This window comes from Mercurialis annua, linkage group LG1-X (genome assembly GCF_937616625.2).
Source record: "Mercurialis annua linkage group LG1-X, ddMerAnnu1.2, whole genome shotgun sequence".
Lineage (NCBI taxonomy): Eukaryota > Viridiplantae > Streptophyta > Magnoliopsida > Malpighiales > Euphorbiaceae > Mercurialis > Mercurialis annua.
In genome coordinates, this window is record NC_065570.1 from 9,579,401 (window position 1) to 9,651,489 (window position 72,089).

The 72,089-nt window shown below is 34.4% G+C and overlaps 2 protein-coding genes, 2 non-coding genes and 1 pseudogene across 4 annotated transcripts; 3 read left to right on the plus strand and 2 right to left on the minus strand.

The window, feature by feature from the left end:
• The first annotated feature begins 16,695 nt into the window (after positions 1-16,695).
• On the plus strand, positions 16,696-26,983 carry LOC126679894 (uncharacterized). Its single transcript, XM_050374915.2, has 9 exons — positions 16,696-16,826; positions 16,915-16,982; positions 17,063-17,177; positions 17,760-19,378; positions 20,379-21,958; positions 22,512-22,642; positions 22,776-23,599; positions 24,277-24,389; positions 26,416-26,983. Exons 2-9 carry the CDS (start codon positions 16,917-16,919, stop codon positions 26,723-26,725), a joined length of 4,758 nt encoding a protein of 1,585 aa, XP_050230872.1. The 5' UTR covers positions 16,696-16,826; positions 16,915-16,916; the 3' UTR covers positions 26,726-26,983.
• A 92-nt stretch (positions 26,984-27,075) lies between these two features.
• Positions 27,076-30,116, minus strand: LOC126658239 (berberine bridge enzyme-like 22; annotated as a pseudogene).
• A 17,917-nt stretch (positions 30,117-48,033) lies between these two features.
• On the minus strand, positions 48,034-48,104 carry TRNAG-GCC (transfer RNA glycine (anticodon GCC)). The gene has a single exon. It is a non-coding gene; the product is annotated as a tRNA-Gly (tRNA).
• A 79-nt stretch (positions 48,105-48,183) lies between these two features.
• Positions 48,184-50,004, plus strand: LOC130014525 (uncharacterized). Its single transcript, XM_056105983.1, has one exon. The coding sequence runs from the start codon at positions 48,244-48,246 to the stop codon at positions 49,666-49,668; it is 1,425 nt and encodes a 474-aa protein (XP_055961958.1). The 5' UTR covers positions 48,184-48,243; the 3' UTR covers positions 49,669-50,004.
• A 1,218-nt stretch (positions 50,005-51,222) lies between these two features.
• On the plus strand, positions 51,223-53,258 carry LOC126664587 (uncharacterized). The gene is made up of 4 exons (XR_007637454.2): positions 51,223-51,304; positions 51,851-51,975; positions 52,715-52,772; positions 52,855-53,258. It is a non-coding gene; the product is annotated as an uncharacterized LOC126664587 (transcript).
• The last annotated feature ends 18,831 nt before the right edge of the window (positions 53,259-72,089 follow it).

The window sequence follows — 72,089 nt, forward strand, 5'->3', positions numbered from 1 at the left end:
GCAATCCACATTGGCGTAGTGCTGAGCTAGCCAATCCATTCCTAGTATGACGTCAAAAGCTAATACCTTGAGTAAAATCAAGTCAACTAACAAATCTTGTCCTTGAACTTTCACAGGACAAGATGGATAAACGATACTAACTTCCACACTCTCGCCAACTGGAGTAGCTACAGACAAAGGATTCCTAAGGTACGCTGGTTGCACTCCTAGCTTACTCGCAAAACTTGGCGAAACAAACGAATGCGTAGCGCCCGAATCAAATAAAACTAATGCGTCTTGAGTAGCGATAGGAAAAGTACCTTGCACCACAGCATTGGAAGCCTGAGCCTCCTGAGGATTCAGTGCAAAAACTCTAGCCTGACTCCCGCCAGCCTGCGAAGTCTGACCAATACCATAACCTCCGCCATTTCTTCCTCCTCGATTTGCGTAACCACGGCCTCTCTGGCCAGTGAAGGTACTCCTTGTCTGCTCATATCCTAACGCTGTCTGATGCGCAGTCCTCTGCTGCTGATAAGAAGGCTGCATCAAAGTAGTCATCGAACCCTGGGGTATCTGCCTCGGACAATCTCTGGCAAAATGGCCCCGTTGACCACAGTTGAAACATGCTCCAGTAGCAGTGTAGCACGCGACGTAGTGCCTCCTATTGCAGTTCAAACATAAAGGAACTCCGCCTCCCATGTCACTCATTGATCTGACACTAAATCTGGTGCCTGAGGTACTAACCCGTGTTCCACGTCGAGGCCTTTTGCGTTCTCGCTGACGCGGTGTGAATCGAGAATAATTCCCAACATATGACTGAGTAGGTGCACTCTGTATGCTACGAAACGTATTATCTCTCACAGGTGCAACATTAGAAGGGTCGGGAATTCTTCCAAAACGGATCAAAGAAACTTCCATTTGCCTAGCGCTGTCGATCAGTTGCAATAGGGTTCTTGCGATATCAGACGTCAGACTCACAAAGTCAGCTCCTATACCCTCTACAAACCTCGAGTTTACTCTAACTGGGTCTGCAGTCAGGTCTGGTGCAAACCTACTCACCCTGGTAAACTCCGTCACAAACTCTTGCACAGACCGATTACCTCTACTCAGGGTCAGCCACTGATTACGATAACTCTCCGTCACCGCATATGGTAAGAAAAACTCTCTAAAACGATTCACGAATTCAGCCCAAGTCATAATGTCCATGGTTGGCTGAATGTGTTGCTGGAACCAATCTTTCGCAGGTCGTTTCATTGACATTTCCATCATGATGACGGTTTGCCTCTCATTAGCTTGCAGACGTCGAGCGTTACGTTCTACTTCTTCGAGGAAATCGAGGGCATCACCTGAGCCGTCAAACTTAGTTGGCTTGAGGCGCATATAAGCCAAGACGATAGCTCGATCAGTGAAAGCAACGTTGCGTAACTGTTGATGCTGTAGTTGTTCACGATGCATATTCTGCACCTCAGCCTGATTAGCTTGCATAGCCGCAATTCCCGTAAGAAACTGATTTAGATCAAAACCCACAACATTAGGTTGCTGGGCTTGCGCTTGCACTCCAGGTGCCTGCGCCTGGGCCTCTTGGCCACCACCTCCACCCTGCACAGAAGACTCATCTTGAGCTTCTGGATGGACGTCATGCGCCCCTTCTATAACATTTCGTGTTGCAGCGGCAGCTCGCTCTGCTTCTTGTCTTTGGTCAGACATCCTGACCAAGACAAACAGCGTTACTTAGCCACATAATCGCATATCATTGCAAATGCATATCGTATTAAACGCGCATCTCATCACATGCGAACACACACGCAAGACAGACTCACATCCTAGAGGAAGAACTGAAATTTTGAAATCAAATGAATACATAACAAAGACAAGATTCGAATCCTATGTGCTGCAGTAGATTTCCTAGGAACTCGACCACTTAACATATATCTGAAATGAGCAATGGTAACTGGACCATGCTCGAATACCAACATTGTCACGACCCAATCTCATGGGCCGAGACCAGCGCTAGGGAATGGGAGTGGTTGCTCCGAAACCCGTAGCAGCCTAAAAACGTAAAATAATTTTTCGCGGAACATATACGTCTTGCATGACATACATAAACACGTGTCATGCAGAGGCACACATGCCAGGCATACATATCCTCTGGCAGTCTCAAATATCAAAACGCAGCTAGCGTAAAACATTTTAAAACTTTACAACATTAAAGTTATATTTACAGAAAACTATACATTACAGGCCGACTTGTAAAACACTTATCTACTGCAGCTCTAAGAGTAAAGTACTGTTTCTTTACATACTCAAAAATACAGACTTCTGGAAGTAGGATAGAAGTCCGTTGCTTCAAAGTGTCTTCATCCTGAAAGGAAATCTGTGAGGGGTCAGTATATTAGGATATACTGAGTGAGTTCATACATTTACTAATAAGTATCCAAATAAAACATAAAACCGTAATCAATCATATGCAGCCAAGTACAGGATCCGATTGAAATCCTAATCCTCTAACATGCTAGACATATGTACTCAGAGGAAAACTTATCCAATAGTCCGACCCGGGAGTATTCACACTCTAGCACGCTAGTCGCGACAAATCTCTTAATTCGAGTGGTGGGTCCAACCCACTAGATACGGGGCTCAGGTTACACTGTAACCGAATTTACTCTCGTATCACAGTGGTACATCTGACTTCGAAATTCGTGTTCTTAATCGTATTCACAGCTGTATCAAATTGAAATTGGTGATCACACAGTCCTATTGCCGCTCAATAGATAGCACGTTCCATCAGATCAATACTGGTTTCAAATCAAGCGTATATGCAATTCATATAGAGATTTCGCACTATAAACATGCAAATCAAATGCAAAGCAGTATAAAGTAATTGCTTAAATAAATACTTTAAAAGCAAATCGTATAAACTCACAGAAAACGCTTATCCAAAAATATGTCGGGGCTTTGAAACGTCAAACTTCCCGAACTACTGGTCCAGCTGCTTCTTGCCTCGCCAGATCTAAAACAAATTTTAAACATTTGACTGGTATTAGAATCCTATTCTAAGATTGACTCTAAACTCAAGACTCGACATATTGAACTCTCATTAACCGTCGTGCTTCTCACGTATATTCCGTTAAACGGCATTCAACTCGTTTACGGATCGTAAATCACTTTTAACTCAATCCTCTTTTAACCTCATTAGGTTAATGCCTCTAATTAAACAATAATTAATCGAATGTTAATCCATTTCAAATCTCGATATGCGCGTATATAATTTTCTCGAAAATCTAGGTCGATTGGCGAAAACACTGTGCGTACGTGCGTCTGCCTGTGCGATTGCACAGGGGACCGTGCGTCTGCACGGTGTGACTGTGCGTTCGCACAGTGCCTGACTGTGCGTTCGCACAGTCCGGCTGTGCGACGCACAGCCACGGGCCTTTGCCCGGGAGTCGATTCTGACATGCTCCTAGGCGTAAAAACGCCCTAAACGCATCCAAAACGCTATTTCTAACTTCAAAACATCCAAATACGATATTATAATCGATAAAACGAAAAAATCGTTCCGTGGCCTAAAATTTTGAATCGATATAACTCAAAATATATCCGTCTAAACGATAAAACTTCAAGCTTACCGTGATTTCCCGTCGAAATATGATCTTTTTGAGTTATAGAACGCCGGAAACGGCCGAGAAACGGAAACCGCGCGACGAACCGTCGAAAATGAAGCGAACGAGAGATATGAAAGAAATGAAGAAAATGGTTTCTGGAGAATTCCTTCATCATGAAGGATTTATATATATATTCTGGCTAATTTGCATTTTGGTCCTTGAAACTTTTCAAAAGTTTCAATTTAGTCCAAAACCTATTCGTGTCCAAATTTTAAACAGTCTCTAATCAACTTGAAACTTTTACCATAAATACTATATATTATTTCGCGGAGTTTGGCGAAATAATTATCGTTACGGGATTTATAATTTATTTTATATTAATTTCTGAAGTTAAATCCTCAAATCCCGCTAATTGACTTATTAAAATTTATTCTAAATTCCCGATATAATTAAATTAAATTCTCCTTAATTTAATTTATCGGAAATCACGACACGTAGCACGATTTAATTATCTTAAAATATTTTGGGGTATTACAGAGACCTCCTAATCAAGATAAAGAAGTTATAGAATATGCTATAAAAGCTTTATATAAGCTTGCTGAAAATGTTAACAAAGAGAAGACTTCAAAAGAGCAATTTGTCACTTTTCACATGAAGAAAAGTATGTTTGGAATGCTGCCAACACAAGTTGATGCAACTATCATGGATCTAATTGATTGGTGGTCAATTTATGGCTCGAAAACTCCAGAATTGCAAGAGATGGCTGTCAAAATACTATCACAACCTATTAGTAACTTTTCGGCGGAAAGAAATTAGAACACTTACTCTTATATTCTTAATGCTAAAAGAAATATGTTGAATGATAATAGGGCTGAAAAGTTGGTGTATGTGCATTCTAACATCCGTCTTCAATCAAGATTTTGTGATGGTTATAAAAATGGAGCTTATAAAAAATGGGACATATAACCAGAAGATACAGCTATAGATTACTCCAATGTGCAATTAAAAGATATGAGATGGACATTGGATGATGAAAATGCCAATGAAAATATGGAAGTTGCTGAAAATGCAGTAAAAACAGTACAACAATAAAAAGGAAGAGGCAAAAGAAAGTTCATTTTTTTTTGAATTTTAATTTCTGAAGTCATTTATTAGCTTAAGATGTTAATGGAATTAAAGAGGTTATAATATTTTATTAGATTTAAATTTTGTGTTATTTTTTATAAATGAATATATATATATATATATATATATATATATATATATATATATATATATATATATATATATATATATATATATATATACTGCTAATATTTTGTAAAATATGAATTTTATGTAAATATATATGTGAAGCATTCCGAACAAGAGAGGTTCAATGTACCGCATAAAAAAAGCGTACCAACTAATCTTACCCCTAACGTACCATAAAAAAAGTAAACAAACGTATTTCATTCCCGTTCCACGACCTGAAACGCAGCGTGTTCCGGGTAACACTGGTTGAGACGTTTAATAGAACTTCTAAGTCTTGAGAAAAACACTCTAAAGATATATATCTTGCATAACAAGAAGATTCTCAAATATATGTTTCTAGTTAGTGTAATTGGATCCATCAAGAAACAGTTTAAGCGCGATGAAGAAATTTTTGATTGTCATTTTTTATCGAAAAACGCTTGCAATTAAGTACAAAGAAAAGCACGAAGCTCTGATACTAATTGAAATCTCAAGCGGGGTATAAAAAAACCGAATAGGTAACCTTAGAATGGATGAATGAATTGTAAATGAAAGATTAAAATTCTTTTAAAGCGAAATAAAGAATTGAAAAAAGAAATAAAATTAGAGATATTGAGATTTGTAGTGATTCGAATTACAAATAGATTCTACATCCACTAATCAATCAAAGATTGAGATTTAAAATCTACTAATCAAGATTTACAGCGAATTTTCTAAACTAACTTCAAATTTAATGTTTTGTAACCAACCACTAACTACTGAGTTTTCTCAAAATTAAAACTCTAACTTACAAAAGGTGAGTTTTTTCAAAGTTGAACTCCAACTTACAATATAATTTTTAGGAATTAATAACCTAGAAATGTGAAGTTTATAAGCTTACTCCAAACTACAAAAACAATTGATTAATTTAAAGAAGATTTGAGAGTGTTGTTATTTCTAAGATGTAATTACTAACTTTTGAAACAACGCAAATAAATATATGTTTATACCATTGTAATACCCCAAAGTATTTTAAGATAATTACGTCGTGCCACGTGTCAAGATTTCCGATAAATTAAATTAAGGAGAATTTAATTTAATTATATCGGGAATTTAGAATAAATTTTAATAAGTTAGTTAGCGGGATTTGAGGATTTAACTTCAGAAATTAATATAAAATAATTTATAAATCCCGTAATGGATTTTATTTCGCCAAAGTCCGCGAAATAATTTTGTAGTATTAGTGGTAAAAGTTTCGAGTCAATCGGAGACTGTTTAAAATTTGGACGCGGATAGGTTTTGGGCTAAATTGAAACTTTTGAAAAGTTTCAAGGACCAAAGTGCAAGTTAGCCATTATATAAATAAGATCAGAATGATGAAATGAAGGATCCAGAGCCTTCAGTTTCATTTCTTTTTCCTTCTTAACGATCAACGCCGTTTTCATCGTACGATCTCCGTTTCTCGTCCGTTTTCGACGTTTAATAACTCGAATCGATCGTATTTCAAAGGGCGATAAAGGTAAGCAAGTCGTTTCTCCGTTTATTTGAGTATATTTGGTGGTATATCGAGTTAAACGATAGGTTTTTATAGTATCGAATCGTTTAATCGTTTTAAACTCGTTTTCTATCGTTTTCGCGTGTTTCCGACTAGCTTGATTGATGTTTTGATGAATCTAATGGCTCGGGAATGTTTTAGCACGTCGATAGGGCCGTTTTCAGCGGCCGGGGTCGTGCCCACGAAGGTGCACGACGTGCACAACATCATTGCACGTCGTGTAGGGGCACGACGTGCACCAGTGAGGTGCACGACGTGCACCCAAGGTGCACGACGTGCACTAGGGGGGTGCACGACGTGCACTAGGGGGGTGCACGACGTGCACCACCCCTCTTTTGAAGAGAATGACCCTAAAAACCTAATTTGATGATTCCCCATCCCGATATCGTCTCCCGGACTCCGAAAATGCGAGATTCGGACGTAAAACGAGTAAATTATGACTAGTTGTTTGGGATAAGTTAGTTTATGGATATCAATTGGTTTCATTGAGAAAACCTATATTCTCTATTGAGAATTGAATTGAGAAGTATTAAGACTTGAGAGAAGAATGATTCGTTTATCGGAAAAGATTACGTTTGAAGCACGACGGCTTATGTTTTGTGTCTTGTCGTGTCTCGAGTCTAGAGTCAATCTTAGAATAGGATTCTGATGTGAGTCAAATGTTTTGAAATTGTTTTAGATCCAGCAAGGCAAGAAGGAGCTGGCCAGGAGCTCGGGAAGCTTGAAGTTTCTAAAGCCCCGACGTATTTTTGGATACGCGTTTTCTGTGAGTTTATATGATTTGCTTTTAAAGTATTGATTTAAGCAATTATTTAATATTGCTTATTATTTGAACTGCATGTTTTATATGCGAAACTTTTATACGAATTGCATATGCTTGATTTGAAACTAGTATTGATCCGATGGAACGTGCTACCTATTGGGCGACAATAGGGCTGTGTGATCACCAGTTTTGATATAACTCAGCTGGGAGCTGATGATGAATATGAAATATACGATTGGGTTATGATTTCGATACGAGAGTGAACTCGGCTACGGTGTAGCCTGGAAGTCCCCGTATCTAGTGGCTGGGCCACCAGCGAGTTGGACTCGCAATTGATATTTATGATTGGGTTGATCGATCGATTATTAGCATGTTTGAGGATTAAGGTTTCAATCGGATCCTGTACTTGGCTGCATATGATTGAATATGATTTTATGTTTTATTTGAATACTTATTAGTAAATGTATGAACTCACTCAGTATATCCCAATATACTGACCCCTCACAGATTTCCTTTCAGGATAAAGACGCTTTGAAGCAACGGACTTCTATCCTACTTCCAGAAGTCTGTATTTTTGAGTATGTAAAGAAACAGTACTTTACTCTTAGAGCTGTAGTAGATAAGTATTTTGTTAGTCAGCTTGTATGTAAAGTTTTCTGTAAATATTACTTTAACGTTTTAAAGTTTTAAACGTTTTACGCTTGCTGCGTTAATTATGTTGTGACTGCCAGAGGATATGTGTGCCTGGCATGTGTGCTTCTGCATGACACGTGTTTACTTATGTCATGCATGACGTTATATTTCGCGAAAAATTATTTTACGTTTTTAGGCTTGCTACGGGTTTCGGAGCAACCACTCCCATTCCCTAGCGCTGGTCTCGACCCTGAGATTGGGTCGTGACAATGTTGGTATCAGAGCATGGTCCAGTTACCATTGCTTATGTCAGAAGAGTGATTGATTTTTATAGGATTCTACTGCAGCACATAGAACTCGAGTCTTGTCTTGTCTTTGTACGTATTCATTTGACTTTCAAACTTTCAGCTTTTCCTCTAGGATGTGAGTCTGTTATACGTGTGTGTTCGCATGTGATGAGATGTGCGTTTAATACGGTATGCGTTTCTGATAATATGCGATTATGTGGCTAAGTAACGTTGTGTGTCTTTGTCAGGATGTCTGACCAACGACAAGAAGTAGAGCGAGCTGCCGCTGCAGCACGTAACGTTATAGAAGGGGCGCATGATGTCCATCCAGAAGCTCAAGATGAGTCTTCTGTTCAGGGAGGAGGTGGTGGCCAAGAGGCCCAGGCGCATGCACCTGGAGTGCAAGCGCAAGCCCAGCAACCTAATGCTGTGGGTTTTGATCTGAATCAGTTTCTTACGGGACTTGCGGCTATGCAAGCTAATCAGGCAGAGGTGCAGAATATGCATCGTGAACAACTTCAACAGCAACAGCTACGTAATGTTGCTTTCACTGACCGAGATATCGTTTTGGCTTATATGCGCCTCAAGCCAACTAAGTTTGACAGTACAGGCGATGCTCTCGATTTCCTCGAAGAAGTAGAACGTAACGCTCGACGCCTGCAAGCTAATGAGAGGCAGACCATCATTATGGTGGAAATGTCATTGAAAGGACCTGCGAAAGATTGGTTTCAGCAGCATATTCAGCCAACCATGGACACTATGACCTGGGCTGAATTTGCAAACCACTTTAGGGAATACTTTTTACCCTATGCGGTGACAGAGAGTTATCGTAGTCAGTGGTTGACCCTGAGTAGAGGCAATCGGTCTGTGCAAGAGTATGTGACGGAGTTTACCAGGGTGAGTAGGTTTGCACCAGACCTGACTACAGACCCAGTTAGAGTGAACTCAAGGTTTGTAGAGGGTCTAGGAGCTGAATTTGTAAGTCTGACGTCTGATATCAGAAGAACCCTAGTGCAATTGATCGATAGCGCTAGGCAAATGGAGGTTTCTTTGATCCGTTTTGGGAGGATTCCCGATCCTTCCATTGTTGCGCCTGTGAGGAGTGATGTGTTTCGTAGCATACAGAGCGCACCTACCCAATCATACGTCAGAAGTTATTCTCGACGCCCATCACGTCAGCAGAGAAATAAGAAAGCCCGGTATGAAACTAGAATCAGTACTTCAGGCACCGGATTTAGTGCCAGATCGATGAGTGACATGGGAGGCGGAGTCCCTATATGTTTGAATTGTAATAAGAGGCACTACGGCGCGTGCTATATTGCTACTGGAGCATGCTTTAACTGTGGTCAACGGGGCCATTTTGCTAGAGACTTTCCGAGGCAGATGCCCCAAGGCTCGATGACTACTGTAGTACAACCTTCTTATCAGCAGCAGAGAACTGTGCAGCAGATAGCGTCAGGATATGATCAAACAGGAAGTACCTTTACTGGCCAGAGAGGCCGTGGCTATGGAAATCGTGGAGGAAGAAATGGCGGAGGACGCGGTACTGGTCAGACTTCGCAGGCTGGCGGAAGTCAGGCTAGGGTCTTTGCACTGAATCGTCAGGAGGCTCAGGCTTCCAATGCTGTGGTGCAAGGTATCTTTCCTATCGCTTCTCAGGACGCATTAATTTTATTTGATCCGGGCGCTACGCATTCGTTTGTTTCGCCTAGTTTTGCTAGTAAGCTAGGAGTGCAACCAGCGTACCTTAGGAACCCTTTATCCGTAACTACTCCAGTCGGAGAGAGTGTGGAAGTTAGTATTGTTTACCCGTCTTGTCCTGTCAAGGTTCAAGGGCGAGACTTATTAGTGGATTTGATTTTACTCGAAGTATTAGCTTTTGACGTCATACTAGGAATGGATTGGCTAGCTCAGCACTATGCCAATGTGGATTGCCGGAAGAAGACGGTAACGTTTAACACGCCTGGAATTGAAGCGGTATCAATTCAGGGTGATAAGATGGAATCTTCTACGAGTATTATCTCAGCTATTAAAGCTTATCGCATGTTGAAGAAAGGATGTTAAGGATTCTTAGCGATAGTACGAGACGTGGAGAAGAAAAGCGTGAACTTAAGTGATGTACCAATTGTGTCGGAATATCCAGACGTTTTTCCAGAGGAGTTACCTGGATTACCAACAGATCGCGAGATTGAGTTTTGTATCGAATTGGCTCCTGGCACGAAGCCGATATCGATACCTCCTTATCGAATGGCGCCAGCAGAGCTCAAAGAACTTAAAGATCAACTAGAAGAATTGTTTGATCGTGGTTTCATCAGACCGAGTGTATCCCCGTGGGGTGCACCAGTGCTATTTGTGAAAAAGAAGGATGGATCGCTTCGACTTTATATCGATTATCGACAGCTGAACAAGGTGACGATCAAGAATAAGTATCCGTTACCTAGAATCGACGATTTGTTCGACCAGTTACAAGGAGCGAAGTACTTTTCCAAGATCGACTTGAGATCAGGCTATCATCAGCTGAAGATTCGTGATGATGATGTTCAGAAGACTGCTTTTCGAACTCGATACGGACATTACGAATTCCTCGTTATGTCATTCGGATTGACGAACGCGCCAGCAGCCTTCATGGACTTGATGAATAGGATATTCAAACCGTACTTAGATCAATTCGTGATCGTGTTTATCGACGACATTTTAATCTATTCACGTACAGAAGAAGAACACGCTCAACATCTGCGGATAGTACTACAGACGCTAAGAGAGCATCAGCTTTACGCCAAATTTTCTAAATGTGAATTTTGGCTAACGGAAGTGGCTTTCTTAGGTCACGTGGTTTCACAAAGCGGTATTAAGGTTGATCCAAAGAAGATCGAAGCTGTGATAGAATGGAAGCGGCCTGAATCAGTTACGGAAGTTAGAAGTTTCCTTGGTTTAGCAGGGTACTACAGACGATTTGTATAGGATTTTTCAAAGATCGCTGTACCTTTGACGAAGCTAACTCAGAAAAATGCGAAGTTCAGCTGGACGGATCAGTGTGAGCTCAGTTTTCTGAAACTGAAAGAGTGTCTAACGACGGCACCAGTCTTAGCACTACCAGAAGGAACGGAAGGATTCACAGTATACTGTGATGCATCAAGAGTTGGACTAGGATGTGTCCTTATGCAACATGGTCGAGTAATAGCGTACGCGTCGCGACAGCTCAAGAAGCACGAAACAAACTACCCGACGCATGATCTGGAGCTAGCAGCAGTGATATTTGCGCTAAAGATCTGGAGACATTATTTGTACGGCGCTACGTGCGAGATCTTTACAGATCATAAAAGCTTGAAGTACATTTTCGATCAACGAGAGTTGAACCTCAGACAACGAAGGTGGATGGAGTTACTAAAGGATTATGATTGCACGATACAATATCATCCAGGCAAGGCCAACGTAGTGGCGGATGCCTTAAGCAGAAAGTCGGCAGGAAATCTCGCGCACGTTACAACGACGTGGCGGAGGCCATTAATCAATGAGATTCATACGATGTTTAGCCAAGGGATGGAGTTCGAGATTTCATCTCTCGGAAACCTAATGGCTCAGTTAACGATACGATCGACGTTGATAGATCAGATCAAAGAGTTGCAAGCGGACGACCCTCAATTGAAGCATCTAATTGAGGAAGTTCAACAAGGAAAGAGTCAAGATTTCAGTATCGTCAACGGAATGCTGAAATACGGCAATCGAATGTGTGTTCCAGATGTGGAAAACTTAAGACAGAAGATCATGGAAGAGACTCATGGAACGATGTATAACGTTCATCCAGGTTCCACGAAGATGTATCACGACATTAAGACAACGTACTGGTGGAGCGGAATGAAGAAAGATATCGCAGAGTTTGTGGCTAAATGCCCGACTTGTCAGCAAGTCAAATTGGAGCATCAACGACCTTACGGATTTCTTCAACCGTTGCCCATTCCGGAGTGGAAATGGGAGCAGATCACGATGGATTTCGTAATCGGACTACCCAAGACGCAGAAAAGTTTTGACTCTATTTGGGTAATCGTGGATCGTTTGACGAAGTCAGCGCACTTCATTCCGATTAAGACAACGTATTCTGCAGCAAAGTTGGCAGAGATTTACATCGATAAGATCGTGAGCCTACACGGAGTTCCCGTGTCAATCGTTTCAGATAGAGGTTCCTTATTTACCTCTCATTTTTGGAAGAGCTTACAAGACGCGTTAGGAACACGATTGAATTTCAGCACTGCGTTTCATCCTCAGACAGACGGTCAGTCTGAGCGAACGATTCAAACATTAGAAGATATGCTTCGACTATGCGTATTAGACTTCGGAGGTAGTTGGGATACGTACCTACCTCTAGTCGAGTTTGCCTATAACAATAGCTATCATTCAAGCATCGAGATGGCTCCTTACGAAGCATTATACGGTCGCAAGTGTCGATCCCCTATCTGTTGGGACGAAGTCGGTGAACGAAAGCTCACTGGAGCAGAGATCATCCAGATTACGTCAGAAAAAGTACCATTGATAAAGCAGCGTTTGACTACTGCTTCTAGTCGACAGAAGAGTTACGCGGACCCCAAGAGGAAAGATATCGAATTTAAGATCGGAGATTACGTGTTTCTCAAAGTATCACCGATGAGGGGAGTTATTCGTTTCGGAAAGAAGGGCAAGTTGGCTCCGAGATATGTCGGACCGTATCAGATCATGGAACGCATAGGCTCTGTTGCCTACAAGCTAGATTTGCCACCAGAGATGTCGCAAGTTCATCCTGTTTTTCATATTTCCATGCTCCGGAAATATGTACCAGACCCTTCTCGAATAATCCAACCGCAAGTGGTGGACGTGAGCGAGGAACTGACTTACGAAGAACGGCCAGTGCAGATTGTCGACACGCAGATACGACAATTACGAACAAAGAGGATTCCAATGGTGAAAGTTCTTTGGAGAAGTCAATCCGTAGAAGAGTGCACGTGGGAAACGGAAGAGGATATGAGGCGGAAGTATCCATATCTATTTACTCAAGGTACGTGGCTAAATTTTAAATTCGAGGACGAATTTATTTTAAGGGGGGGTGAATGTAATACCCCAAAGTATTTTAAGATAATTACGTCGTGCCACGTGTCAAGATTTCCGATAAATTAAATTAAGGAGAATTTAATTTAATTATATCGGGAATTTAGAATAAATTTTAATAAGTTAGTTAGCGGGATTTGAGGATTTAACTTCAGAAATTAATATAAAATAATTTATAAATCCCGTAATGGATTTTATTTCGCCAAAGTCCGCGAAATAATTTTGTAGTATTAGTGGTAAAAGTTTCGAGTCAATCGGAGACTGTTTAAAATTTGGACGCGGATAGGTTTTGGGCTAAATTGAAACTTTTGAAAAGTTTCAAGGACCAAAGTGCAAGTTAGCCATTATATAAATAAGATCAGAATGATGAAATGAAGGATCCAGAGCCTTCAGTTTCATTTCTTTTTCCTTCTTAACGATCAACGCCGTTTTCATCGTACGATCTCCGTTTCTCGTCCGTTTTCGACGTTTAATAACTCGAATCGATCGTATTTCAAAGGGCGATAAAGGTAAGCAAGTCGTTTCTCCGTTTATTTGAGTATATTTGGTGGTATATCGAGTTAAACGATAGGTTTTTATAGTATCGAATCGTTTAATCGTTTTAAACTCGTTTTCTATTGTTTTCGCGTGTTTCCGACTAGCTTGATTGATGTTTTGATGAATCTAATGGCTCGGGAATGTTTTAGCACGTCGATAGGGCCGTTTTCAGCGGCCGGGGTCGTGCCCACGAAGGTGCACGACGTGCACAACATCAGTGCACGTCGTGCAGGGGCACGACGTGCACCAGTGAGGTGCACGACGTGCACTAGGGGGGTGCACGACGTGCACCACCCCTCTTTTGAAGAGAATGACCCTAAAAACCTAATTTGATGATTCCCCATCCCGATATCGTCTCCCGGACTCCGAAAATGCGAGATTCGGACGTAAAACGAGTAAATTATGACTAGTTGTTTGGGATAAGTTAGTTTATGGATATCAATTGGTTTCATTGAGAAAACCTATATTCTCTATTGAGAATTGAATTGAGAAGTATTAAGACTTGAGAGAAGAATGATTTGTTTATCGGAAAAGATTACGTTTGAAGCACGACGGCTTATGTTTTGTGTCTTGTCATGTCTCGAGTCTAGAGTCAATCTTAGAATAGGATTCTGATGTGAGTCAAATGTTTTGAAATTGTTTTAGATCCAGCAAGGCAAGAAGGAGCTGGACTAGGAGCTCGGGAAGCTTGACGTTTCTAAAGCCCCGACGTATTTTTGGATAAGCGTTTTCTGTGAGTTTATATGATTTGCTTTTAAAGTATTGATTTAAGCAATTATTTAATATTGCTTATTATTTGAACTGAATGTTTTATATGCGAAACTTTTATACGAATTGCATATGCTTGATTTGAAACTAGTATTGATCCGATGGAACGTGCTACCTATTGGGCGACAATAGGGCTGTGTGATCACCAGTTTTGATATAACTCAGCTGGGAGCTGATGATGAATATGAAATATACGATTGGGTTATGATTTCGATACGAGAGTGAACTCGGCTACGGTGTAGCCTGGAAGTCCCCGTATCTAGTGGCTGGGCCACCAGCGAGTTGGACTCGCAATTGATATTTATGATTGGGTTGATCGATCGATTATTAGCATGTTTGAGGATTAAGGTTTCAATCGGATCCTGTACTTGGCTGCATATGATTGAATATGATTTTATGTTTTATTTGAATACTTATTAGTAAATGTATGAACTCACTCAGTATATCCCAATATACTGACCCCTCACAGATTTCCTTTCAGGATAAAGACGCTTTGAAGCAACGGACTTCTATCCTACTTCCAGAAGTCTGTATTTTTGAGTATGTAAAGAAACAGTACTTTACTCTTAGAGCTGCAGTAGATAAGTATTTTGTTAGTCAGCTTGTATGTAAAGTTTTCTGTAAATATTACTTTAACGTTTTAAAGTTTTAAACGTTTTACGCTTGCTGTGTTAATTATGTTGTGACTGCCAGAGGATATGTGTGCCTGGCATGTGTGCTTCTGCATGACACGTGTTTACTTATGTCATGCATGACGTTATATTTCGCGAAAAATTATTTTACGTTTTTAGGCTTGCTACGGGTTTCGGAGCAACCACTCCCATTCCCTAGCGCCGGTCTCGGCCCTGATATTGGGTCGTGACAACCATTGCGTACCACATTGCTCTTTGCCAATAATTGAAGAAAGAACAAAAAACCCGTTTGTGTAACCCATGAAGTAATAAATACAACGTTTCAATATTGGCGGATGCCGATGAAGTTCACACCCGGCGATCTCACCCGCAGACTATAGTTCGCACCTGCAAACTCTGATTTGGGAAATGCCCCGACAATTCTTTTTGCTTAGATATCATCTTTTAATTGAACAACATATAACACATTACATTTGTCTTGTAATCATCCATGCTTCGCATCCGTGAACTCCATGCTTCGCATACGTGAACTCCATGCTTCGCATACGTGAACTCCATTTCTTCACGTCGGCAAATTAATTCGCTCCCACCATCGTAAAAGTTGGCACTCGCGAGCCATCTCAATCATTCTTTAGTCTGGAAAAGTTCGCACTCACGAACTTACACCAGAACTTTTAAATTTCAAAATATGATTTTTGTTAGAGGAGTGATATAATCATAGCGTTTTATAATATTTATACACACTTAATATAAGAATTAGAGCACTTCTTGTTGGTTTTCATTATCAAAAGGAGATATTAAATTGGTTAAAGGCAATATAAAGAAGCAAAATTCAAATTAGACAAAACATCACATATAAATACATAAAAAACAACACATATCACGACGGAAACTCGTCGAAGCACACATCACTCATCCGAAACACACGTCAAGATAAGAGGCGTTATTTTGTATATTTTTTTTGAATTAGGTTATAAATCAGGCCGAATCAAATATACATGATAAAAGACTATATTAAAATCCAAAATTTAAAAATAAAATAAAATATATAATATCAATAGATAAGATTTTAATAATTTTTGAATATATAACCATATAGGAGATTTAGATTAGATTTTGAAATTATGCTTTATTAAATATCTAAAAATTAGTATATAATAATAAATTTAAGTTAAATTCATATTAATTTTAAGAGCAAATTACTCTAAGGTACCTCGCATTTGTCATAATTCACAGTTTGATACCTCTTGTTTGAAAATCAAACGATTTGGTACCTCAGTTTTGATTTTATAACTATAAGGTCCTTCCGTTAAATGTAGGTACTCAATCGTTAACGGAATGAAATGTGAGGTACCAAATCGTTTACAAATGAGGTACCTATCGTTTACATAATTGAAACTGAGGTACCAAATCGTTTGTATAATTGAAATTGAGATACCAAATCGTTTGAAAGTAAATTTCAAATTATTAACGGAACTAACAGAAGGACCTTATAGTTTACAAAATCAAAACTGAGGTACCAAATCGTTTGATTTTCAAAAAAGGGGTACCAAATTGTGAATTATGATAAATGTAAGGTACCTTAAAGTAATTTGCTCTAATTTTAAACTTATTATTGCTAATCGCCTCCTACCTAAACCTTCGTTACAGACTAGTAGTAAACTACAGGGTTTATGAGTTAGAAAAAAAAAATTAGGGCTTGTCTGTCAGTTACATTCATCAAGATTATCAAGTCGCCTAAATCAAAGATGGCGCTAAAGATTAATCCATAGCATCATACAAGTTAATTTCTTTTCTTTTTTAATTTCTCCGATTAAGATTCTGTAAATTTACAAATACCTAATTGTTTTCGTTTCTCTGTGTGGTTTAGCAATGGCGGACGGTGTTTCGGTCAAGCAGTCGGCTCCTCCTGCTGCAAATAATCAATGCTGTAAAGCGGTACGCCATGTTTGAAATTCTTTTTAAATTTCGATTTGAAAATTTGTAAATTTGAACATATTTGTTAAATTTTTGAACAGTGGAGAAAGAAATGTTTGAAGCTAGAAGCTGGAAGGAAACATTTAAAAGAAGCTGTGCAGATTCTTTATGAACAAGTCGATAAGATTCAAGCCGAGAAGCTTGCTATCAAGAAAGGTGAAATTAAATGTTATTTTTTTTTTGCATTATTGGACGTGTTAAATAGATAACACCGTCGTTGGATTTTAAACATTAGAAAGTTGTAAAAATCACTTTAATTTGTTAAATCATATATTTAGATATATAGGCCTGCACGAGTTTAGATTAGTGGTCTAAGCCTCAACCATTTAATCACGGGTTCAAACCCGGCTACGCCCTTTCTAATAAATGAAGTGGTTGAGATTAGGCTGCCGGCCTTTATAGGCCGGAATTGCCAGGTATGTGGGTTTACCTGGCGGGCGGTCCACATCCCGGGGTTTGACAGTGATCCTGGGCTTTGTCTCGGGGAGTGAGTCCTCGTCCCAAAAAAATATATATTTAGATATCATGTATTTGGATACTATTTCTGCTTATGCTTTTGTTGCGATGAAGTCGGAATTAACTTTTTAAGGAATTAACTCCTAATACTGTAAGTTTGCTAGAAAGAGAACCGCTTTTCCATTAGAAGCACCTAATGGTATTTGAAAATATGACATGTATATGTTTTAATATTCTTTTATACCTCTTGATAGTGTATAATGTTTCACTGTTTTTTTGCAGCATGTGAGGAAGAACAGGCACAAGCAGCAACTGTGAAAGAGAAAGACTTGGCAGCCAGAGTTGCTTTAGAGAGTGAGGTTTGTTCTTTAAAGTCAGAGGTATCTTCTTTAAAACAGACATGCAATACTGATGTGGTAGATAACAAGGGGGAATTGAAGCTTCTGAAGGATAATGTTTCTAAAGCAGAAAAGGAAATTGTGCGGCTTAAAGCACTTGTTGAGAAGGAGAAAACAAGAGCTGATTCTGAAAAAAAGAGTGCCGAGGCACAGAAAAAAAGTGCTTCTGAAGCTTGGAAACTTATGAAAGCTGAAAAGATCAAGGCTGATGAAGAGAGGAAGCTTGCTTTTACTCAAGAGAAGAAGGCTGAAGAATATCGTTTGCAGTTGGAGGCATGTAGGAAAGAAGCTGAGGAAGCCAAGTCAAAGTTGGTTTTTGAGGCAAATAAGTTTGAAGAGGCAGGCAAAACGTTAGAAGCAGAAAAGCATAAAGTGATCAAAGAGAGGAAAAGTGATGATTCAGAGATGGCTAAAATAGAGGAGCAAAAGAGGCTCGTGGAAGCAAATGAGAAGAAATTCATGGAAGAAAAAAGCCGTGCTGATAATCTTTCTCAGCAGCTGGAGGAGGCTAGGCAAAAGATTGAGGATTTACAGAAGGATATAAATAACATTATTCCCTCCAGGAATTTGGATTCTGAATATCCATGTGATCAAAGTAAGGCTCACACCATGAATACAAAAATCTCCTTCGTACCCCAAAAAGAAAATTTAGATGTTCAAGATAAGATGAGGGAGGTAAAGTTTTTCCAAGATTGTATTTCTGAAGGGGAAAAGCAAATCAGTTATCTCAAAGTGCTTCTTGAGAAAGAGAAAGAAAAGGCAGATCATATAAAGAAAAATGCTGAAGAAGAGAAGAAGAGTTCTGCTGAAGCATGGACATTTGTAAAAGTGGAAAAGGAGAAGGTTGATGAAGAAAAGAAGAATGTTGATATTGAACGGAAGAAGGCTGATAACTATCGCATTCAGTTGGAGGCATTGAGGAAAGATGCTAATGCAACAAAAGCAAAGCTAAAATCTGAGATATTACAGCTTAAAAAGGCAATTAAAGAATTGGAAAAGGAAAAGCGTAAGATACATGAGGAAGTAATGAAAAGGTTTGAGGATGCAAAACAGAACGCAATGGTAGAGAAAAAAGCTACAGAAATAAGACTGGTTGAAGCAGAAGAGCAACGGAAGCTTGTGGAAGAGAACAGGAAGATGGCATTGGAAGAAAAATCGCGTGCTGATCAGCTGTCTTGTCAGCTTGAGGAAAGCAGACATAAAGTTGAGGATCTGCAGAAGCAAATCCAAGAAATTTTGTCTTCTAGAAAACCAGTTGAGGCTTCTACTATTTTACCGAGGAAAGGCAGGAATGCAGAAACCAGAAACTTGAAGCTTTTAGAGAAACAGTTGAAGCTTGAAAAGATGCGTCTAAATTATGCCAAGCAAGTAGCAAACTTGGAAAAGAACCGCAATAGCATTCTACAAAAAGAACTGGCTCATATTAATATGGATTCAGTTCAAATTTCGCGACGTCTGGGTGCCCTGGATAAATGGTTTAAATGTAGAGAGGATTTAGAAAAGGTTAGCATACTTAATTGCATTATCTGTGACACTTTTTTTTTCTTCCCCAGTTCGGAATTATCTTATTTTCTTTCTTAATGGTGGCCGTGGAATTCATTTAAGAATAGCATACAGGTTTTGGCTTTTGTTACTGTGCTTTGCTGGTGGTTGGTTTTTCTCAGAAGCTTGTTTACCTGGTGGCTCTTTTTTGAAATGATCTGGTGCGTAGAGCATATAATTTGCTCTTAGTAGTTCTTCTCTTCCTATGAATATTTTCAGGATTCTTTGCAGTCAAAATGTGTCTATTGCAATTGTGGTTTGAAAATCCCTCTTCACCCTATGGATGAGTAGCACAAGCTCTCCTCTCTTTATTTTGCTCAGTCTCTCTTCCCCCCCTTCATTTTCATGATTTCTTTTGCTGGAAAATGCCTTCTGGATCATATAGTAAATACCTTCCCCTGTTCCCCTTCATTTTCATGATTTCTTCGGCTGATATGCCTTCTGGATCACATATTAAAAGTACCTCCCCTCTTTCATGTTAAAGCATCTGTACAATCATCTACCGTTTTTGATTTATATTGTTGCACATTTTAATAAAATATCTATCACGCCAAAGTTATGGAAGTTCCTGGATTATGTGAAATAAGAGTAGTACCAAAGGCACCTTATGATTTCATAATAAAAAATGGAAAATTGGTGTATATAGAGATGCAACTCATTCATTTGATGTTGTATCTTCAGCTGGTAGACATAATAGGATGTTGTACCCCGCATAGCCTTTTGAATCTTTTATCTACCTTCTGCTATTTTTGGTTCCACATTGCAATGTCGGCATTTTATGCTGTGTGGTTCAACTTGCATGCGATAATAATTTTATGCTCTGCTGGTTACATATAGGAACTTCAATCTTAGATTGTCATTTCATCTCTTGACTTTAATAGTTCTCATAGTTGTCTTTTCTACATCATCCAAATTTTCCCGACTTCTTTTTAGCTAACCGGTGTTTTGATGCACTTTACAGGCGGAAAACATGAGAAGTTCAAAGTTGAAGAGGAAATTCTCTGATTTAGAACCATTTCCTATGTATGCTCAGACTGAAAAAAAACTTGTCAAGTCTAGTTGCTTGGCTATGGCTGGCTTTGACCCTATCAGGGAAAGTACTGTGTTGCAATTCCCTTTATCTGGAGGGAATTGTACTGCATCTATTTCAGGTATTGATTCTAAATTGGAGCCTCTGCATGGAGGCTCTTCTCAAAAATTGTTACAGAATTCTGCAATGAATTCCAGTTCAGCATCATTTTCTGATGGTCAGTTGGCCGGCTCACAGGAAAGGGGTGCTTTTGTTTCCATAACACCAGAGAAATGCGTACAGGAAAATGACGGACAAACAACTTCTTGCATGTCTGGTGAAGTGACCAAAACACAGGGCAATGGGAATCTTGCTGTCGTGGCTGAAAATAGTGTTAAAAGTCCTCAAAGAATTTATGCTCTTGGAAAAATTAATGGACGTGCAAGAAAGTTTAATAGTGCTCTCAGTGCAATTGAATCTGTTGAAATTTTGTGTTCAGAGGGTAAGAAGTTGCATATGCAGATGGAAGAGAAACTTTATCTCTTGCATGGCATGATAAACGGGGAAACAAACAAACAGGTAGAGGAACCAAAATATGTGGAAGTATGTGTGCACGATGATGTATATAACAAATTTGAGAAGGGTCAGAAGACACGGAAGGGTTCTTGTGATGAGAGGTCAAGAACACAGCAATTATGCACCATTAATGAGCAGGAAAAGATTACACAAACGGGAAATCATATCAATGGTGATGTAAATGTGTGCAGACTCGGCTCATCTTCTACCATATCTTCCTTGGGAATCCCACAGGAATGCGTCAAGGGATTAAATGATTCTCCAGGAAATGATCTTGAAACTTTGAAAATTGTTGAGCATATAGAAAATGGGGATTATATGAAATTGTTAGACCTGGATAATATTGCAGATGAGGAATGTTATAGAAGAGCAGTGAAAATGCCCTTGTCCCCTACTCTTCCTGATATTGAAATTTCTGATATTGAGATGTTTGATATCAGGAAGTCAAAAGTAGTTAGTAGCTTCAATGGAGGAATGTCATACGAGAGGGATGTTGTGGTCCCTTCTTACAGTTTTGATGTTGGAATTAGTTCCAACAACATGAGATGCAATGCCTCAAGAACTCCCTTTATTGAACTACTGCATGAGGATGAAGGACTTGTTGACTCACTTCATATGTTAGGGAATGGAAATGGCTACTTCACCGTTGACACTGAAAGAATTTCTGAAAGACAGCCTAGGGACCCTGAAGTTGTTGAAATGCTAAAAACATCAAGTTCTGGTATTGAAGGCCTGAAGTCCTTAAACATTAAATCTGGAAGCGAACTTGGCTGTGTACAGGACAGTATTCCTGCATTCTGTGTGGTGTTTTCTAATGTTACTGACTGTACGACTGTTTCTAGAATATTTTGTGCCACAAGAACCTGTGCGATCCGATACTCTTTAGATAGTGAAAGAGAATGCACGGTGCAAAAGATCTTGCATGCTCTTAAAATGGAAGAGAAACTTTTACCCAAGTAAGTAATGATCCCCATATACTTGAAAAGGTGTTTATGATATATCAACCATTTACAAACTTTAAGGATTTTTTTTTTCTTAAAAACTGATAGTTGTATATTTCAAGGGAAGTACATTTCTTTAGTCCACAAATAGTGGGTTATTAGCCAAAATGGTACCTAACCTTTGTACCTTATATCAAAATGGTACCTAACCTTTGTACCTTGTATCAAAATGGTACCCATAGATTGACACATTAGGTTGACCATAACTTCTATTATTGCGTTTGCACTTATTAGTTTATTTGATTTGTCATTTGATGTGAAAACAAATAAAACAAAAAATTTATTTCGGGTGCCACATCATTAAAAGTGGCCAGATTTTATAAAAAAACTGATCTAAAACAAATAATATAAGTTATGGTACCAAAAAGATACAAATTAAAGGTTGGGTACCATTTTGATACAAGTTATTAAGGTTGGGTACTATTTTGGCTATTACCCACAAATAGTTTTGAAATTGGTTTTCTGTGTTTCCAAGGATGAAACTCAGCTTTTCTTTTACTTGTTACAGGGAGAAGGCCTGTGTTTTTTTCACATTGTTGCTGCTTAATTTTTCTTGGTGTACTTCGTTGAGATCTGAAAGATCTGCAGATAAGGGTTTTTTTCTTTGCCTAGATTCCTATGGTCGCCAATTTAGTGCAGGTATGTCAATGTGGTACATGATCAAGCGTTCTGTCTTCTTAAAGGAGTTCTATCTTTTCCTTACAGTTTTTATCTTCTAATTGTCCTTGTTTTGGTCTTTTTATTAAACTTATTATCTTTTCTATATCTTTAGTGGCGTCTGATGTTGAGGCGAGGAGTTTGCTGGCACACTTCTGTTCTTGGGATGAAGTGGTTGGTCTCATTGAAGACTTTCTCATTAATGGACGATTGATGGTGCACACAGATGCATCTTCTGAAACATTGAATGGATGCGATTTAAGGATGAATATCAGCATAGAGGGTATGCACATTAATTTATCCTCTAAACCAGCTTCAGCTGACCAATTGGTGGCGGGGAGCACCATATTAGCATCAGTATGTTCAGCAATAGACCACATTGAGTTTCTCTGTGAGGCTTCTTACAATCTATTGCGGTGTTGTAAATATGATGCGGCTGTTTTATTAACCATACTTCATGTTTTTTCTTACCTGGGTGGCGATAAATTTTTCTCTTTGAAGGAACACGGTTTGATAATGACTGTGTTGAAATCAATAGTAGTTCTTCTCGAGGGGGAGAACTCATCTGATACTTCAGATTCTTGTCTTTCACCTTCTCATGAGGTTAGAAGTAAGCTCCACCTGTCCGCTGAATGCCCGTTTGGTACAGAGTCGGTGGATATGGTTATATCATTGCTCTTGGAAAAGCTTCATAGTCATGCATTTTCAGTAATCATGCACCCACATCTGACGGAATCAATTAATTCATCAAATTTCCATGTCCTCCGACATGAGGATAATGCTAGTCAGAGTTCAAGTCATGAACAAATATTTGGAGCACATGGTGTGTACTCTGGTGGTTTAGATAAGTGTTCAGTGTCCTCTACTCATGCAAACTCTGGAACTTCATTTGACCTCAATGATGTCCTGTCGTTGGTGGAACTGGTTGCTGGTTACACGGTATGCGACTCAATTTGATTAATTGATTTTTTATTTTTTACTTTTCTTAATGATATTATTATAATTCTCTCATAGTTCTTGAATGTGCTTATGGCCCTGGAAATGATTTTTAGCTGTTTTTCTTATGGGTTTAATATGATATATGATCCTACACCTTCAGTAGTCAAGTTTGTTGGTAAATCTTTTACTGTCATAGATAACCAAAGATTTATGCAGTTGTTGTTTTACTATGTTTACGATTTAATGATTCAGCAATCAATGGCTCTGTTAACATGGTCTATGTTTTGAGGTTCACATTTAATATGCTAACGGAATACTTTAGTTTCAAGAACCTTGGTAGTCGGTTGGGTTTGTCAGATGTAGTTCTCTTCTATTAAGAAATTTGATTATTTACTCTAAAAGGGCTAGGTTCAAGGTTCAAGGTAGATACATTGTTTTGAAGTTTGAAGTAAGGTTGTATGATTGGCATAAAATCTTGTCATGAAGAAGCTAACCAGTTCAAACTTCAATGTAATATCTTTGCTAGTGTTTGTACCAGACTTTAAGGAATTGCTTTCATTTATTTCTGCAAAGTGGAACAAAGAAGCCTATAAAATTGTATTTTCTTTTGTATTTTTCTTGTTCACTTGTGGCTTAAGCCTTAAGCTGACAATTTGTATTTTTCTGTCGTTTACTAGAGCTGGGACTGGATATGTGGCAAAGTTATACCGGTGTTACTGGAATTTCTGGGAAGATCTTTACCAGAAGACTTTGCTGTTGCTGTTGTTCTTCTTATAGGTCAGATTGGGAGGTATGTGTTTCCATGATCAATTGTATGCGATGCTTAATGTGTTTGATTTTTGCGAGTTCGTTCTTTGTTTTGTCTCTTGAGATTATCTTTGTTCTATTCTTTTGGAGCTTAATTTTTTATGTTCTTATCTTATCTGTTGCATATGCATTCATCTATTTTTCTTACTTGTCCTACAGTTCCTATGATATTCCTTTATCAATAAAACCATTGAAACAAAGTGGTGAATGCTTGGTGAAGTGAATCTTAAGAACATCAACTTTTCCTATGTAATTTTGGTGATATGTAGATGTTGTAGCAATAGTATTGGTGAAACCCTCAAATCCATAACTGAATTGGCGAAATTTTCCCAAGTTAATAAAGAATCTATAGAATTATATCATAAAGACATTGTTGATCGCAACAAGTAACATTTTTTATCTTCAAAGTCATGGAAATAAACCTCATTTGCATAATTTACGTAACGAAATTACTTATCTGACATGTGCAGTATATGGAAGAACTTAGTGCCATAGTGGAAATTACACTGCAACACGTTTAGAGTTTCCTTGTGCATCAAAATCATTTTGGTATTAGATTTTAATTTATGTTTTTGGACAAGTGAGTCCAAGGGCTAACCTTGTTGGTGGGCTAGGTGGGAAATTATAAATCCAAGTGTCATGTATGTAAGTTTTAAACTAGTAGAAAATGAGGAAAAACAACAACTATGGCTTTGATGTTATCTGGTGGTGCATATAATTGTGAATGAGTGATCTTGAAAGTCTGATGATCTCTTGTGATGATTTTGATGTAAAGTATTACTCCATGTGTCTACAAAAGATAGGATTATTTGACTTACACTCTTATTAAGAAAGTTTATTTAGATAAAATTAAACTAACTAGTAACTACCTATAATACCCTTATTAATTAATTAATGCATTTTCATTTTTCCAATGCATTTTTACTATATAGTAATTCAAAATGATTCATAAAATATATGTAAAATTATAAATATAATTAGTTATTATAAAGCCATAATCGATTTAATTTAGTTAACTATTTCAATTCAGGGTGTTTTAGATATTAGTGATCTAGTTAACCAATTTCTAAAAATAGAAATAAGCCTATAAACTTATTTATTTTTAATATACTTATTCTAATTTATATTAGTTTATATTATATATGAATTTCGAATTCTATTCTAAATTCAAATAGAATTCGAATTTAGAATAATATAATTGTTTGAATAACTATTAATTAGATAATAATATTCTTTCTAAGTTATAACATTAACTGGGACACTTAAAATAAAAATCAGCCTATCTTTTGTGGATGGATTGGAGGGTGTATGATTTTAGAGGAGCAAAAGCCTATCAGATTTATGGTTGCTTATGGAGCTGTGGAAAAAAGAAAAATATTAGAAGGTGAGTTATAAAGTCGTAGGTAATGTGCTATCTTATTTTGGAGATTACTTCAGTTTTTGGCTTCCATTTTTGGGTGGAAGTGACACAAGTAAGGGGTCATAATCTTTGATTCAACTCTTCCGGGTTTGGCTCTTTTACCAGGATGAACTACACTGGGCTTACCAGAGACATGATGAATTTGGAAACTGTGTTTTGTTTATTGGGAGACTTTCCTCATCTTAGGTTGAATAGTGGACATGATCCTTTATTGTTATTCTCCAAATGCTCATTGCTGTACCTAGGGCTCAATATCGTTGTGTGCTCGTGGTTTACTGTCATGGGCCTATTGACATGTATACAGAGACCCCCCTTCCCAATTTCAATGTTAGATACCAGCTAATATTTGTGATCCACATAAACACAGTGCTGTAGTAGCTTGCAGCGGGCACTAGTGGTTATAAATCACTGATTTTATATATATTAGCAACTTAAGCTAATCTCAAGTTTTATATTTGAATTTCTTCAGTAAAAAAGAAATTGCCTTGTGTCTTCACACTTTGTAGCATTGTCGATATTTTTTGTTTTGCCATGTTACTTTTGTGCAATTCAGTAGATGAATTTAACTGCGTTATAATCTATTATTCAGGCTTGGAGTTACTGGTCGCGGTTGCAAGGATAAGGAAGTTGAGAATTTGAAATCTAAATTACATGGTTTCCTTTGGCGGAACAATTCTATGACAGCATCTCTTCCCGTTCAAATTGCTACTATCACTTCTTTACTGGGGCTTCTGTGTCTTGACTTTGAAGATGCTGTCCACGGCACTTCTGATCTTCCAGAATTTGCAAGTCAATTTGTGTATATTGATCCTATAAGAAAGTGGTTCTCGGCACTGAGTGAGGAGCAACAGACCTTGGCATGTAGCCTCCTACAGTCTACTGCTGTAACTACAAGCTGAACCAGACCATATTTTTTTGATCTTTAGCTGGATATTCACATCAGCCAGAAGTTATTATAAGAGTAAATCAGAAACCAACTGTTTAGAGTTTTCCAATTGATGGATTTTCTGCTATCGGAGTAGGGAGATTAAGAGCAGCTAGAGGGCAATTTTGAGATAAGCTCTCTTATCATTGCACAATTTTGTAAATTCTTTCCATTGTCTTTTGTAGTTTTATCTTTTCAATCTAATATATGCATCAATGAGTTTGTCAACTAATTTCCGAATGGGTTCGTTTCTTTTCTTTCTTTTTTCTATCTGTGTCGCAGGGCCATGGTATTTGTTAGTCAAGACATTTGCTATTCATATGTTTATCTGTAGTTAAGATAGGCAGCTCTCGGAGACTTGGAAACATAGGCCTCCATGTGCCTGTGTAAGGACCTGATGCACTGCACATGCCTCTTCGTATCTCTGACTTCATTCTCGGCCCCCTTCACCATTTACTGTATGCTGTACAAATTACCTTTCCGATGTGAGAGTTGATATTTCATTCATTCTTCCACCTTATGGGTCCATTATCATGAAACCTATATTTTCTGCTAACAATTTCTTTTGGATTCCTTGGAGTCTGTCTTCAGGTAGAGGTTCTATCACAAAGTCAGATTTTGCTTTGAAACTTGCTTTGTACAACTATATCTTGTCAAGTAACACCTCCATAGGACTTCCTGTAGGGTATCCGGCAAAACAAACAGCAGATCCAATCCAACTCATTTCTGCAGTCTTCAGCTTTCAAACCCAACTTCGGGAAGATTCGAATTAACCATTGTTATTAGTCTATCGGCTCTGCCGAGAAATAGCTAGTTAAATATGATTTGAAACATGTCCAGATTTGTCGTCTATCACCTCCAATGTTCTGAGTGACGACTCTGATAAAGAGATCTTCATTTAATCTATCTGCAATTTGTTGCCAATTTATAGATGGGCTTTATACTATGCTGTTCTACTATTTTCAGATGGTGGAAACAGCCACTTTCGACAAAACTTTAGCCAGAGTTGACTTCTGGGATAGTATCACTCCAGAACTTGCTCCACATGCGTCTTTTCCCATTGTTTCTGTTGAAAATTTTCCCATTAACATCGATCAAGTGTCGACGATATCACGCTACTGAACCCTGTATTTCTTGATCTTGATCATGCAACAGAACCCTATATTTCTTGATCTTGATCTTGATCTTGATCATGCTACTGAACCTTCCTCTACTGATATGTTCCCCAACTTCAACTGTAGGGCACAGCCGTTCTGGGAATTCAGGAACTCCACTTCTCTTGCTAATAGCATTTGGGAAGTTCACCTGGTGTCGCACCCAAGCTTTTTCACCTTCAAGATGAGATCATTGATGAAAAATGGGGTCCGACACTGATAAGATGAGCCTTCATAGTCATGGCCACCACTTCTTACCCTAACTTGGAAGCCAAGCTATATTTTTCTTTTCATATATTATTATTAAAAACGAAATCATACTAATTTATTACATCACTAATCATTAATGAGTTGAAATGTGATTTGTATGGATGGCCTCTGGCTAAGTAAGTAGGGGTGAGCAAAATTTCCAACTGACTGAAGTAACCAACCGATGATGGCTTCGTAGTTGGTCAAATCGGAGGTTGGTCAGCCTTCCAAGTTAAGTAAGAAGTGGAGGCCATAACCCGGGGTCGGTCTTCGTAGTTGGTCATTGATAGGTGTAATAAAATTTTAATAGAGGTGGTTATGCAATATAACGGTTGGTACCATGGAAGTTGGTTATACTGTCTGGTATGCGCTAGTACACATCATATCCCTTCCATAAGTAACTTAGCGCAACATGGCAAGTTTCATTGAGAAGAATCAGTAAAGAAAAGAAAAAAGGACCTTTCTCTAAGTCATTTTTTTAGTGAAGGATTTTTCTCTTACTAGTTAAGTGGTGGCGCTATTCGATAAAGAAAATAGACTTTAGGAAAGTGGTTCAGGTAGCTCAGCCGATTAGAGCAAAAGACTGAAAATTCTTATGTCAATTGATCGAATCCACTTCCAAGCGGACGGAGAGTCAATCCATTTTCAAATATAGTTGCGCCCAAGAAAATTTTCATAAATAAAGTTTAAGCGCATATGGAAAGCACGAAGCGCATATGGCACGAAAAGGAAATCCGATTTCAGTCAAACTTTATTTGAATTGTAGTTCAGATTCAAGTCGGTTCAGTAAGGGTGACCGGCCCGAGTTTCAGGAATATCCACCACCGGCCCTTCTCCTTTTCGGGTCTGGTTTTTCGTGTTGTTTCAAACGTCGTGGTCAACGGGAAGAAAAAAATTAATGATTGTTCTTTTAGGAAAATGTAGAATAATACATATACTGAGACGAAAGCCAAAGGCGAGTCTCGTAGGCCGTAATAATCTCTGTTCAAGAATTACTTCAAAGTGAAATCAGATCATCAAAAGCCGATACCAGAAACCGGAATTGAAGAATTATGGAAAAGATTGATGCAATAAGCTAGTCCATTAATTATATGGAATCCATATGTGAAATGATTGATAATTTCAGAATCTGAAGTTCCATTTCCACACAAAAAGGATACTTTGTTCAAGATTTTAGTATCGAACAAAGGATCAAATCGCCCCCTCAACTTGGCACGAAATATCAAATGAGTCATTTTTGCCGCTTTTGGTACAAACAGACCCAAAATTTGTGTTTTTAGCTCAGAAAGCCCCTCCCCCACTCTCACCCAAGCAAGTGAACTACACTCTCCGTAGAAACATGAAAAAAATTAAAAAGACTCAATATTTTATTTAGGGTTAATTACATATAAAATCACCATCTTTACACGAAATTGCAAAAATAACACGACCTTTAAAACGTGGCAATTCAGGGCACCACCTTTCATTTTTTTTCAAAAATAACACGGACACATTTTTAGTGGCATTTTTGTTGACGTGGCGTGACACGTGGCACTCTCATCGGGTGTCCAAGTCAACAAAATTTCATCAAAAAACGTGCACATGTTGTTTTTGAAAAGAAATGAAAGGTGATGCCCTGAATTGACACCTTTTAAAGGTCGTGTTATTTTTGAAAATTCGTGTAAAGGTGGTGATTTTATATGTAATTAACCCTTTTATTTATCTTTCAAATTAATCCTTGACAATTTATAATTTTCAGCTATATCTTTATAATTTTAAAATTTTAATCATCATTTTAATTTTTAATAAATATTTAGGGACCTTTTCTCCCTTTCTCCACCTTCTTCTTCTTCCACGTTCTTTTTATTTTTCCTTTTCCGGCCACCGGATCATCTACCCACTGCCGTATGCTCCATTCCCACCTTTACCACAACCACCAACCTTAAATAAATTGTTCAATCCTAAAATAAATGAGTTGTTCATTCTTTTTAGGATGAACAGATCTGTTCATCTCTAAGGATGAACAGAGCTGTTCATCCCAAAAGGGATGAACAAATTTTTCATCCTTTGGGATGAACTGATTTGTTAATTCCTTTTGGGATGAATATGTGGGTGGATTTCGGTGGCGGTGATCGGTAAGGGCGGCGGCGGTTTCCGGTGGAATTAGAATTAGATTTAATTAATTTTAATTAAAATTATTTAGTGTTAAATATAATTTAATTGTGTTTAATTAGTATTAAATTAAAACTAATTAGGTTTAAAAATTATAATTAGTACATCTCACTCTCTTTTTTATGTCAGAGGGGCATTTTTGATACAAAAATGCAAGTTACGGGTTTTTTTGATACGAAAACGCAAGTTGTGGGTCTGTTTGTACCAAAAGCGACGAAATTGATTCATTTGATGTTTGGTGCCAAGTTGAAGCGGTGAATTGATCCTTTGTTTTTTTAGTATCTAACTGCAAAACTAAAATTTAGAGGTAGTTGTTCTGAAAGAGAAAGAGGATGACTAATTATTTGAAAGGAAGACTAGTGAATTATAATTGTATTGCACGTAAACTTCTTTCGAGTATAACGTTTGAAGAGATTCATTTATATTTCTAAAAACGCTTTAAAAGTTATAAATCTCTATTTTATAATCTATCTTTGTAATTTCTTTTATTGTTTGGAGTGTTTTTATTTCAGCATTTTCTCAACGTGTTTTTATTTCCGTACCATATTGCTCTTTAATACGATTTGAGCTTCTATGATCGAATATTGGTCTAGAATTTTTATTACAATGTCTTCAGTTCACCCAAAAGCTCAAAGTATAGTAAAAAAAGCTTTATCTATAGTATTATCTTAATAGTTTGAACTATTATTTGAATAATTATTTATACGAAGTCTAGTTGTCTCTTGATGATAGAGTTGAAACAGATCCCCAATTTGAGTAGAACGTATACATATCATAGAATGTCTTAATTAATCAAAACTTGTTCTTCAACCTAAATAAGCTCAATACAAACAGTACTCGAGTTTTCGTTTCTCGTTCATTTAGATGCTAAACAAGATGAGCTCGAGTTGAACTCATATTTAATTCATTTAAATAGTAAACGAAGGAGATACGAGCTGAGGTTAAGCCAAGTCCGAACTTTATAAAATATGATTATATTGAGTTCGATCTATATAGTCAAAGCTCGAATTGAGTTCAAACACTTTGGATTAAAAGTTGAGCTTGAATATCTCAAAATTCAGCTCGGCTTGTTCATATACGGCACTAGTCCAAGAATTGGATGTCCGTACCTTTTCCCTTAAGCTGAGGAACTATTCCTATTCTCTTTTTCTTCCCGTTCTTTTATTAAAATAATCATTTTTCTTATTTTTCATTTTTTTTATTTGTATTTAGTGAATCATAAAGAATTTAAGTTCGATTTATCATGAACTAACCAATTAAAATATTCATTCCCTTGCATTATTATTTACATTCTCATTTATATTCTCTACATTCAATCAAACCGGACCTAAATGCTACTTTACAATACAAAAACTGAGTAGATTATTTAGTAGTAGTAGCAGTAACAGTCTCAATTTGGGCAGCTTTATGCCTTCTAGTAGCTCTAATATAACAAAATATCGCCACCAGGAAGGTGGTAGCGAGGCTTCCGATAATCACACCGCCGCCTGCCACCGACTTATCCACCGAATGATGATGCCCTTTAAGGTGAATCTCTTGCCCTTCTATGCCAACATTCTCCTCATAAATATGCTCCGGCGGTGGAGCTGAATCTTCTCTCATCATCGGTGGCGCTATCGATGAGTGCCTCGCAAGTTTCCTCGGAAGAGAACCGGTATAAGATGGACTAGGACTCGGAGATATTGAATTATCTAAAGCATGAACAAACTCATCACCGGCTTTGGCCATGGCCATACTCATTAAAGCATTTACTAAAAGAATACATAATGAGAAACTTTGAGAAATGCCCATAATGTTTTAGATGATATGTTTGACGAAAATGTTGATTTGGAAAATTTTGAAATGTTTTTTTTGGTGGTGTGTTGTGAAGTGAAGATCAAGAAATGGGGTTTGGGTATTATATAATGAGAAGAATTGCATTAAAACAAGATCGTATAAGCGTGTGGGTGGTGAGAAAATTTTGTTTTCTTATAATATTAATTGTGCCTAAATTATTATAAATTATTCTGTTCTGACCTAACATTTTTTAATTAGTTTATTTTTTATTTTTAAAATTATTTTTAGTTTGGCTTAATCATTCAAAAATACCTCACCTTTTCGACTTGTTTTGTTTTCAAAATTATAAAATATCCAATTTTATACCATTTCTCAATTTTGAATTTGAGTTATGCCATTTGTTCAAATCAGAGTAGAAAAAATTTTAAATATATCATTTACATTACTGTAATTTGCCTTTTTTACTATAAAATAGTTCAAACATAAATGCATATTTGATTTTTCCTCACTAATTTAAACAAATGACTTCAATTGTAAAAATTAAAAAATGAGATAAAATTAATAATTTTAAAATATTAGTCTGTAAACAAAAAAAGTCAAGATGAGATATTTTTAATGATTAACTTTTTTAATTTTGGTTAACCAAACTAAAAATACGTTTCTATATTATTCCGTTTAATTTACCAATTTAGATTCTACATATGCAAACATTTTATTTATATTCATCACTATTAGTTTTTTCTTTTGTCAATCTAGCACTATAGATCAATTTTCGGCGATGAGAAATAGATATATATATTTTAAAAGGTAAAATACTATTTTGAAGGTACACAAAATTATAAATTAGTAGTAAATTTTAAGAAAGTGAAGCAACATTGTTATATTTTTTTAATTGACTTGAATATAAGACTTTAATTATTAAGATAGTCAAGATGACTTTGGCATTAATTGAACTATTCAATTTATAAAAGAAATTTCACATATTTAACAACTTAGTAGTCTTAATTTGTTTCTTGACACAAATTTAGTGGTCTTATTAAATTAGATATCATGTTATTCTTATATTGTATGGTTGTCGGTTGAGTAGGGAAAAAAGAGGTAGATACACATGGGGGGACATACAATATTTAAAAATACAACTAAAAATAATTTAGGAAACATTATATTTTTATTCTGTCAAGTTTTGCTTAGAGAAATAATTAATTGAAGGCTCTAGTTCCTATAAATCTTGCAAGAAAAATGAATTTGGTGAGAAGTTTCTTGATCTCTATTATTGGAAGGTGGAGCCGTATCATGTTTTGGTTCTATAACAAGTAAAAATCACCAGGGGAGGATGTATATGGTGAAGGGTGGGTTTATTTTATTAGATTTTATAGTTATATATTTTTTATTTGTAATATCATGCGTAAATATATAGTTTATTCATGTTTTATTTAATATAAAATTTAGAAGTTTCAAAAAATTAGATTATTTTAATTTTAATATGTTCAGTGTTTTTTCAGTAAAAAAGAATTTGATAATTTCCGATTTGTAAAAATATTAAAGTTTATGGTTGATTTTATCAAATTTTAAAATTTATATTTTATTTATAGACCATGGTAAAATCCATGATTTTTTTTTTTTGCATTAACTTTGTAATTGCATGGAGATGAAATATGGATCTATAAGGACCCGGAAACATACAAAATAAACAAAAACTTAGCACAAGCTTCCTTTAATTTATTGCGCCTATTATTATTAAACAAAAGGTAAACAAATCATTTGCTTCATATAATCTCTAATCATATTTATAAAACCTAAAAATGCAGACAGAGAAGAATAAAATCTAATGAACAAAGGATCAATTCACCCCCTCAACTTGGCACAAAATATCAAATGAGTCATTCTTGCCGCTTTTGGTACAAATCAACCCAAAATTTGCGTTTTCGTATCAAAAAAGCCCTTCGGAGAGTGAGTTTCTTAATTTTATTTAATTAATCAAATATCCTTCATTAATCATAATTAATTATATTCTAATTAATCAAAGCTTTAATTATATCCTAATAAAACTAATAAAATACAATAAAATATATTTTATTTATTTAAAACTCTAATTATATCATAATTTATCCTAATTAAACACAATTAATCCTTGTACAAAAAAACACAATTAACCCTAATCGTCTTCTTCCCCACATTTATACCGCCGTCACCGCATATTCCGGCCACCATATACTCCCGCCACCGGTCGTTTTATCCGGCCTACCCAGCAACCTGCTCATCCTCTTGAGAATGAGCAACCTGCTCATACTCTTCAAGAGGATGAACAAATCTGCTCATCCTCTTGAGGATGAGCAGATCGCTGCTCATCCTTTTGAGGATGAAGGAATCCGTTCATCTTCAAAAGGATGAACGGAATCGTTCATCCTTTTAAGGATGAACAATCGGTGCAGCAGCAGGCGGCGAACGATGTTGAACGAGGAGCAGCAGCAGGTGGCGAATGGAGGAGCAGCAGCAGGTGGCGGACGGTGTTGAACGAGGAGCAGCAGCCGTGGCGGAGGATCTTTTGATCTGCCTTTCTGCAGTTTTGAACGGTAGAAGCAGCACCAGAGAACGACCTAGGACGGAAGGCGGCAAGATGATAGTGTTGAACGAAGAAGTTGATGTTCGTCGGAGGTAGTGGCAGGGTGGAGGGAAGAAAGAAGGCGGGGCTGACATTTTTGTAATTTTAGGATTTAGGTTACAAATTAGAAAAAGGGCAGTAATAGTCCCTAAAAATTTATTATTTTATTTATTTAATATTTGATTTTTTTAAATTATAAGGATTGTAATGAAAAATTTAAATTGGTTAAGTGCCAATTTAAAGATGAACTAAATATAAGGTTTGATTTAGACTTTTTTCCATGTTGTTAGTGGAGAGTGAAACACACTCTAGGGGGCGCGACTGGGAAAATGCTGCCGAGGGACTTTTTTGATACGAAAACGCAAGTTTTGAGTTGATTTGTACCAAAAGCGGCGAGAATGACTCATTTGATATTTCGTGCCAAGTTGAGGGGGTGAATTGATCCTTTGTTCAAAATCTAATAGATGTATTTAGTTCTGCATGTATTCCGCCTCTAAAATAATAAATTTGGTGTTTGGTATGAAGTTATTGACAAAGAAAACAAAGAATGTAAGAAAAATGGTGTAATTCTAAACAAGAGAATCGTTTAGTTGGTATTTCAACTTTATACTATTTGTAGAGGTTTCGAATTTAAACTCTTATAAAAATTTATTCATCTATTGAATTGATAGTTTATAACATTATTATAAATTTTAAGAATCAATTATAAAATAAAGGCTTAATGGCGTAAAAAATCATAAACTTTAGCGTGTTTTGCAAATTTAACATAAACTTTCAATTTTGACAAATTAATACACAAACTTTATATTTTTTGCAATTTTAGCACCGATCAATTTTCCATCAAAAAAATAGAGAAAAATGCTGATGTGGACGCCGGAATAGTGGTTATTCCGGTGTACACATCAGCATTTTTATCACGAAAAATTGATCGTTGCTAAAATTGCCAAAAATTAAAAGTTTGTGTATTAATTTGCCAAAATTGAAAGTTTATGTTAAATTTGCAAAACACGCTAAAGTTTGTGATTTTTTACGCAATTAAGCCTAAAATAAATCATGAATTTAACTGTGTTTTGTAATTTTAATATAAAATTTTGATTTTGGAAATTTAAGAATTAATTTTTTTTAATTTAATTTGAAACACCGCAATTTTTTTAATAGAAAATAATAATGTCGACACTAGAATATAAATTATTATGACGAGCACATAAACATATTTTAATAAAAAAACATTTGTTTGAATAAAAAAAGTTGTTCACTTTAAGAATATAAAACATACTTATATGCATGATTTGTTTTGCAATTAATCATAAATATAAAGAAATAAATTATTTTCTGTATCTAACTCAATATCTATAACCCTTTCAATATAAAAAGAAAATGGTGCAATGAATTAGCATAGTAGCAACATGTATCTTTGTTTTGATTTCAATGGGTGCTTGTTTGCCGACATTTAAGGTTAATATTAAAGTAGCAAAAACCATTACCAAAACACAATATATTTATGCAAAAGACATGCCTCGTAATGTAGGGATAATTATTAAAATCTCTTTACAAAATATTTTAATTAATAGTTTTTATCACTTTAAAAGTCAATTATTTTTGTCCTAACATTTTGATCAACATTTACCACTATGTCCTTTCGTTACTTACATCAGTTAAAGGGTTTGATTATTATTAAAAGAGAAAAGGGTCAATTATGCCCTTTAGATTTGTCTACAAGATCAAGTGAGCACCTAATGCCTGAAAAAGTTTAAATATATCTTTAGTGTCTTAAAAATTGAACAAACATATCCTAATTTTAACTCATAAATGAGACGTTGGGACCTGGTCGTCAAAATGAAGAGATATGCTTATTCATTTTTTAAAACGTTAGGGGCATATTTGAATATATATGGACGTTGAGGGCTACTTGATCTGTGAGTCAGATCTTAGCGGAAACAACATTTTTCTCTTATTAAAATTAAATTCAATTTAGTTTCTAGGTTTATTTATTTTGAAGTCTATATTAAAAAATAGTTCAAATAATGAAAACAATTTATGGCAAAAAAAAAAACTTTAACCGTCATCTCATATCTCCTTCCTCTTTTTTGATAAAATTACTTTAACGCTCCTAAGTATGTTATAATTTACCGTTTGGTATCGCTTATTTAAAAATCAAACGATTTGATATTTTTTAATTTCAATTTTATAAACACTTACAATCTTATGTTAAATACAGATACCAAATCATTAACGAAATTAAAATATGATATATCAAATAGTTTAAAAATGAAATAACAAATCGTTAACATAGTTGAAAGTGAGATATCAAATCGTTAATATAATTGAGTGAGGTACCAATTAGTTTGAAAGTGGATAAATGAAACTAACAGAAGCCCCTAATTATTGATGAAATTGAAAATAAGATAACAAATCGTTTGATTTTTAAAAAAGAGATACCAAACTATGAATTATGATAAATATGAGGAGTTTTGTAATAATTTACTTTTTTTTTTTATTTCAAATCAAAAATTAAACTTGACCACCATCTATTAATAAAATTGATTGGCAATGAACCATTTTTTCATTAGTTTAGTATTTAGCTTTCTTATTCAATATATACAAATTTTAAATCTGTTTTGTTCTTCTTTGTGAAATTTAATTCTTACTATACGAATGTTATTTATTTCTTGATAAATTTTATTATTTTCTTTAAGGATATGTTAAAGGAGTCAAGATCTAAATCACTATTGATGAAAATGATGTAATTAATGTTCTTTCAATCAGAGTTGTTCAAAGGCACAATAGTCGGTTTGCGCTTTGAAATAACCATTAAGTAGAGCGGATGAATCGCCGAGTTCACTACTAAGAAACAATAATTTATTGAGAAAATTTTATCGATAATACACTAAAATTTATCTGTAAAACGTATTACTGACGGAACAAAGCCCGTTGGTAAATCATACCACCGGTAAGCGGTAATGCCCAGGCTAGGGCATTGCTAAACTATCGGCGAGCGAGTACCTTCTGTGATTGGCAGTATTCTTATTGCTTATCGAACGACGATCTTCTTCTTTGACAAGAATTGACCTACTTTGTCAATTCCTATCAAAGAGGGGGCAAACTGTACACGCTCATTTTCCGGACAAGTAAAAAGTAATAAGAAGCTGAAGCGTCCGATGATGATTTCCATAGAAATTCGTTCGGATGACAAGCTTGTGGTCCTTGTTTGGATTCAAGCTAGTTAAATTCGTGCGTAGTTGCAAACTTGAAGAATTGAAACATAATTAGTTGCAAATAGCCAATAAAAATCCAAAACAATTGTGACCTAAGTCTAGAAATTGGATTAATTACAATATCTTAGAAGTTTATGAGCCAATTTGCAAGTTTGATTGACTAAAATTGACCATACCCAAACTCTTAGGGTCCTAAAGTCATTTTTGATACTTATAAACACCAAAATAGACTTTTAATTCTCTTTTTCTTAACATGCAAGCTAAAATCCAAATATTTAATTAATTAATCTTATTGATGACAGTATCCTAAAACTCTATGACTTCACACTCTTTAACTTTTCATGTACATCTACAACTCTAACTAACAAAATTCTAAGCTAACTTAGACTCTAGAAATCCTAACCCTAAATTCACCTCTATAAATATGACCCTAAACAATCTAGCTAAAGGTTGGCAAAATTCACCACCAAAAAGCATAATCAAACCCTAAATTACATAGTGTTAGTTAAACCACACATGACACACACACACACACATCAGTCAATCAAACAAGCTAGAAACACTTCAATCACCCAAGAACGCAATACTGCACATCGATCCGAAGCTGGATTCCACGTCCAGATCACCAGAAAACAATTCAAGGACTCAGAACGGTAACTATAAAGACCCAAAATCTTCTTTTATCAGTTTTTACCACGTCTTAATCATAACTGTTGATTTATGTGTATTAGTATGTATGCTTAGCTTGTTCTTACTATTTTTTCTATAAACTGTCATTGATTTTCATAACTGCTATTTGCTATATTTTTTCCATGATCGCCATGAAAATAAATTAGAAGTATGCTTTAGGACTGTTTTAATAAGTTTTATATATCATATGTCAAATCAGATTCATTCTGGTGCTTAGTTTGTATGTTGTGTTCGATTTGCCTTGATTGTCATGTTCTTCGATCTTGACATATTTGCCATGATTTTTATGCTTTATAACATGTTTCCATGCTTTTAACATATTGATATGATTACCATGATATTGGTTTAGAAACATGTTCATAAAATGTTTATATACGCTTTAACCATCACATGTTGAAATTGCTTATTTTGAATGTTTAGAATGCATGCTTATAGCCCAAACTGCCATGATTGCCATGATTTTTGTGTTCTTAGTTGTTTTAACATGATTTCCATAAGATCGGCTTAGAAACATGTGTTTTAGGGTGCTTAATTCAAGTTTAAACATTGTTTATCAAACCCAGTACGTTCCAAAATATTTTCTCCTTGCGTTTGATTGTTTTTTTAGCGCTTTTGCATGAACTGGAGCCAAAACGACGACCTTATTTGGCCAAATCACAGTGGCTTTGGAACCACTATGCCATGGAGCCGCCGCCACTCTATGGCAACGCCATCACCTTACGATGGCACCATTGTTCTTCCTCCCGGATCTTTATTATATAGTTTGTGTACAATTTTGTGTTTCCGAGTTAGTTTGAAATCCGAATAGAGTCCCATTTGAGCCCGCGACTTTGTTTGTAGGATCTGTTTTCAATTTGTAATGGGTCAATCACAATTCAGTTTGGGCCTAGAAGCCCAAATTTGTAATCTGTTATGCCAACCGAGCCTAGAAGGCCAAGCCCACCGAGGACAACTTCAAGAAGCTATTACAGGTTTGTTTGAGCTCAAAATCGACCCCGGTTCAACTAATGGAACCGTATAAACGAGACAAAGAAGTTATGTGTTATGAATAAAACCAGATCCCGACCGCATCAACTGCTAGAAGATAGACGAGTGTAGGGCACTCTGGGTCTACAAGGTTTAAAAATATCTCTAACCTTATATGTATATCAATTGCGTATGGGCAATGCTTAAATTGTTTAAATCGCTTTCCAAAACATGATCAAATCCAATATTAACTGGCAATGAACTTAATCACGTTAACTTAGTATATCGAGCAAGAACAAATCACTTAGAAATCATAAAATTGTCATAAAAATGTAAATATTGGTTGTATAGGATATTCAAGATGACTTAAAATAAAATCAATCTCACTTATATATACGGTTTTAGAATTTGTGCATGTAAAATGGTAAAAACCCACCACTAACTGATACTTGATGGAAACCACGAATATTAGATGATGTTAGTAGTACATGTTACATGTCTCACATGTCAGTCCTAGATCGAGTCATATGTGCGTCATACGTGTTTACCGTTTTCATATGTGTTTATATTTTCAGCATTATATCAAGTGAACTGTATAATTGTCGAGATGAGATAACTAGATATGTCCAGCAAATGAAAATATGGTCAATAAGTCAAGTACAAGAGTTTCGGTAAGATGTCACGAACTCGGTATTTTGCTCCGATGGAAGATGGGCTCACCCATAAGCATGAGAGATCTAATCGGTAGAAAAGGCATTTTCTATCTGAATTAGGCGGCGACTCCATAATTTTTAAACCTTTACAGAATCGAAGTCAACCATAAGACTGGGCAAGTGGGCCTCTGAACAGCCGCTCTGCTCACACTAATTTTTTTTTGAGAAAATTAGGTAAAACACTCTATTTTCTAAAATAATAGTAAATTATACCTCAACAAGGAAAACATAGAAACAATACCTCACCTTTTTAGCACTTTTATTTTTTTACTCTATAGTCTTTTTTTATTATAATAATACTTATTTTCTATTATTTTTAACTCTAACATATATATCTTTTTTTTTTCAGATTTACTTCTCTCTCTCTCTCTCTCTCTTTCTCTATCTTTCTCCGTGTTTCTTCTTCTTCTTCTTCTTCTTCTTCTCCATTTTTTCTTCTTCTTCATTTTTTTTTCTTTTTTTTCTTTATCATGCCGTCGTCGTTCCTTCAACGATCCGCCATCAGTCCGCCGTTGCTCCGCCTTCGCTTCATCTTTGCTCCGCTGTCGATTCACCGTTCTTCCATATTTTAGCAATTTTTTTCTTAACTCGTGGTGATTATTATGATTTATTTTAACTCTCAGATCTAAAAAAAATTTCTTTAATTTTTTCAGTTTGAGATCTGAAAATCTGCATTAAAAACGATTTTCTGATGAAAAAAACGATTTTCTGCAGAAAAAACGATTTTTTTGCAGAAAACAGCGTCTGATTATCATATCGTTATCATTATGACGTTATCATATAATAATCATAACACTGTAGAGAAAAATAATTTTCTGTCAAGAAAAGTGTTTGATTATCATATCGGTATCATTAACGTTAGCATGTTTGTATCATATAACGTTATCATATCAGTATCATAATATTATACGATTATGATAATAGTATGATAAGGTTTATGATAATAGTATGATAAGGTTATGATATAGTTATGATAAAGTACGTTATGATAATGTTATGATAATATTTTATGATATTGTTATGATAAAGTTTATTATGCTAATGTTATGATAAGGTTAATGATAAAAGGTTACGATATAGCTATGATAAAGTACGTCATGATAATATTATGATAATATTTTATGATATTATTATGATAAATTATATTATGATAATGTTATGATAATTTTTATAAAAATAGATGATAATAGTATGACAAAGTTAACGATAATAGTATGATAACATACGAAAAATATTTTTTAACAGAAACATTATGATACCGAGATGATAATGTCACTGCTGCTTTTATGATAATATTATGAAAAAAAAATATGATACCGATATGATAATATCATTGATGTTTTTTTAGATTTAGATCTGAAAGATGAAATTGCGAGATAAAAAATAATGATACCTAAATAATTGGAAATTTTTAAATAAAATTACAAGATTGAAGATGACGGAAAATTGAAAATAAGTGAAAGTGAAAAATTCAGGAAGTGGAAGAAGAGGGAAAAAAAGGAAGAAAGAAAAAGAAGAAAAGTGGAAGAAGAGAGAGGGAATAAGAAAAAAAGTGGAAAGAGAAAGAAAGATAGAAAAGAAAGAAAGTGTCAGGTCATGCATTCATATGTTAGAGTGAAATCATTAACCTTTTGCCACGTAGAGTAAAAATACAATATTTAGAAAGTTATGATGTATTTTTCATAACTTTTCCTTATTGAGGTATATTATCCTATTATTCTTGTTTTTTAGGTAAATTTGTAAATAGCCCTTTTTTTTTATATATATATAATAAAAAAAAATAAAAAAAAATGGAAGTTTGTTTTTTCTGTTTGTTTCGGTCCACGAAGGCCTAAAAGCAAACCAGAACCAAAAATCGTAAATTTTTAAAATCTTGTATCAAACCAAATTATTTAACATCTTTAACCACTCTAGATTTTTTCAGCCCGGACTAATTTGATTTTTATGTAGTTAAGAGATCTTGGGTAAATTGAATACTAGCGGTTTAATCAAGTCAGAATCTGATTAAAATACTGTTAAATTTTACCTTGATTAAATTCTAAAGTTAGAATATCAAACTATCAAATTTTTATTTTAAAAGTTCAAACTTGAATCCAAAAGAATATTTGAGTTTGGATGTCAACCTAGATGGGTCTAATTATTTATATAAAAATAATAATTTAAATATATATATATATATATATATATATAATTATAAGATAATTTAAATTCAATCACTCTCGGAAATATGTCTGATGAAAATTAGAATTATATATCGAGTAGTTTAATGGTCTTACACAGCTTGATAATTGACACGAATAATTATACAAATTTTTCAAAATATTTTTAATCGGAATCAAATAATATAAGAATTAATCCGATTTTGTTACACCCCTAATCATAGGCAGCTCTTATGTAATTATAGGGAAGTTCTTACCTAGACCCGCGTATGGGAAATTCTTACCTAGACCCGGTCTATGAAAAATTCATGGACCCATCCAATAAGGTGTTAGAGAAATGAGAAGAAAGAAAAAATAATAAGAAAAGAGAGAAAAATGTATTTGATTTTCTAACACTTCATTGGATAGGTGTATAGAAATTTTATGGACCGGGTTTAGGTAAGAATTTCCCGTAATTATATATCAACAATTATATAAGTCGTATGATCTGTGATCCAGAAAAAAGAAAAGAAACAAAAATTTAAAAAGTGTTGGCCATTGGAAGACAGATTTTGAGACAAGTAGAATTAAAGAGATGGTAAATTAGAAGTGTATATAAAAGGTGGATCTGTCAGGTTTTTGTCTATGCCCTGCACTGCATTCTGATGACAAATTAGAAAAATGGTTGCTTAAGGTTCGCTAGTTAATAAACTATGTAATTTGTCGTTAATTTGTTTCAGATAAATAAACAAGATTCTGAACCTTTGCCAACTCATGATTATGCGACATGTTTTTGCTATTTTTAAGTGTAAATCTTTCTTCTTAAATTAAGGGTCACTAGTAATTTCCCAGAAAGTTTATTTATATTTGTATATTTAGAATAATGCTATATAATCCAACATTTTCAATTCACCTTTTTATATCGTCTGACGTGTTAATTAGAGAGTGCATTGATTAAATTATGTCTTTTGAGATGTACACTTTTGAGTGAGAATTGGACGAATGAAACCTTGCCGCGTAAGGTGTGTTAAAAGAGTAAGTTTAAAAAAGTGGATTATAAAGCATTTTCCGTATATTTATACTAGAACTGGCGATGAACTTGGGTACATGTTTGGTCAGTCTAGGTCTGTCCTTTTTTGTTCGGACTTGAACAATTAATTTTTTCAAGTCCAGAATAAGTCTGCAATAAGTTTGATTTTTTTTATTCAGCGAGCTCAATTTTTTACTTTTATATAATTTTACATGTAGACGTGTAAAGATCCTCTTCGAGCCCGTTTTAATCTAATAAACAGGCCAAACTTGGATAATAAACATGAGATCCGAACCAGGCACCTACCAGACTCGAGCTTATATTCAAAATAATCAAGTACACCTGGACCAGATCCAAGTCTGTCCAAATCCGGTCCACAAATAGGTCTTGTTTACACACTAATAATAAGTTATTATAACTTCTTTTTTTACATTTTAACTTTTATTTACTGATTTTTTTTAAATATTAATATTAATATGATTTTATTATTAGAAGTTATAATTTAAATTAAATTACATGTAAGTATTTTCAGAAACAATAATTTTACAATAGAAAGATAAAATTAAATAAACATAGTTTAAAAAACTTAAAATTTATTAAGTAAAGTTTTTTTGTCATTAAGATAAACGTTGGAGTACATGTAGATCAATTGAAAAAAAAAAGTAAATTAAACTGAACAATTGATCTACTTGAAAAAACGATACAACAACAAAAATTTAACGGTGATAATAAATAGGATGAATTCAAGTGATGAGAATTTTTCTGACACTACTTGCACTTCTGGAACTTCCATTTTCAGTTTGTTCCGGTGCAAATATGCTTCAAAGTTAGAGATGGATAAGGATTGTGATTGTGTGAAGTGATAGTTTTTTAGGATTAAGATTAGCTTTTACATTTACCTTTAGAATTTTACAATTTAAATTCGCATTTAATTTTTCATGCTAAAGAAAAGAGCGCTAAAAACTCATTTAGGTGCCTAAAAGTACCAAAAATGACTTTCGGAATCCTAAGGATTTGGGTAGAGTCAATTTTAGTCCGTCAGACTTGCAAATTGGACCATAAACTTTTAAGATATTGCAATTAGTCCGATTTCTTAGACTTAAATCACAATCTCTTTAGATTTTTATAGGTTATTTGCGGGTAATTATGTTTCAGTTCTTCAAATTTGCAACTGCGCATGGATCTAACCAGCTTGAATCGAATTAGGCGGACCACAAGCTCGTCATCCGGATAAATTTCTATGAAAATCATCATTGAACGCTTCAATATTTTTATCACTTTTTACCTTTCCAAAAAATAAGTGTATACAATTCCTACGAATAGTGTAATTGTAGACACTTATTTTTCGAACAAGTAAAAATTGATAAAGGACTGAAGCGTCCAATGATGATTTTTTAAGAAATTCGTCGGATGACGAGCTATCGATTTGTTTATTTGAATTCAAGTAGGCATTATTAGTGCACAGTTGCAAATTTGAGGGGTTAAAATATAATTAGTCGTAAATAGCTATAAAAATCCAAAGGAATTGTGATATAAATCTAAAAATTGGACTACTTGCAATATCTTAGAAGTTTATGGGCCAATTTGCAAGTTTGACAGACTAAAATTGCCCGTACTAAAAGGTCAGCAATTAATCATCCTAGAAAAAACATAAACCCTAGGAAAATCTAGTGCTGGCCGAACCCCTAACGCACTTGTCAATCAAACAAGCTAGAAACACTTCAGTTACTCAAGAACGCATTATTCTACATTGATCCAAAGCTAGATTTTACATTCGGATCACCAGGAAATGAGCCAGAGACTCAAAACGGTATAACTGCTGATTTAGTATGTTTAGGATGCATGTTTAGGCAGTTTTGTCTATTTTTTCCATAAACGTCTAAGACTATCATATTTGCCAAATTTAGTATTTTTGCCATGATTATAATGCAAACTGATTAGAAACATGTTACTAGGTTGATTTGATGTGTTGTATAATCCATATTTGTTTTTTTTTTCAATTCTAGTGCTTGAAATGTATGCTAGGTTTGTTTAACGCTTCTCTTGCCATATGTTGCTTCTTGCTTAAATTGCTTAGATTCATCATCAAAAATCCTTTAGCTAATCAAATATTCAGGATGTTTTATAATCTGAATGTTGTTTCTAGTGCATGCCAATGTGCTTTTATGTTTGTCTTTATGCGTTTCAGTGTTTTTGCATGAAATTTTGAACCAAACGACGGACTGTCGCCTTGCTCTAAAACTGCTACCGCCATCAGTGTGGAGCGGCCCCTGCTCCACTCCCAGTGGCGCCGTAGTGGCCTTATGATCCGTAACCCAGTTAGAGCCCCAGATCTTCCAGATCCATTTTGACCTTGTTTTCGTGTTTTCATATTCGTTTGAACTCAAAATTGTGCCCCGTTTGAGCCCACATGTGCACATATAGTCTTAGAATCTGTTTATAACTTGTAATAGGCCCTCCCCAATTTATTTCGGGCCTCAAAGATTAAACTTGTAATATGTCAAGCCAACCGGGCCTCGAAGCCCACTATCGACAAAGCCAGCAACTTCTAGAAGCCATTTTGGGTTTGTTTGAACTTGAAATTGACCCCAGTTCAAAACTGTAGATATATATTGACGAGACAAAGAAGTTTCATGTTTTGACCGAGTTCTGATTCCGACACCTCGATGGTCAAATTGCACCGAGTGCCAGCCACTCCAGTCTACAAGGTTTAAAAGTATTCTAACCTTATATGTCTATCACATGCGTAGTGTGTATGTCGATAGCGTTTAAAAGATTTTCAGAATCGTATCTGAATCCAATTGTTAACAGGCTAAAGAAATAATCACGTTAATTTAGTAATCAAACCCAATTAAATCCACTAAATCACCTAGAAATTTTAGGACCGCCATGAAAATATAAATAGAGGTTGTATAGGTTATTCAAGATGACTAATAATAAAATTATCCACATCTAAACATCTGGTTTTTAGGCCTTGTGCATGTAAAATTATTTAGACCGATCATTATCTATTCTTTGATAGACACTATTTAGATGTATGCCTAGAATTATTTGCTATCTGCCTCACATGTTAGATCGAGTCATATGTGCGTCATAGATTGGGTCCCCTTTAGCGCTTTCATATGTGTTAAATTTCTAACAAATTATACCGTGAACTGCATGAATGTTGAGATGAGATATAATCGAATATGCTCAGTAGATAACAAACGTAATCGACATGTCAAATACACAAGTTTCAGTAGAATGTCCACGAACCCAGTCTTTTGGTCCGACGTATGATAATCTAATCCATAAGCGAGAGAAATTATCCAGTCGATAGAAAATGCAGTTCCTAACTGAGTTAAGTAATGACTCCATATTTTTCAAACCTTTCCAGAATAGAGGTCAGCCATAAGGCTGGGCGAGCGGCACTCGAACTCCGCCCCGCTCACAGTAATGATTATAACAGAATAAAAGATTAATTCACCCCCTCAACTAGGCACAAAATATCAAAACGGTCATTTTCGAGCCAAACGAGTCAAATAAATTCAGAAGTTGTCACTTGCGTATCAGTTTATACCTTTGGCAGAAAAAGAGACTAAGATTCTTAGTTATACATAATTAATCTTAATTAACTCCAATTAAAACCTAATTAACTCTAACTAACTCTAATTAGCCACAATTAAAATTCTAACTAATCCTAGTTAAACATATTAACCCAAATTAAATCTAACTTAACCCACATTAAACCCTAAAAATACTCAAATTCATCTATCACCATCCTCCACCAGCCGCTGCCGCCTTCTTCCTTCACCTATCGGTGTACCAAACTGCCGCTACTACTCAAGCGATCTCAGCGACCGTAACAACCAACTATAGCAACCGACATCAGCTCAACCACAAAATACCCATCAGCAGTAAACATCAGACCGCAACAGACTCACCGACAATCGACATTAGATCAACCACATCACACTAACCAGTAACCAGCAGACCGAGCAACCACCATTTATGAGTTCAAACAACACAATCCATAAACAATTAAAAATACCAAAACAAACAAACCAAAAATCTACTATTTACAAATCAAACCACCAAGAACAACACAATATACCGATGGAAAACGATGGTGGTCTCCAATGAGAAAAGTAGAGACGCCAACAATTCCAACAAAGAGAGGCAACAATTCCAACAAAAGCAGTGGAAAATGACGCTGGTTGCTAGAGCTTATGACAGACGAAGAAAACAAAACCGATTTGCTGCGGTGGCAAAAGTGTAATGCATAAAATTAAAAAATTAGGGAACAATTAGATTTAGGATAAAGATTTAGGTAAATTAGATTTAAGATTCATGAAAAAGAAGAAATTAGGTTCTTGAATTTTCATTTAGAAATAATCTAATTTTTCAACTTAAAATTATAAAGGTGTAATATAATTTTGAATTAAGTATCAATTTGAGAAAGGATTTTTTGATACGAAAGTGACAACTTGTGAATTTGTATGACCCATTTCGCTTGAAAATGACCTTTTTAATATTTTGTGCCAAATTAAGGGTGTAAATTGATCCTTTATTCTACTATAAAATATTAAAAAAAGAAACTTATTTCTAGGAAAAAAAGTTGCACCAGCCGGGAATCGAACCCGGGTCTGTACCGTGGCAGGGTACTATTCTACCACTAGACCACTGGTGCTATTTGTTGTTATCCATTGTTTAATTTTCTAAAATATCGTAAGAAACAGAAGTTCAGTTATATTGCCTCACCACCATAGCCGGAATATTTGTTTTCAGCAGCAAGAAAAAAATCCAACAAATCCCTCAGATTCAATCCAATGTCTCTCTCAATTCCAATCTCAATGCAATTATCCTTCTCCAAAACCCTAACCTCCCAAAACCCATTTCTCCTCTGTCTCCAACCTCCCAAACCCATCTCAATCCCCCGGAAAACCACCGTCATCCGCATGGGCGGCGGACCCAGAACTTACCCAGGCGGCGTATCCAAATGGCAGTGGAAAAGAATGCAAGCAAAGAAAGCCAAGCAGCTTCTAAAAGCCAGACTCTGCCGCGAACGCCAGATTTACGAGATGAGAAAACGAGCCGAGCTTAAAGCTGCAGTTTCTGAGCTCGAGAGACCTTGGGAGGTCGTTGAACGAGCGCCCAATTTATTCTCTGTTAAAGCTGATGAGCAAGTTAAGGTGTTGGCTGATCGGTTTCAGAAGCCGGGTGGGTTTGATTTGTGGTCCGAGAATGATGGGCCCCAGTTGTTTCATTCTCCTGATGGGTTGCCCACTGCTAGGTTTTTTCCTAAGGGGGTTGTTCATAGTGTTAGGCCTTATGGTTTGATTCACGGGGAGGGTGGTGGTGTGGGTGTGGGGTTTGACGAGTTAGAGTCGGATAGTGAAGATATGGGTGATTTTGATGGTGAAATTAGGGGGAATTGGGGAGGAGTGTTTAGGAGTTTAGATAGAAAGAAGGAAGAGAATGATGATAGGTATATGCGACGTAGCGAAAGCGGAACAGAATTTAATAAGAGTAGAGATGCTGGCTGGAGTAATAGGAGTAGCGGTTTAAGAAATTCTAGGTATAATGAAATGAGAGATGAGTCATTGATGCTGTCTTCTGAAAGCCGAACTAATAGGAGCGGGAATGACGGTAGGATTGGCAGTTTTAGAGGAGATGGTGAAACTAGGACTAGTAGGAATAGAAATGATGACAGGGTTAGTAGGATTGGTGGCTCGAGTAGTTCTAGAGATCGTGCATTGAGGCAACATGGTGAAGCTAGGACAAAGGGTAGAAATGATGATAGGATTAGTAGGAGTGGTGGTTTAAGGAATTCTAGGTCTAATGAATATGGAGATGGTTCGTTAATGCGGACTTCTGAAACTAGAACTAATAGGAGTGGGAATGATAGTAGGAATAATAGGGTTGGCAGTTTAAGGAGTTCTAGATATTCTTCTGATTCTGGAGATGGTGAAACTAGGACTAGTAGGAGTAGAAGCTATGATGGTGTTAGTAGGGCTGGTGGCTCGAGTAGCTTTAGATACTTTGAGTCTAGAGATCGTCCATTGAGGCAACATGGTGAAGATAGGACTAAGGGTAAAAATGATGGTAGGAGGATTGGTAAGAGTGGTGGTTTAAGGAATTCTAGATATTCTTCAGAATCTGAAGCTTATGATATGAGTTTACAGCAGGATGGGAGTTATGGATTGCGCGAGAGGGACATGAGCTACAGGTCTAGTTCTGGGGCTGACATATGAGTCATTTTAGCTTGAAATATTTTTGATGTTGCATTGGGAAATTGGACTGCTGGATTGTTTAGCCTTTTTAGCTTCTGATGCAATCAGATTATGCAAATGAACTGGAATTTAATAATTCTATTCATGCAATTCTGTCTCTTTCATATAAGCACAAGAGACGAAGAACACTAAGGAGATAACAGTTTCCTAGTATATATGAATTAAATGTCAGCAGCAGGCTGATTACAGGTATTATTTGTCATTTTAGCTTGTATAAATTATCGTAAATGTATATCTGTATGTATATTTTGTTGTTTCCAATGAATAATTAGAATGATTTCGAGAATTGCAACTTTATATGGTTGACCTTTTCTTTCCGTATCTTGCAAAATTATGATTTCATAAGTGTGATTACTGATTAGTATGAAGTTGAATACATGAAAATATATGTTTTGGATTAGTTGCTTCATCAAAGTTCACGAGCTCTTCTTGCATTGTTTGCTAACATCTGAACTGTCTAATTCTGTAGAGATCTAAAGTAAAATAAAAATATTCTATGAATGATAAAGAGAAGGGTGAGTCAAAAAATGCTGCAATTTATTTTGAACAAAATCGTAGTGCCGCTTGGTTTGGTGTGAATTGAAAGCAATTATAAATTATTTGTAAACTTGCATGGGTCAGTTTGCTGATTGAACAGTTATTTGTGACTTTGTGTTCAATAGGTTAGTGAAGAATCATAAACAGAACGAGTATTACAAGGGCAGTTAAACTGTTGCAAGTCTGATTTTAGAGTCAAATAATTAGTTGGTCACTTATTTCATTCCGTCTTGGGCATAATATATGTCATTTACAATCACAACATGTAAATAAAAACTTACGAGCCCACCTAAGGTAACATTATAATGCTAAAAACCAAGTCGAGAAATTCATGTCCTTTAATGGGGAAATTTCATTCCCTTGTTTGTTGGACTTATTACGACTGTCAAATTGCAGCATGCATCGTGTTTCTGGGGCTACTTGTAAGTAACCTATACCCTATTGTGGATAACCTAAATATATTTCTAATGGAAATTTAGTTATGCTTTGTTTGGACGTAGATGAATTTGGATTTCAATTTAGGTCAAATCCTTTGTTTGAATTATACAAATTAAATTTGGATTTCAGCTAAATCTATTATAATTTCTAACATTAGCAAAAGTAAGAATTTGAAATAGTGTAGTCTATGCCTATGGAACTATTTTATTTCAAATTCTATCTCCGTTTTTTGTCTTCGTCTTCGTTATCTTCCTAAAACACTAGTTTTAATCTCCTCTGACATTAGAAATAATCGCCAAATCAAAGATCTTCCTCGAATTCTTACTTTATTGCCAGACGCTACTTCAATCATCTCCATCCCGACCATTCCTCTCTTCAGGTACTTTTCTTTTCGGTTTGAATTTATTTGTTTAGATTCTATATTTTATTCTGATTTTACCGATTTCATAGACTTGCCTTTTAGATTTCTCAAATATGAGTTTTATGCTTGCTATTCAATTCAACCTAATAAAAAACTTAATTCTATGTTTATTTTTAATTTTAAAATTTTGCTTTTAGTTCCTCGGTGATTTTGGAGCAGAATCCATCTTTGAGTATATTTTAAAGTCTAATGATATAAAAGGTACACTTATTTAATTCATCTTTTAAATAAAGGGTAAGCATGATTTAGATGGTGTTGATGGGTGTGCATTAAAATCATGATAGATGAGTTTTGATTGTTTATCAAATTCTCGACAAGATGAAGTGCTGATTGAGTTCATCGACTTGTGCACAAGTGCATTGAATTTTTTCAAGACGAGCGAAAATGTTGATGGATTTGAAGATTTATTTTTTCTTTTTCTTTTTTAAAAGAAAAGAAAATTGGCGAATTTGTGTATAATGAGGTTTGACACTGGAGGCTGGTCTGTTGGAAATCACCTTCAAAAAGTCCATAAAAGCCATTAATCAGTGAGGAAAATAAATTAATCAGCAAGACTATGAATGGAAACTATATCAAATTAACTTAATATCAAGTGCAGAATACCATTGAGAATGACTTACTGACTGCAATGAATTTTAGATTGGTCTAATGATGATGTTGATATTGTTTGGACGGAACCAATGTTTTTAGCACATTCAACCAGTTTAGTCTGTTTCTCTTGAACTTATAATTTTGCAAATTTTCCAGCAAGAGTGGGCAAAGCAAGAGGATGCACTTTCGGATTTGAAGGGTATGGCTGTTTGATTTCAGATGAAACCGATCCTTACAATATTTGTTCATTGCTCATTAGCTACATACTGCTTGTGAAATTGGTCAATTCTTGAACCCCCATGTATGAATTTTGTGGCTGGTGTGAATGCCTTTGGAGAATTCCTGAAGTTTTACTTGAAATTTACTCATTGTTGTTTATTCTTCATTATTTTTAAGTAGAATGTTAGTGCTAGGTCAGAAATTTACTGTAATGAACTAAATTAATGCCAATGTGGGCCTAGTTTGAATGGCTAAGGCACCTCTAAGTGCATCAATAGACAATTGAGACTCTAAAAGAGTCGATTACCATCTTTGACAAAAATAAAAAACTAAATTAATGCTACTATTGTCTATTTGAATCATAAATGAATATCTTACTTGTGGGTTGCTTCAAATATAGTGCATTATCATGTGGTAACGCATAATGATGATTTCTCTGTTTACTTGTTGATTGTGACTCTTAATCGACTTGTTTGGCTGTTTGACATTGACAAAAGTCTAATGAGTTTTTTTTTGGTTTGATTCTGGTTTACCTGGTAAAAGAAAACTTCAAGATAGCTATCACACTTCTTTTGTTGTGTTGCGAAAATGTCTGGACACACTTTTATAATTTATTAGTTTAATTTTTCAACTTGTTGATAGTTGTTCGTTCATAATATCATGATTTGGTTGGGTTTTTCTTTAAAGAAGAATCTGCAGTCATGCATTTAGAATTATCCTCGTTTCTTTCCCCCCTGGTTGGTTTAATCACATAGTTTGTGTACAGTGAACTTCAAGTTTACTTGGGCGTTTTGTAAACAGATAATTTTGGGGACCTTGATCAGTTATAGGCTGTAGATGGATGCTTGCCAAAACTTTGGTAAGTTTTTTTTCCTTTCCTCACTGCGGAATCTCTTTACTTTTCTTGATCGGCATAATGTAGTTTTTCGGTTTTCCATCAGCCAAAGCAACAGCAAAACTATTCAGCAGGCAGCAGCTGCATCAAAAAACGCAGGCAGCCGCGGCAGCAACACAAGCAGCCGGAATAGCAGCATCAGCAGAAGGCAGCAGTATCAAAAGGTAGCAGCAAAAACAGTAGTAAATAGCAGCAACATGCAACTAAAGACAGCTGCGGCAGTAGGTATGTAGTTCTGCAACTCTGCTCTATTTTTTTATAAGTCTAGATATATTTTCTTCAATTATGCATAACTATGAAAGTATATATACATATGAAATTAGTAGTTACTGTTAAAAGCTTGCCTTATATTTTCAGCTAAGGCAGATTTTATATCTAATTGTTCCATGTAATGATGTAATAGAACTGCTTTTGCCTCAGTTATGAACCTTCCTGCATTTTCTTGTTACATATAGTGTTTTTGACGGGGAAGTGCCTATTAGGCTTAGAAAAATCCTTTTTTGTGCCTATTGGAAATTTAATTCCAATTTAGTGTCTGGGCCCACCGAATCCGCAATGCTACATTGTGGATTCAACACCAATCTGCAATGTAGCATTGCAGAATGGTTAATTATGTTGATTAACATTTAATCAACATAATTAACACCAACCCGCAATGCTACATTGCGAATTGGTGCTCCCGAATTATTGGGGAGTACTTGTCTCCCCGATAATTGGTGAGATAATATTTTAATGATTAAACATTGTACAAAAATAAAAAAACTTAAAATATAGCATTTAGCATTTAGCCTCTGTTTTAAAATAATTGTTGTTTTCACTATTCCAATATAAATGACGTTTTGGAAAAAACACGCATATTAAGGAGGTAATTAATACATGAAAAAATTTCTAAACTACCCATAATTAATACTAAACACACAGAGAAGACTTCTTCTCTCAGCCATCTTCTCTTTGAGAAACCCACTACCATGCTTATTGAATCTTGGTGAGTTTTTCAGATTTTATCATCGCACTAAATGGCCAAACAACTGCCAAATCTCTCATATGTAGTCAGAGATTTCATCCAAATTTTAACATTTTTACAGCTAGCCTGATCGGAGTGATAAAGCAGCACTTTTTATTGCGATTCCAAAATTGAGTAAAAAAAATTGCAGAGTTTGTAGTGGAAGATTAATGATCAGACTATAGTCATCATGAAATCACCGCTTAAGAACTGAAGACGTGAGATTTTTGATAACTTCTCCTCCAATTTGAAAAATTTGAAAGAATAAATTCAATAGAAGCATCAAGCATGTATGAAATCTTACTCTTGAGGTGTTAGTACAGTCAAGGTAGGCAAGAAATAAATTGCAGTCTTATATTTTCCGTCGTAACAAGGAGGCCGGCGATTGGGTATTAGTGTTTGAGTAGGAGAGTGTTAGATTTGTTCAAAAAGAACAGAGAAATGAAGTAATAAAGCACACTTTGGATTTCTCGCTAGAAATAGTATGAAAAAGAAAGCCTTTTGTATGTAATAGAGATAGGGTTATTTTTGGCAAAAGGAAGTCCAAATTCTTAAAACGACAAACAATTAGGAATTTTTCTAAATTCTAAAACGTCATTTATATTGGAATGGTACAAAAATTATGAAAGCAATTAATATATTAATTAATAAGTGTAAAAATTAAAAATATATTTGATATGTTTTTGGGATTGTTATAAACAATATAAAAATTAATCATGATATTTAGTGTTCTTTCGGATTTGAAGCCTCAAACCGTAACCTAGGTCCTGTCGCCGGTGTCGCATGCTTTCAATAACCGTGCAATACTGCCTGTCATTTGGAAGGCCCTCGTCGTCGTCATCGTCCTTATCTTGGGCTGACTGGTCAACATCTATACTTGGTGTAGTAGTACCGGGCTCCTCCTGTCTCTTCGGGAGAGCTCAAAGGACGAAGTTGTGATATCGGTAGCTCGTGACTCGAGCACGTGGAATGCCTTACTGTCCAGGTATAGACTGTACTACTGTGGGCGAGAAATAAAGCTGCGACGGATCCTAAGCCTGGCGGGAAGAATAGGGCAGCGAATGTGATGTTGACGGCTGATCATGAGGTGGCGATGGACAATTACTGATCGGAGGAAGCAAACGGCTGATGTAAGGCTCGAAAGGGGGCGATGTAACATCACGACGATCCTCTCTGGTGCCTCTCTGTGTGCTCGCTGCTAACAGCCAAAGATCTATCTGAATATGATCATCCCTATGTACAAGCTCCATAAAATCAGTATGTAAATAAAGAAAAATGGAAAAAAAGTAAGGCATTAAAGTACAATTTGAAATTGATAAATTATCTCTAAACATATAATTGCGGTAGCATAAGGAATTACATGCGCTTCGAACTCGGCACCATGTCGTGTGATCCGTCGACACTTGACAAACCGATACCAATCAATATGCTCTGAATGGTAATGAGGCGGTGCCTGGAGGGGCTATCCTAGGATAACGTACTATAGCATTTCATCTCACACACTAATGTACTGAGAGTACGTCCGATCCTAAGTCGAGCTGCTCTCAGGTTAACGCTGTGTAATATGTGGTCCTGATTGTGGCCTTTGGAATACCCCGCTGCAATCCGAATTGTTGCAACACTCTGCCTCCCTGGTGCCCAACATAATATGGAAATAGATAAGTGGTACTCTAGCCCGCCAAAAAGCTCGACTATCTAAACAACACTCCGGAAGAAGCTTCAACATGGCCTTACTCTACGGCTACCAAATAAACTGCATGTATAAAATTAAAGATAGTTTTTATTAATTTATTTTTACAATGAGCTATTGATATTTTTTTTGGGCAAATGCACATTGGGTTTATGCACTTGGTTTGTTTATTGACATAGTGTCAGTTTAAACACGATCATGTTGAAATTGACATTATCAAGCCTCTGGTTATTATGTATTATTCATATGATTTTTAAATTAAGGCCAAATGACTAAAAAATGTCAAACTTTTCATGAAAATTTTACAAAAGTTTAAAACTTTGAATTTTATCCAATTTGTTCTCAGACACATGATTTCGTTTCAATTATGTCCAACTATACAATTTTTCTTATATGTCGTTGATGTGTGGCATACCACATCAGTGCCACGTAGGCACAATATGAGCAAAATTAAATAATTGGACATAATTGAAACGAAATCATGCGTTTCAGGACCAATTGGATAAAACTGAAAAGTTTGAACTTTTCTTAAACTCTTATAAAAGGTGTGGCCTTTTTTTGGTCATTTGGCCTTAAATTAATAAATTGTTACTATTAATTTAGCATTTTCATTTGCAATTATTTTTTATTATTATTTAATTTTACACCCTTGTGTTTATGACAGTAAATTTTTTAACAATTTTGTGATAAAAAAGGTTAAACAATCACAAAATTTATTGACGGGTTTGCAATGAAAATTGTCATAGCAATTATGTGAAGAATTTTTTGCCACTAATTAAAGACGGAAATTCTTTTAGCGACCCATCACTAAATTTAGTAACAAAAATATCCGTCACAAACATATAATCCATCACAAATCCAACACTATTTTATGACAAATAGTGATCGAGTTTTTCAAAGCCGACCAATGACTTATTTTTGTCATAAGTTTGTGATGATTTATATTTTTTATCATAATTGATTTGTGACGGTAAGAAAATCATAAATCCGACACTTCTAGATACTTACAGTAATGTGATGATCCTAATTAGTAAAATGGTTGTCTTGGGATAGAACCATGTTCTCTTTAGTATCATGCCCCACAAGATACTAGGGAGCATATTCCACCTAAAGATCTTATCTTTTGGCTATAATTATTTTCTTTTGATACTTGAACTTGTCTTTTAATTAGAGTCTGCCATCACGTTATTTATAAACTGAGCCAATTATTTCTTTTAAAAAAATATGATCAAAGTAATCACATAATTATAACTTTTTTTTAAAAAAAAATTTATACAATGTATTATAAAGTGATTGGTTCAATCCACTAATAACATAGTAGACTGAATCCATTTTAATTTTTGTTGTCATTTGATCGAGAAATTTTTAGGTAGATTCATTCTACCCGTAATTCGTGGACTAAGCCTATATTATTATGACACGTCATTAAAATAGTGGCACTATCGTAATATTACTATTCGAATGTGTAAAAAATTAAAAAATAAAATTATAATAATACCACTACTTTAATGACATATTATAATATGACAGGATAGTTTACGAATGATGCGGTGGATTGGATTTAAGAATTTCTACATTTGATCTGTGTGTACATAATCTTAATGCACAATCTGAAGCTAAGGAAATCATAACCGAGATCCTTATAGTGTTTAGTGGGCTGTTGACTATCTTTGCTAACCCACTCATGCCTACATCAGTGGATTTCATTTTTTGTGTTGAAATCTTATTATAAATTATCTGTAATTTGACTTTCTTTACGTGGAAGATTTGAGAACATCATTAGACATTTAGCCTATGTTTGGATGGGTGAAAATTGAGGAAAATGGCTTACAGTTCTAAATCAATTACCTCTACAAGTTCGGAGAAAATTAAGAAGATGATCCCTTTCCCAAATTGATTATGTTCATGGTCCTGAGTATTAGAGCCATCCGCATTGAGCCTTACTTCAACATTTTGTTTTGTCTCAATTCGTCCGCCCGAAAAAGCATATTATTTTCTTGGCGGATTTAAATTTTTAAAATTTGATATTGGCTCTCAGTCTGAGCCTGTTAAATGATACATTTAGGTCAGATTCAAATGGTAAATTTAAGCTTGGACATCTCTTGATTATTAAAGAACAGTATTTTCAATTTTCAGAACAGTACTAGAAACATAAAATAAAAGCAAAAAAATGAAAACATCTTAAATTGTACAATATTTTTACAAGCAGAATTGCCGAACCGTTTTATTGAGATTATTTTGAGCTTTCATAGTGGTCAGTCTAATTTCTTCTAAATTTAAAGTCTTCAGTCGGATTTGGAGTTACATTTAAAATAGTTAAGCTCGTCCTAACCCTGCCAAAGTCTAACCCATGAACATGTCTAGATGCCTAAAAGAATTCTCCAAAATAGAGGTGAGCATTCGTTTAGTTAAGATTCAAATCGAATTATCTATACATATACGCCATTTGATCGGATTATTTAAGATCTTTAATCGAGTTAATCAAATTATTTTAGCTCTTTAATAGAATCGACCAAATTAACTAAATTAATTAAAATAAAATTACAAAAGTTCTAAAAATATAATATCAATATGGTCGAATTAGTTGCTTAATTAAGTTAAATCAGTAAAAATATAAATAATAATTGCATATATACAATATTTCAGTTAATTAGTTTTGAATCAAACTTCTAAAACTCTTAAATGGAACCAAATTTTTTTATAAACCGAATCGAACTGATAAAATTACCGAATTAACCAAAAAAAATTAACCGAATTAACTAAAAAAATTAACCGAATTAACCAAGATAGATCAATAAATTCAATATCGGTTAAAATTGCTCATGTCTGCCACATTATCAATTTTTTAGGTTAGAGTGGAATTGACAAAATAAAGCGGATTTGAGTGTAATCGGCAATTTTACAATGTTAAGGTATAAACGAAATGGGAATAAAAGGTGTGGTTTTTTCAGAACATTAGTCTTAATAAATTTATAGTTCAATAGATTATAGTTATAATTGAAAATTGAATTATACTGCACTGAGAGAGAAAAGTCAGATACATGAAAATTACTCACATTTAGGAGAAAGCAAAACAAGTATCAAGAGTTTAACACATTGTGAAATAAAACAAGAATGTTTATAATCGTTTCACTTGATACGAAGAGAAATTTCCTGTTTGCAGAGAACATGGGAATAAAACAAAGGGTTAATTACATATAAAATCATGACCTTTGTGCCAATTTCAAAAAATAACATAATCTTTAAAACGTGTCAATTATAGACATCACCTTTCATTTTTTTTAAAATAACATCGGCGATTTTTAATTGCATTTTTGTTGACGTGGCATGACACGTGGCAGACCCATCGGATGTCCAAATCAGCAAAATTTCACCAAAAAATATGCCCATGATGAAATTGAAAAAAAATAAAAGGTGATGTCTATAATTGACTCATTGTAAAGGTAATGTTATTTTTGAAACTTGGTACAAAAGTCATGATTTTATATGTAATTAACCCTAAAACAAATATGTTCTTTTAACTTGGTTACTCATCGTCCAATTATGCTTACTCATCGGTTAACATGGCTGCTATGACGTCAAAAATGGTTTAAATTTTCGAATTCTAAAAATTTAAAACTAAAAATTAAAATCTTAAAAATATAAGAATTTATTTGGCTTAATGGCAAAAAAAACCCAAACCTTTACGACTTGTTGCAATTATATCCAAACCTTTTAATTTTTGCAATAATATCCAAATTGCATTATTTTGTTGCAATAATATCCAAATTGCACTTTTTATATGATTTTTTTTTGAGTTTTTTGTCATTTTTTAGGACTTTTACTATATTATTATACATCAAAACATAATAATAACCTAATATCTTAATTAAAAACAACAAGTTTAGCCTTCAATTTGACTATTATTGCTACAAAAAATGCAATTTGGATATTATTGAAACAACAAAAATGCAATTTGGATATTATTGCAAAAATTAAAAGGTTTGCATATAATTGCAACAAATTGTAAAGGTTTGGGTTTTTTTACCATTAGGCCAATTTATTTTACTCTTTTTACAATTTATTGTCTTCTTACTCTATTCTCTTCTTCATTAATTTAACCTCTGCCGCTGCAACTGCCGCCTCTTCTTTTTTTCTGTTTTTTTGCCTTGGGCTATTAGAGGCTAATAATCACCCATGGCCCCTTAACTTTGGGGGTACGGGCGCTAAACGCCCTGATGTTTAAAAACGGGCGCTAAACCCCCTGATCTTTGTGGCGGCGCTCACAAAATCCCTTTTGCTTCAAATATGACGAAAATACCCCTGGCGCCGTTTTTTCAGTCAATTGTCATTCTTAAAAAAAAAATCTGACACTGTCATATCATCTAACACGTCAGAAATATATCTTAAAAATTTCAAACACCTAAAATACCCTCAATTTAATTTAGAAAAAGACAAAATAAATAAATCAACCCAATCTAAATTAAAAGATGAACCCAACACCCGACCGGACCATCCCCACCCGACCGGACCACACCTACCCGACCACCCGACCACCACCGGAAAATTTTCCGGTCATCTTCTCTATTGAAGATGACCGGAAAATTTTTCCGGCCATCTTCCGAATCTGTTCCTCAAGAACAGATCCGTCGCGGATTTGTTCTTGAGGAACAGATCCGGCGATCTGTTCCTCAAGAGGAACAGATCTGCTGATCCGTTCCTTTTGGTGACCGGAAAATTTTCCGGTCATCATTCACTCAGAGAAGATGACCGGAAAATTTTCCTGTGGTGGTCGGGTGGCGGCGATGGTTAGATCAGTGATGGGTTGGTTTTGAATGGGTGGTTGGGTTTTGAATGAGTGGTTGGGTTTTTTTATTGGCTAAACCTATCTAGAGGCCCTTATACTATATCATTTTTGTTCAAAAAGCCCTTGTATTATTTTTTTATTCTTCAGGTCCCTGTACTTAGAAAAATTCCGATTTTCAGGTCCTTTTGAGGGACTGAAGTAACAAAAAAATTGTAAGTATAGGGACTGGAGAAAACTAAAAAAGGATATGAAAATCAAAAATTATATAAGTAGAGGGACCTGAAGAATAAAAAAATAGTACAAGGGCTTTTTGAACAAAAATGATATAGTATAAGGGCCTCTAAATGGGTTTAGCCTTTTTTATTTTATCAGATATTATATTTAGGGGTGTTTTGGGTATTTTTATTTTTTTTGTCTTTTGATGACGTGTCAACTGACACTTGGTGCTGTCAATTTTTTTTTTCTGTTTTAAAAGACAGCCGCCAAACAAAAGACGGCGTCAGGGGTATTTTCGTCCAAAAGGGCTTTTGTGAGCGCCGCCACAAAATTTAGGGGGGTTTAGCGCCCGTTTTTAAACATCAGGGGGTTTAGCGCCCCCCAAAGTTAAGGGGCCATGGGTGATTATTAGCCGCTATTAGAAGGTTAGGGGAATTAAATAATTCACACAGCATTTATTATCAACCACTTTAGCCTCTAGATAAATTTTATTTGACCAAAACATTAAATGTTTGAATTTTCCAATTTGAAGTGGACATGTTGGTCTTGGTCATATATCATTGCTGTTCTTCATGATTAGTACAGAAGTGATTATGTAAGGATATGAATATTGATGGTCTCAGCTGCTCATTTCTGTACTCCCACCCAGACCAGACAGATACTGCTGCTAGTGTTTTTATAACAATTACATTTGACCCGGAGAGAAGCATTTTGTGGCTTGCAGATTATGAGAATTAGATGTAGACATGTTGGACTTGGACTTGCATTGCCAGTTAAACTACTAACTGACTAATTGTCCGATCCGATTTATTCGAAAACTGAAAACCCGGTTGAACCATTTGATCTTGACAGAACGACAACCGTCAAATCCTAACTCATGTCTAGATTTTATTTGTTATGTATATAATATACCAAATTTGTTGAACCGTTTGAACCGACACTGGTTCGGCTTTTAAAACACTTTTCCAAGTAATCGATCTCATCCCCTAGGAGTATTATGTGGCAATCCCCCGTCCAAGTAATACAAGACAATATATTGGCCATATAGATATAATTTGACTTGAATTAATTGGAATTTATCCTTCAAAGGTTTTGTTTTGTTTTGTATTTTTAAAATTCATCTTTTAAAAATTTAATGATGTAAAAAGTAATTATCTTAACTAATACTATATTTTTAAAATTTACAGATCTATCACAATTTATCAATTTCATTGTAATTTTATCTGATTTTACAATTACTATTATTTTGGCAATCTTTATCTCTTTACAATACTAATTATTTTTTTATTTATTTTGAATTTTAAATTTAATTTTTTATTCAACCATTAAAAGATAAAAAATTAAAAATTAAATTTTAATGTTGTTTTTTATTAGGAGTAAAATTTTTACAATTTTTTTGAAAATAAATTTTTCTGATTAAAAGTTAATATAAAATTCTACTGAAAATTAAATATATAAAAAACAATTACACAAAATTACAATGAAATTATCAAATTAAAATAGATTTATAGACTACAATTTTTTTAACTAAATAAAATATTTAAAAAAATTAACTTTTTAACACCACTAAACCTTTATTAAAAAATGAAACTTACATTACTAAAATATAACTAAATCATATGTCGGCAAGTGGTTTGTCCCTACAAACTTAGTCAACTCACAAAAACATTGTAATTGGATCTCAAATTGATTCATCCTTTCCACAAAATTTATAAGGCAATAACAATTTTGTTACACAGAATAATTTAGTTTCTTGAACAAAAATTGCAACAACAATTTTGTTACTTGAACAACGTTACTTTAATGTTGTTGTTGTTCTGTGCCCACTAAAATTATGATATATGACGTATGCTTCTTGACACGATCTTATGGCAGCAACAACCTCATCAAAGTGATGAAACTGTTCATCTATTTGATCGTAAAGGTATCTTGTCGACTCAAAAGCCATCTCATTTTGGTTCATTGCAACTAGGGGTGGCGACAGTTCATGAACTGGCGATTTCAGTTTTGAACAGCCGGTTCACAGTTCAAAAAATATCCTGAACAGTCCTTTAGACGGTTCCGGTTTATAATTCTGGTTTTGACGGTTCGAAAAATCAAAAAATTTTATTTCATAAAAATTTAATTAATCAAGTTAAAATTGAAATTCTACTTAATATAAATAATTAATTATACTAAAAATTAAAAACTACACTTACTTTATCATAAATTTTGATGATTAATTATTTTATATGATTGATATAATCATATATTGCTATAAAAATAAAATAAAATTAATGATTAGTATTTAAAAGAAATAAAAAATTAAATTATATTGAAATAAATAAATAATATTTATATATTTAAAATAGTATATATTATAAATAAATATGGTGTCTTATATTAATAATCAATCATATGTATGTATATACATATAAAATAAATTATTTACACGTATATATTTTAAAAATTATATGGTTCAAAACCTCAACCGCCGATTTGGAACCGAAACCGATAGCTTCGGTTCCAAGAAATATTGAACCGGAAGGAATCCGATCTTCCGGCAGTTCCGGACCAGTTTAGACAGGGTTCCAAATTTGACTGGTTCCGAACCAGCTCACGTTCAACTCGGTTGGTGGCCACCTCTAATTTCAACTTCTTAAATGTAATTATGGAGAAAATTACGACACAACATAACAGGTTTTAAAGGGAAGACATGCTTTCAGCTTTTCAATTTTTTATAATTTAAATTTTTAAAATTGTTAGTAGTCATTTTTTTCAATTTTCAATTTCAATTTTAACTATTTATTGAAATTAAAAAAATAAAGACTTTGTATATGTACTTTTCATAAATAATTTTTTTGATAATAAAAAGAAAAATCGAAAGAATATGAAGAATAAAGAAACCATATTTGATTTTTTTTTCCAATTTCAATTTGAGCAAATAATTGTAATTAAAATTAAAAATCGAAAAATAAATTAAAATTTATAATTTTAAAAATTTAGGCCATAAACAAAAAAATTAAAAAATAAAGTGTATTTGGATCATTAAGCCAAAAATATAAGAAGCAAACACAAAAACCAGTGATAGTCTGTTAGTCGGGGACTAGCTTAGAACAAATGATCAATTCACTCTCTCAAGTTGACACAAAATATTAAAAGAGTCAGTTTAAAAAAAAATCGATTAAAAAACTTATACTTACATTTTCTTATCAAATTTTTCCTTTATCAATTGCATGCGTGAAATACTCGCACCATATTATATAGGAAAAGGTTTTTAAAACACATTAATGGAGGTTTTTTTTCTCTTTTAATATTTTTCTCCGCACATGTTAGTGTTTGCTAAAATATGTTGTTTTCATCACGAAGAAGCAAGGGAGGAAGAAAAACAATCTGATTCAAAAGAATGTTGAAAAGGATATAAATCGAATCCATATTGATCAGGATAACAATTCTATATTGAAAAAGGATGAATATACTAGCGGTGCTTTAAACATGGCCACATAAGAAGCGTTTGACATTGAAGATGCGATGGGTAGCCATAGCGATGAACCCATGGAGGCTGCTGTTGGAATATTTAGTTCCGATTTATAATCTATTGGCTTCGCTAATGGACCAGTGTTCCATTAAGTCCGTGTAATCAAATAAAGATAGATTATACTCTAAATTGTGAGTGAAGGATAAAGTGCGAATTAGAGTGCACGGGTTTTGATGAGAGCTCGTTGAAATCCTTAAACAGTACAATTAATTAGGTCTCCTCTTTAATTTTATAAGAAATATTTTTTATTTTTCTCATGAAATTCCGAAAAAACATAGTTCATTTCATAAAAGACATTCCAAATGACTTTTGAAATTGAAGCGACAACTTTTCTTCTTTTTTTTACAACATTTGTCTAATAATATATTTGAAAATAAAGAATAAATATATTAAATAAAAATAATTAATCACAAAATCTAATTTGAAGTAAGAAAGCGACTGTAGACATCTATTTTCCGGACAGATAAAAAGTGATAAAGAACTGAAGCATCCAATAATTATTTTCAGAGAAATCTGTTCAGATGACGAGCTACAGATTTACTTGATGGAATCCAAGCAGTATAATCTGTGTACAGCTGCAAACTTGGAGGATTAAAACGCAATTAGTCGTAAATAGCCCATAAAAATCCAAAGAGATTGGAGTCTAACTCTAGAAATTCGACTAATTACAATGTCTTAGAAGTTTATGGGCGAATTTACAGAATTTACGAAATGAAATTGATCATAACCAAATCCATAAGACCTTAACAACTTTTTTGATACTTTTAGGCGCCAAAACAGACTTTATCACTTTTTTAATTAGCAAGAAGTAGGGGTGAGCATTCGGTCGGTTCGGTCAAAACCGATCCGAAAATGGCCAAACCGACCAAACCGAATGTTGTAATAGTTTTGACCGAACCGACCGAACAAAGAACATTAACCGAATCTGTTTTGACCGAATTTTTTTGGTCGGTTCGGTCGGTTCGGTTAAATGGGCTATTTATCGGCTTTTATGGGCTTTTTCACTTACATATGCTTTAAAAATCAATTAATTTTTTTCACAATTCAAATAATTGAATTCTATGAAAATTAGAAAGAAATCAAGCATTTTCTCACAAATCCAAACAATATACCATAACAATAATTTAATTCAAAAAGGATATCACCCTACTTTTTATAATAAGCATTCAAAATTGTAAGTATTCGGTCGGTTCGGCTAAAGTGTAAATTTTATATTCTTAACCGAACCATTAACCGATAATCAAAAATTTATATTTTGTTAACCGAACCGACCGAATGAAATTTGTCACCGAACCAAATCGACCGAAATTCACCGGTTCTGTCGGTTTGGTCGGTTTTTTCAAAACTTTGCTCACCCCTAGCTAGAAGGTCAAAATACGAATTTAACAGTTAAAATTCTAAAGTAAATAGTTAAAATTCTAAAATTCTAATCCTAAAATTCTAAGCCTTATTATTTAACATTTCTTTAAAACTACTCCAAATTCTAGAAAGACAAGACCGTAAATAGACTTGTGCAAACACTAACCTAATCAGACTATTACAAATTCAACCTTAATGCAGTCTAACTAGAGGTGACATACAAACCCTAGAAATCAGATAGACCACCCCCTGGAATAGCATAGCCAAAAAAAATTCAACACACAAACACACAAAATCGCACTAATTTTCAATACTAAAACACTAAAACATGTGTTAATTCTCCAAGAATGAGGCACAAGCATCAGATTCGAAGTTGGATTCCGCATCCAATTCGCCAGCAAACGAGCGAAGGACTCAGACTGGTAATTCTGATGACCCTGTAATTATTCTTTAATTTTCCATGAATACATACCATAATAATCATCATATTTGCTAAAATTACATGATCTAGGGTGTATGTTAGTTTATTTGTCAGTTTTAGCCATAAAATTGTCATGCTAGACTTAATAATTAATTTATAAATCTCCATTAAATCGTCGATAAGCATGTTAATTAGATGTAATTGATTGTTTGTATGCTCACATCCATGTTTCTTAGTGTTTTTAGCTATTTTTGCAATGTAAATACTTAAAAATAGTCGCTCTAATTTTATATTTTTTGTTCAGATCACCTTAAAACACTTCCAGACTATTGTTTTTGCATTCCTTGTTCGCTTTTATGCGTTTTGACTGTTTTTGCATGAAAACGGAGCCGAAACGAGTGAGAATGAGCTAAATACGAACCAAAAAACTGTTGAAACAGACTGCCCAGAACCGCCGCCGCCACAACCAATGGCGTTGCTGCCAACCATAGCCGGCGACACCGACGGTTGCCAACTATCTACGCCGTCAGTCATACCGGCGCCCAATGTTTTGTCCCTGCCTTCTGAGATTGCGTTTCCAGATCTTCTAGACTCCTCTCAGAATTTCAAATTAGGTTTTCGGGCTCATTCGGGCTCGGAATGAAGCCCGATTGAAAACTAGAAATAGGGATTGTTGTGTACTTTAATTATCCGCACTGTAATGGGCCAAACCCGATGTAAAACAGACCAAAAAGTCTATCAATGTAACATAAAGTATAAACCGGGCCACGAGCCCGAGGCCCATTAAACCAGCAACTTCTAGAGAAGAATCTGGGTTAACTCAAACTCAGAATCAACTCTGGATCAAACCAGTAGAACCAGATCGACGAGACACATAACTCTCGTGCTCGGATCGAGAACCCGTTTCGACCAGACCAACAGTCAAAACCCGCGCGAGCGCTAGGTACTCAAAGTCAACGAGGTTAAAAAGTATCCCTAACCTTATATGTATACCAAACTGCCCCTGAGCATGCCTATATTGTTTACCGCTTTCCAAAAACATATCAAATTAACCGGTTAAACAACTAACCACATAAATTAGCGAACTAATGCAATTCCAGTCCATCACCTAGACATCGTAAGACTGCAATGAAATGAGTGGTAAATGGTTGTATATGACATTCAAGACTCACTAATAAAATCAATCAATCAAACCTTTACATTTTGATTAATTAGGCTTTGTTTAAGTAATTAATCTAGACCAGCCAGACTTTGCTATGTATTAGAAATCTTTAAGGTTAGATGAATGTTTAAGAGTACCTGTTACTTACCTCAAATGTCAGTCCAGATCGAGTCATATATGAGTCAAACCTGTTTACATGCTTTCATACTTGTTTATTTTCAGCTTTCATATTATATGAACTGCATATACTGTTGAGATGAGATTAATGCAAATATGTCCGGCAAATAAAACTGATAACCGATAAGCCAAACACATGAGTCTCGGGAAGGTCCACAACCCGGTCTTTTGGTCCGATGTACGATAATCTTACCCATAAGCGAGTAAGGGAACCTAGTCGGTTAAAAGGCTTTTTGTAGTTGAACTAGGTGGCAACTCCATTTTCAAAACCTATTTTCAGATCGAAAAGTCAGCCATAAGCTTTGGGCGAGCGGCACACGAACCTCGCTTCGTTCATAATGAAACAATCAATATTAAAGTGAGAAATTTGAGTGGAAGTGAAAAACAAGTTATTTACAAGGAAAAAAGGTCAAATAAGCCTTTCACGTTTTGCCTGAGGATCAGGTTGGTCCTCTATATTTGAAAAGGTGCTAAAACACTCAGGTTGGTCCTCTATATTCGAAACTGAACCAACCAAATAAAAAAAGTTGAAAAAGTCAAAATTAAACTGACAGAATGGAGCGGTAATTCGGCTGAAAATAAATAAAATTTCAGCTTATTTGCTTAATTCAAATTTCAAACGAAACAAAAAGTTAAAAAACTATATTTTTTTAATCAAAACCGAACCGACTAAACCCAAACTTATAATCAAACCAAACAAAAATTATTGTTTGGTCAGTTAATTTGGTTGGTCGATAATTTTTCACACTTTTATTGGTAATATTTGAATCTATTCATATATGAAGGGCGTATTTGAACCCATTCATATATGAAGGGCGTATTTGAACCTATTCATATATGAAGGGCGTATTTGAACCTATTCATATATGAAGGGCGTATTTGAACCTATTCATATATAAAAGCATAATTAAACTTTTCATTCATGGAGGGTTTATTTGAACTTTTTTATTAATGAAGTGCATATTTAAATTTTTTTATTTATGAAGGACATACTTGAACCGCAGGTCAAATATTGAAAATATATTTGAAGCACCTCAAGTTCAAAAAGCCATCAAATTTCATCTAAGTAAAGATTGACGGATTTTCAAACAGTGTTAAAAAAAATTATTTAAACTTTTTAATAAATATTAAGAATGTTTTAGCATTTTTAGAAATATAGAAGATTAACTTGGTTCTCAAGGTAAACATAGAGAGCATATTTGATTCTTTGTTCTTTTTTCTATAAGAAGACAGCAATGATGATGTATGCTAGTGAAAAACATATCTATACTTATAAAAAAAAGGTTTAACCCTTAAAAAACCCTCCACCTTTCAATTCCCCTTCGTTTGCACTCTCACCTTTCAAAATCTTCAATTTTACCTAAATTATCACCTTTCATTTTCAATTGCACCATATAAGTATTAAATTGGACTTTTGTCACTAGAAAAAAGTTGAAATCGATACTTTATATTTTAATTCATGTTCTAAATAGTCTTTAATGTTTAAATTTCAACAACAAAACCATATTTAATGATATTTTTAATTGATTTTTATTTATATAAAAAAAAATTAACTTTTAAAATTTTAAGAAATATGGTTTTATTGTTGAAATTTAAACATTGAGGACTATTATAGAATATGAATTAAAATATAAATTATCAATTTGAACTTTTTTATAGTGAAAAAGGGCTAATTTAATATTTTTAGGGTGCAATTGAAAATGAAAGGTGAGAATTTGGATAAAATTGAAGATTTTAAAAGGTGAGGGTGCAAACAAAAAGGGTTGAAAGGTGGGGGATTTTTCAGGAAATTAGCCTAAAAAAAAGTTAAATCCATCTAAAGGTCTTTATAGTTCATATTTTTTTTTAGGTCCTTATATTTTATTTATTTTTGTATTATTTGATTTTTTTATTTATTTATTTTTTTATTTTTAAGTTTTTTTTGAGTTTTTTTCCAGTCCTCTAAATGAATTAAGCTTAAAAAAAATTCGCACTGTAAAATTATGAATGATCCATCATATATATGACACATAACGTTATTAAATATAATATCCAGCCAATGAGTATTAACCAACACGAAGTGAAGTTGGGCACAAACCATAATGCCGTGAACTATATCCTCCAAAAACAATTGCTTACAGTAATAATCAGCTTAATTATAGAGTTGAATTCTTCGTTTGAAGCTCAACCATAATTTTAGATTAATTAATTAGTTCCATTTCCTTAATGGAATAGGATCATTCATTTATCTGAGCTACTATCATTATCAAAAAATTGAATAGATTCTGACCTCTATTCACTCCATTTTCGTTAAAATAAACAAATTAAGTGTCCACTACGTTCCAATCAATATCCAAAAATAAATAAATTAATATTGCAATTTCTTTTTATTAATTTAGTTTTAGATTAATTTTTTAAAAAATCACAATTTTTGCATGAAGTTTCATTTTAATCACAAATTTTAAAAAGTGACATTTAAAAGTACGACCTTTCATTTATCACCAAAGTAAAATTCGGTATATTTTTTCTAACGAAAAATTATTAATCCTACATATTTTAACCCAAAAATAATAATATTTGGTGTCAATATATTTAATTAATAATTTAATGAAGAATTTAGTAAAAAATACACAAAAATGATAAATTTGGAAAAAGTAAAAAGTCATAATTTTATATGATAACTATTAAATGTCGTGATTAAAATAAAATTTCGTGTAAAGATCGTAATTTTTTATGGAATTAATCCTTTTAATTTTTTTTATACTTTTATATTTTTAATTATAATTCATTTAAGAAAGACTATTGAGCTAATCCAAAACTTTTACCTCATAACACATCTACAACTTCCTTAAAAAAAATCAAATTTTTCTTATCCTTTTAGTTTTATCATATTATTGAAAACAATTTTACTAGCAAGTAATTTTCATTACTTTTCATGCTAATTAAAAAAACAGTTTCATATAAAATCACCACCTTTATATTTTTTTATTTTAATTATATCCTTTAAAAAGTGTCAAATAAAATCACCGCCTTTTGTTTTTTTGCAAGTTTATCACCCATAAGAAAATCCAGTGTCTTTTCTCTTCCAAATAAATGTCATAATCTGACCAACGCCGTATTCAATTAACACAAAAAAAACCTCATTTTATTTTTTGTTGTTGATTCCGGTTGTCGAGTTAACAAATATACACCGAATTCTTACATTCGTGATAGATTTGCGAAAAAATAAAAGAAATGATATTATTTGACACTTTTTAAAAGATACGATTAACAAAAAAAAGTGTAAAGATAGTGATTTTATATGAAATTGACTCTTAAAAAAATAAATTTATTTATTATCTTTCACAAGAAAGTGTCCAAGAACATCAATAAAACTAAATCAAAAATACTAACATCTGATGGTGCTGCAATATAGTAATTTATTGGCCTAATTACTTAAAAACCACTCACCTTATAACTTTTTTTCATTTATACCATGACATAAAAAAAATTTCAATTGTACCCTATTTTCGATTTTTATGTTTCGTTTGTACCCCAAAAGTAAATTTTTTGATAATTTAATTAATTTAAAGATGAAAATATTAAAAACAAGATACATAAATGATTAACATCAACGTTTAATCAGAATACAGGTTAAAAATGAAGGACACATTTAAACTCTTTTCTAAAATAAAATAGGTCAATTCAACTCATTAGGGGTAGAGATGAAACATAAAAATTAAAAATAGGGTACAACTGAAATTTTCCTAGGTCATGGTATAAATGAAAAAAAGTTATAAGGTTGGTGGTTTTTAAGTAATTAGGCCTAATTTATTTGCGATAATTTCATGAAATACATATTTGGGTAACTTGTTTACACTTTTACCTATCCAGTTTTGATTTTTTTTGACTTTTTTTTATTTATGAAAAATACCTTTTTTTTTAATTTCACAAATACCTTTTTCGGTTTCCAATTCCAGTTTTCGGTTTTTTTGGTTCGGTTGATCGAACCGACCGATTACACTGTCTTATTTTTCAGTTTTTAATACTTTATTCTTTTTTTTATATATATTTTTTTCTAGGAATTCTTTTTTTATAGTATAACAATAGTGAATATATAGTATTTTTTATGGTGTTTTTATAGTGTAAGATTAGTGTATATATAGTGTATATATAGTGTATTTATGGCATTTTATAGTGTTTTTATGGTCTACACCATGAAAACACTGCAAATACACCATGAAAACACTGTAAATACACCATAAACACTATAAATGCATCATAGATATACTAAAAAATGACAGAAATACACCAAAAAACATAAGATATCCCGAAAACACCAGAAATACACTATAAATACACCAAAATACACTAAAACGTAAATATATTATAAATGCACCATAAATCAATTTGTTATTTACAAAATCAGTACCAATAAAAAAGTCTATGGATAAAAGAAAGACAAAATAAATAATTATATGAAAAATAGAACAATTTTATAAACAAAAAATTATAGATCTACAATAATTTATTTATAAAATGTTTAAATCATTACTAAAAAACCTTAAAAATTACACAAATCTAAAAACGAGTTGAGAAATTCATAGCGCGAACGGAACAGAAGAACGGAAGCGCGAACGGAAAAGACGAACATAAAAGTAATCGGAGAAGATAAATTGAAAATCAAACGAAAAAGAAGAAGAAAAGAAGAGAGGCCTTTGAGGGAGAAGAGAGAGAAAAGAGTGGATATGTAAAAATTTAACGTAAAATGAGATAAACCTTCTGTATATATTGGATACTTTTGTAAATAAATTAGAAAAATAGATAGCATAGGAAATAAAAGAAAGATGAGCAAAATACTGTAAATACTTTGCCAAAAACAAATATTTAAAAAATAATTCCAATTTATTTTCAAAATGTATTACTAACAAGGAAAACATGTATAATTTGTTTTTCAAATGATAAAGTTGTGCATAATTCTTAAAACAAATT

Excerpts from the sequence above, each read along its gene's own strand:
- LOC130014525 (XM_056105983.1), top strand. The coding sequence starts at position 48,244 with ATGTCTCTCTCAATTCCAATCTCAATGCAATTATCCTTCTCCAAAACC.
- LOC126679894 (XM_050374915.2), top strand. The coding sequence starts at position 16,917 with ATGGCGGACGGTGTTTCGGTCAAGCAGTCGGCTCCTCCTGCTGCAAAT. Across the intron at positions 23,600-24,276 it reads AACTGGTTGCTGGTTACACG|AGCTGGGACTGGATATGTGG; the intron begins GTATGCGACTCA and ends GTCGTTTACTAG. Across the intron at positions 24,390-26,415 it reads CTTATAGGTCAGATTGGGAG|GCTTGGAGTTACTGGTCGCG; the intron begins GTATGTGTTTCC and ends TCTATTATTCAG.